We start from the raw sequence: 72089 nt of genomic DNA on the forward strand, positions 1-72089 counted from the left end.
CAACAGCCTGCTTTGGAATGGTATCCTGTCTAGGGACAGTCCTAGACTCATCCAATTCACACTACAGAATCTGGTATTGGCCTTAGGACCTATTGGTGCCAGCATGTAATATGTGTTTTTTTTTTCATTAGCTTTGCCTTGTTCTACTTTTTTTTTTTTTTTTTTTTGGTCTGTACATATTCTTGCCATTTCTTATTTCAGATGTTATATTCATGAGACCAAACTGTGCAGCCACTCATAAGTATTATGTGACTGAATTTTAAAATATTGACCTTTCCACTCCTCCATAACTGTAACCTTCTTATCCTTGGTAAACACATTCTTCTCACCCCATTCTCTCTCCATTATCCTAATATGGAATTAGATTTATCAAGACGGATGGAAAGGAAGCCTGGCCCACTAAGCCAGACATCAGAAGCTTTCAACATTATGTCTTTTCATCCATCCCTGTGGTATTTATTTGGTGTTAAATGGCACAGTAATTTTCATTTTTCCATTGAAGCTAATGGCTAAAGTAGGCCTCGTATTTCAGACACTTTTTCTCAACCCCATCAGGTAGATCAAGTTAAATATCTAAGCTACCAAAAATGTGTGTCTCCTCAGTTTGTTGGAAGTTGATAAACATCAACCTAAATCAGACCGAGCCTTTTTTTGAAGGGGTATATAAAACCTGTCCACTGAGGTTTTTGTGATTGTGGTGGATTCCACTTCTATGTAAAAATGCCTGCTGCCTTCACTAAGTATTACTCTCAACTGTTTCTCTTCAGATGACAGAACTAATGTCTTAAGCACTATTTGGGTTCCAAGAACCAGGATTGGGAAACACTGGTCTTTTTTTTTTTTTTCAATTTCTCCCTGTTCTGCCTGCACATAATGAACCAAATCTGGTGTGTTCCAATCTTCAGCCAACTGCTGAATGGTTGAAGACACCTGATAAAACTGATCTGGTCTGAGTAGATCAGAGACAAATGACTACTCTGTAGTCTTTTGGGTCCTGACGACTGGGACTGGGAAGCACTGGTATAACATACTTGTGGCTTTGGTTTTGATAGTATAACCGAGAGGTGTGGTGCTTTTGGATATAAAGGTTAGAGGGTAATGGCTGGTTTTCTTTGATTATTGCTGTTGTGGGTTGTTTTAGGGCCCCTTCCCACATAGTGCGAATTTGGTTGAGTGTGCATGAAGCAGGAATCATATGCAAAATGTGTAAATTCGTAGCTACCTCGGGCGCCTTGTACACCTGTTGCTACAATTATTTGCACACTCCAGTGGCTGAAAGACAGAGTGGGTGCTGTGTGAGCCCATGTAACCTTTTCACGGCAGGTGTCGGCCAAATTCCAGGTGACACACATGAACATGTAACATAGCTCATTTGGCACTTAGAAAATGTGTGGCCATTCGTACTATCATGACAAAAACAGTCAGCAGACCATCACTGTCGAGCTGGATGTGAAAATTGTGTAAGTGCCCCACGACTGTGGAGTTGCCAAGTGCACATGTGATGTGGCATGTGTCACCCCCCCCCCCAACATGTGGATGTGTGTGGTTCGTACCCTGCCTGCCCCAGAGGTGAGGCACCTCAGAGTGAGACCTTGGTCTGTGTGCTGAATGGACGGGGGAGTGGCAGCTGTTGACAACTCTGGTCCTGGACATCAGAGCTGCAGAACACACACGTGTTTTGATGGACACACGTGTGTGTATGTTTACTGTCCTCACATTGAAAAACATAAAAACATATATCGCTTCTGTGATGGGCTGGACAGCGCGCACATTGACAGGCTGTTCCAGCTGGACCAGACCACCAGTTCATGTGGATATGCAGCAGGCGATGTGAATGTCACATCTGTCTGACAGGACAGTGAGTGGTGCACCATGGGACAATATAACAGGCCAACAGTACCACAAATACACCTCTTCCAGTCACATGTCAGCAGAAATACGCCATACCAAATGTTGTTTAGTCAGTTATCACAGTGCTTTTTTCCGCTTGTTGATTTGAACTATTTCATGCTCCTGTTATGAGACACTGATTGTGGTGCAGTGGTAAAGTTTCCATCTAGTAATCAGTGTGTGGGTTCAAATCCTGTGAGTGGCTTTTTTTTTTTTTTTTACCAAGGTTATTTAACCGCAGGCTTCTGTATTGTGTCCCCTTTTATGTATTATTTATATCAACCCAGTGATATTCACTAATTATACAGCTGTTTTTAATTTTTTTTCCTCCACATCAGCAGCGCGATGTGCTGCAACTCATCCCACTGCTGATCCCATCCCATCCTCTTGATTCGGGGCAAGATGGCACCAGCATGTACCTGCTCTGCATTTTCTGTTTTTTATTGCTGTACGTCATTTATTTTGTGCAAAAGCATCACTGGATTGCTAGTGTATGATCGCCAGGCACTCAATGATCTCAAACTCTCTAAGTAACAATTTTGGGGACCAAACATCCAGACTCCCCCCTCCCTTGAGCTCTGTACCTGCTTACCTGCTGCGCTGTGTCTTCACGCGGAGGAAGAGACCCAAAAAGCGTGGTAAACGTGGAGGTGTCCTTGTGAAAATTAAGGCTCACTGGAGGTCAAACTGTGGAATTGTCCCTCTCTTCAGGACTCCTGGATTCCCAGTTTCTAGAAGATCATATGGATTATGATGGATCCAGCCCATGTTCCCTGCACATTTGGACACCGGCATGCGTCATCTGCCGCTTGCAGCACCTCAGCTCAAATGCCTGGCAAGCACCGCGGTGTGGATTTTGGTGCCCTCCAGCCGCTGTGATACTGCTCCTCGTGGGTCTGCGAAAGTGTGTCTTTACGCCTTGGCTTGTTGAATGCTAGATCGCTAGCTAGTAAAATGTTTTTATTGAAAGAATTCTTTACATCGCGCAAACTGGATATAATGCTGCTCACAGAGACCTGGCTCCAAGTCGGTGAGTCTTCACCTTTCTTCGAGCTTTTATCCCCTGCATGCCTTTACTTTAATACACCTCGGATGACTGGCAGAGGCGGTGGGCTCGCTACTGTATATAAAGAAAGCTACACCTGTCGGCAGGTACCAGCAGATCTGTTCTCCAGCTTTGAACTGCAGACTTTTGTGATAAGCTCTGATATTCCAATTCTGTGCGCGCTGATGTAAAAAGATAATCTTCACGTTTCCTTACAAATTCTGAGGGACAGACTGAGAATCAGAGAGCAGCTAAAGCTGCTAAAAGTAGATTAATGTCACATCTTGTGTCCTCAAACTTTCATAAACCTCAGGTGCTTTTTAGCACTCTGAATTTGCTTACTAATCCTTGTGCTAGCAATATTGCTGTGTCCTCAGCCAGCCTTTGTGAAGATTTTCTCTCTTATTTCAGAGAGAAAATCTCTGATCTTAGATCATCTCCTGTGTTTGAGGTGGAGTCAGTAGATCCATCCATGTCATGCTGTTTTTGATCATTTTAATCCGATATCTTTTTGTGAGCTGACTAAAATTGTTAATCAGCTTAAGCCTTCTTCCTGCACTTTGGACATTGTTCCAGGTCATTTGTTTAAAGATGTTTTTCAGTGTATTGGTCCATACATTGCAGAACTTGTGAATGCTTTTCTGTCAAGCAGCTGTTTTCCATCAGCTCTAAAACAATCCAGCCGCTCCTCAAAACGATCTTGACCCAAATGTGTTGTCTAACTATAGACTGATCTCTAAATTGCCATTTGTGTCTAAAGTTTTGGAGAAAGTTGTCTGTGACCAACTGCAGGCTCATCTGGATCTTAATTAAATAGGGGAGAAGCTTCAATCTAGTTTTAAATTAAGACACAGAACTGAAACAGCCCTTTTAAAAGTTTTTAATTACCTTCTTTTAACTGTTGATACAGGGAATTCTGCTGTTCTGCTTTTTAAATTTATCTGCAGCCTTTGACACAGTGGACCACAGTGTCCTTGTGACTCGCCTTGAGACGCACATAGGTATTAAGGGTTCAGCGCTAAATTGATTTTGGACCTGTCTTTCCAACAGAAGTTTTTCTGTTCAACTACATGAAATATGTATCCAAAAATAGATAGTATATAGAATATAGCATAATATATAAAATATGAGGTCTATTAGAAAAGTATCCAACCTTATTATTTTTTTAAAAAACCATATGGATTTGAATCACGTGTGATTGCGTCAGACAAGCTTGAACCCTTGTGCGCATGCGTGAGTTTTTTCATGCCTGTTGGTTGCGTCATTCGCATGTGAGCAGGCTTTGAGTGAGGTGTGGTCCACCCCTCTCGTCTATTTTTTATTGCGAATAAATGTCTGAACGATTTGGAGCTTTGGTGCATCAATTTTTTTTTTCCCAGAAACTGTGAGAGACCTCCAGGTGGACACCGTTCGAAAAATTAATATGGCTTTCAGGGACGATTTTATGGGGATTAAACAGATTACGGAGTGTTACTGCCGCTTTAAGGACTGCCCACAACTCCTGAAAGCACGGCACGCTTCCAGCCCCCATCGACAGGCTGACACCCCACTGGAACAACCGGATCATTTCCAACGTGAAAGCTTTGTTGATCCAGGACCTCGTCTGACTTTCACAAAAAGGCAGAACATGTGGACATCAGCACTTTATCGGCACATTCCACCATTACAGGAGTTTTTTCATGGAAAAAGAAGCGGAGGGACGCGCCACCATGCCGCTCATGGCGCGGCACAAAACCACCTCGGTGTTGGTCTCTCAGGACAGCTTTCAGGTGGATTTCAGACGGATTCCTCGTGCTTTCCAGTCGTGTGAACATCCGATTGTGATTGTGCATGAGCTGAACATGCCCAAACATGTCCTGGAAGGCTTCATCACGACGTTTCTTTGTGCCGAGCGGCTGCACCGCGTCGCACGGAACTCCTCCGCATGTCTGTCTTAATGTGCGGAAAAAGTGCTGATGTCCACGTCTTTTCACAATTCCTCTGCTAGTCAGATGACATACTGGATCAAGACAGTGTCCAGTTAAAAAATGAACGGCACATTTCACTGTTACAAGAGTTTTTGTCATGGAAATAGAAGCTGATCCACCGCGCGTCGTGGTGCAGCTGTGAGAACAGGCTGTGCCCAGGGTGTGAACCATCGAAGCTGATGCTTCTGGCCTGCGCAGACATCTGGTGTTATAGATGTCTGACAGAGAGGACAGCTGCACTCCTATGATGTTCTGTGCTGACTTCCTGACTCTCTCCAGAGCCTTCTTGTCAGCCTGAGAGCAGCTCCTGTACCACACTAAGATGTTGTTGGTGAGGACGCCCTCTACAGAACACCTATAGGACAGCAGCAGTTCCTGGGACAGGTTGACCTTCCTCAGTGACCTTAAAAAGTACAGATGCTGCTGTGCCTTTTTCACAAGGGCATTGATGCTGGTGCCCCATGTAAGGTCCTGAGAAATGTATGTTCCCAGGAACTTGAAGTCACTGACCCTCTCTACGGTGTCTCCCTGAATGAGAAGAGGGGGGAGGTCCTCCCTCTTCCGCCTGAAATCTAGCACCAACTCCTTTGTCTTTGAGGAGTTAAGTGCCAGGTTATTTAGGGGGACCTCCTCTCTGTAGGCCGTCTCATCGCTGTTGTGAATCAGTGCATCCACAGTAGTGTCATCTGCAAATTTGACAAAGATGTTGCTGCTATGGATTGGTGCACAGTCATGTGTGTACAGCATGGGGCTGAGCACACAGCCCTGAGGGTTCCCAGTGCTCACTGTCAGCACTGAGGAGTGGTGGGACCCCATCCTGACTGACTGCAGATGGTTGGTGAGAAAGTCTCTGATCCATCTGCAGGTGTGTTCGCCAATGCCCAGACTGTGCAGTCTGAACAACAGTCTGCTTGGAACAAGTGTGGTAAAAGCAGAACTTAAGTCCATGAACAACATCCTCATATAATTGCCAGACTGTTCAAGATGTTGACACACTGTGTGTGTCACCTGTGGACCTGTTAGCTCTGTATGCGAACTGGTACTGATCAAGGCTGGGAGGCAGTAAGGATTTTATGTGCCTCAGCACGAGCCTCTCAAAGCACTTCATCACAGTTGAAGTGAGAGCCACAGGTCTGTAAACATTCAGACTGCTGACCGACTGTCTCTTGGGGATGGGCACGATAGTGGCAGATTTAGGCAGCTCGGGACTGTGCAGGCAGCCAGTGAGAGGTTAAAAATGGTAGTTAAAAACCTCTGCCAGCTGGTCTGCACAGCCCCTCAATACTCTCCCCTGGACACCATCGGGACCAGCAGCCTTCGACAGGTTCACACCCCGAAGCACCCTCCTGACCTCTTCTGTGCTCACAGTGAGGGCCAGATTGTCAGCGGGTGGCAGCATGGGGACACTCTCTTCCTCACTAACTTCAAACATAGCAAAGAACCGATTTTAGCTCCTTCGCTAGGCTTGTGCTGGTGTTGGTGGTGGCATTAGAAGAGGAAGTGTTCAAGTTGACAAGGTCAAATGCCCTGCCAGACACATCGAGGGTTCCCCTCCGTGAAGTGCCCTCGATCTTCTTTGCATATGCTGCCTTTGCCCGTTTTATGCCTCTTTTCAGGTTGGATCTGGCTGAGCTGTACAGTTCCATGTTCCCAGACCTGAAAGCAGAGTCCCAGTCTCTCAGCAGCTGTTTGACCTCACTGTTCATCCACTGTTTCTTATTTGGATAATGTCTAGCCCTCTTCTCCAACATGACATTATCCATGCATGTTTTAATATAAAACAGTACAGTGGATGTGTAGTCCGTGAGGTCCTCCTGTGTGAAGATGTCCCAGTTGGTAGTTTGGAAGCAGTCCCGGAGCTGTGTAATGGCATCTTCAGGCCAGATCCGAACAGAACTCACCTGAGGCAGAGTTCTTTGTACGAGAGGCCTGTATACTGGGGTGAGGAACAGGGACAAATGATCTGATTGTCTGAGGTGGGGGAGGGGGGGATTTATATGCATCCTTGATGTTACTGTAAGCCTTATCCAGCACATTATGGCCTCTTGTTACACATGTAACGTGCTGGTAAAACTTAGGGAGCACAGATCTTAGGTCAACATGGTTGAAGTCTCCGGTCACAATGAAAATGCCATCTGGGTGGGCACACTGTTGTTTGCTAACAGCTGTTAGCAGGGTCTTTAATGCTACGTTAGCATTACAAATTAGCATTTGTACACCACCTGTTGTTGGAGTAGATGACCAGTCCTCCTCCTCTGCTTTTCCCTGAGTCACTCGTCCAGTCGGCTCGGTGCGCTGTGCGGCCTGCTAGTGCGATAGCTTCATCTGCTAACCCGGAGTGAAGCCCGGTCTCCCTCACGACGACGATGCAGCTATCCCGCACAGTTTTCTGTGCCTCGATGGTGACCGATAGCTCATCAAACTTGATATTCAGTGACTTGGCATTTGTGAGGAAGATTCTGGGTAATGCTGGTCTATGCGGGTCTCTCCGTAGCCCTTCTTTCTCCCTCTTCCTATTATTGTAATGCTCTCTATGTTGGGCTGGACCAGCGCTCCCTACAGCGTCTGCAGAGTGTACAGAATGCTGCAGCCTGCCCTTTGACTAAAACAAAGAAGCATGAGCACATCACTCCTGTGCTCTGCACCTTGCACTGGCTCCCTCTCAGCTTTTGTGTTAAATATAAAATTTTGCTGATTGTTTTTAAGTATCCGCACTGTACAGACCTAATGTATCTGAGTGAGCTCTTGCAGCCGTACACTACATATAGGGCTCTCAGGTCAGCTGACGTCAGAGCCAGAGAAGCTTCTCCTGGATGTTCCTAGAGCCAGGCTTAAATCCAGAGATGATAGAGCCTTTTCTGTGGCAGCTCCACAACTCTGGAACGATCTTCTGCTGACTGTCAGGTCCTCAGAGTCTGTGGGACAGTTTAAGTCCAAACTGAAAACCCATCTCTTCTCCCTGGCTTTCAACACTGGCTAAGTGTTATATGCTTTGCTCTGCGATTTTGCTCTGTATTTTTAGATTTTTATTCTTTTCCTTTGTTAATATTTTACACTTTTGTATTGCTATTATTGTGAAGCACTTTGGTCAGCTGCAGCTGTGTTTAAATGTGCTATATAAATAAACTTGAATTGAATCCCACAGTGCACTGTGTTCCTGCTCGAAAGACACGTCGCACCAGGATCGTGCACGCCTGCCCGTCGGCACCATCTTTCATGATGTGATAATTTGAACTGTTTTGCACTGTTTAGCTGTAATTTGACCAAATTCACACTGTGTGAAGGGGCTCTTAGTCTCTGCTGCTGGTCTCTGTCTCTCTTCTCTTCTGCACAGGTGGCGCACCTCAAGCTGATCGACACACCTGCCACTCATCTCAGCACCTGTATTTAAACTCTGGTTCTTCATATCATCATTGCCAGAAACTGAGTGATTCTCGCATGTTAACATGGCCTCTCTGTCTACTCAGAGTTTGTGCGTTCTATGCAGCTTTTTCCCAAGCTCTCATGCTCATTAGTTTGTGTGCTGCTATTTTTCCTGCAGGTTTTTCTGGGCTGCCAAGCTCAGCACCTTTTTGTCTGTCAATTCACCTGTCAGCACGGTCAGTGTATTTCTGATTCAGCTGAGACACTATCCGCGCTTCACGTGCTTCATATGCTTAAGTGGAACTAGACTACACTTGGAAGTGTTAATGGGTTTGCATGCTCTGTACACCACTCACCTGTTTGTCTCCTCCAGAACCCATGTCGACAGCTTGCAGGAGGCCACCTGGTTCCCAGAACCATGTCTCCATTACTGCATCTCCAGGCACTCATCATCCACTCCTCACTCTGGTTCCTACTTCACTCGGACTGCAGTTCCCTGGTTTCAGCACTGAGCGGGCTGTGTTTCCACTCTCTAGGCCTCATCCTTATTTGTCCACAATGATTTTCACATTAGTTTTGTCAAATAAATCCTTTTCTGATTAATTCATCTCTGTTTTCTGCTCCCTGTGTTTGGGTTCACCATTTCACCCTGGTCCTTACCGTAACAATTGCTTGCATATTGACAGAGCTGGAAGGTAATTGCTTCACTGAAGCATAAATTAGGCTGTGCTTTATAAGTTGGATTTTGATATTTGATTTTAGATAATGTCTTCAGAAGGGCTACATGTCCATATGAGAACTTTGGCCCAGGACAGTACAACTGGAATACAGATATTGGACCAGGATGCATCTGGCTCTGCATGTTCCAGCTGGGAGGCAAATTCTGGGCTAAGACACCACACTGATCTGCAGCCATGTCATACAAAGCCAAGACATTTCAACATATCAGCAAATGATGTTAGTTTAGTCATCCATGCACTGGATTAGCTCCAAATCAATGTGTGTGTGTGTGTGTGTGTGTGTGTGTGTGTGTGTGTGTGTGTGTGTGTGTGTGTGTGTGTGTGTGTGTGTGTGTGTGTGTGTCGCCTGAGCTTCTGAGTTCTATCATACCAAGCTGACTTCTGCGACTGCATCTATTAACAGACATCCAGAGTGTGAAAACTGTGCCTGCTGGCTTGGAAAAAAAACAAAAAAAAAAAACACCACTGATTGATTCAGTTGAGTCTTGCTCAAAATGTCATTTGGTTTTCCTTTTAATACAATGTTCAAAGGTAGCTAAAACAAAATGTACAGCACATTTTATCCCATCTTTAAAAATCACAGCATGAGACTGAACTTAATTTGGATGTAAAATTGTCACTGCCAGTTTCCAATCAATGAAGCTGTCATTTTTACATCTGCTACTCTCATTAAAAGGCAAGGGCACGTGAAGTCAGCCTTGCACCCTTGGGCATGTTAGTCTTAAAGTGAAGTGTGAACAAGTGCAGTGTTGGTGCATTGCAACTGTGAGGTGGCAGAAAGCTTATTGCACAAAAGATGAAGAAAAATCTGGTCTAAAGTGTAGCGCAGAGATTTTCTGTGACTTGAAGCAATATTCAGATATGGCTTACATCAGGTTCTCATTCTTGTTTCAACACAAGTTTAGACGGCCTCACCTTTGTGTTCCATTATACGAATACGTAACAATGAGCATTTTTTTTTCCCTTTTTAGCTCTATTCATTTGGATTTTCATAAATTTTAATATTTTCTGTTTATACAGGCATTTAAATAGAAAGACATTTGAACAGCATTTTAAATGATTTTCCATAGAGTTCCATTGTTTCACGCCCGCCACTGAAACACACATTTGCTTCAGTGTAGTTCAAGCAAAAGGGATTTTAAAATCATATCTTCTTCAGTTTGTTTCCCTATTTACAGTGAAAAGTGTTTGCAGACTACATGGTAACAGAAAAAGTTTGGCTTTACGAAGAACTAAGAATGTTTTTAAAACAACCCAGTCCTTCAGTTTTAATAGTTGAGACCTCAGAAACAGTTCTGTTGTATGTGCTGTCAGAACAGCTCTATTAATTATCCTTATAGCCCTCTTCTGTAAAATAAATAAAGTTAGTGAGATATGTATTGCCCCATACCTCCAAACAATATGTCAGGTATGGCAAAATCAAAGAATAAAGGAGTCTCATGGCCTTGTAATTTAACATATACTTGACCTTGCTCAAAACAGCAATATTTTTACAAATTTTCTTTTTTACATCTGCTGTGTGTGACTTCCATTTCAAGTTCTCATCAATGAGTACTCAAAGAAATTTAAATTCAGACACTCTCTCAATATCAATTCCATTAAAATTCAACTTAAAATTATCAGGGCATTTATGATTTGTAAACAGCATATATTTTGTCTTACTGAAATTCAATGACAATTTATTTTTAATAAACCATTTCTGAAATAATATCATTTCATGTTCAACAGTCTTCTGAACTGTTTTTAAATTATTCCCAGACACAAAGAAATTGGTGTCATCGAAGAGGTCAAAAAGTAATACCTTAGATAGATCACAGAGGTCATTTATATATATATATTAAAGAGTTCTGGCCCCAATACCGAACCTTGGGGGAGCCCACAAGAAATTGTGTTTTAATATAGATCTCTGGCCTGCATATTCTACATATTGTTGTCTATTTTCTAAATAACTATTCATCCAGTTTAATCCAATACCTCTAATTCCATATGACTGTAGCTTAGCTAACAAAATTGTATGATCAAGAGTATCAAAAGCCTTTTTAAGGTCAATGAAAACTCCTACTGGATGATTTTTATTCTGAAGTTCAGTAGTAATGTCCTCTGATTTTCATTAATGCCATAGCTGTTGAATGGTTGCTTCTGAAGCCGAACTGATTGTCATAAATTAAAGCATATTTTTCAAAAAAAAAAAAAAAAAAAATATATATATATATATATATATATATATATATATATATATATATATATATATTTTTTTTTTAAGAAAATGTTTTTCCAAAATTTTGGAAAAATTAGAAAGTAAAGATATTGGCCTATAGTTAGTAAGACTGTGCCTATCACCAGATTTGAAAAGTGGTAAAATCTTAGCCACCTTCCTTTTATCTGGAAATACACCAGTGTTAAAAGACAAATTAAATATAAATTTTAATGGGCTACTAATGCAATGAATTGTCTCTTTAATAATAAAAATATCTAACCCGTCACTATCACATTTTTAATTTAGACACAATGGTAGTAATATCATTCTCACTAATTTCACCTAGATAAAAAGATTGCATGACTTTGCTTTCCCCTTTCCAACTTTCTTTATTTTGCAAAAGAAATGTTTTTGCTAAATTTGGGTCAACATAACAAAAAAAATGAATTAAATTCATCTGCCAATTATAATGCACTTTTTTCAACATTCTGTTCATTTGTTAAATACGATGGCAAACTAAAGCTCCTTTTAGTGCCAATTACATCCCTTAACACTTTCCACATTCCTTTAATATTATTTTGTTTTTCATTAACAATTTGTATAATACTCTTTTTTGCATACCTAATTATAGAAGTCAATTTGTTTTTATAGGCCTTATATCACTTTTCAGCATTTAATGCCCAATATTTTACAAAGTCTTGATAAAGCTTATTTTTTTTTTGCAGGATTTTAATATATCCTTTGATATCCAAGGTTTATCATTACATCTTGTTTTAACTTGCAAGTTTTTTAGGGGGCAATTTTGATTATATAACCAGAAATATGTTTGTAAAAATAACTGATAGGCTTCATTTACATCATTATTATTATACACACTGTCCCAGCGTTCCTTTAGAAGATCGTTCTTAAATTTGTTTACTCTTTCTTCAGATCTAACTCTAACCACTTTAGTATACTTCTCTGTTTATTTTTAGTTCACATGAATGTGTTACAAATACTGGTAAATGATCTGTGAGGTCATTTATCAAAAGACCACTTTTAACAGTGTTTCCTCAGACATTTATAAAAAATATTATCTATCAATGTGGCACAACTTGAAGTAAGACAACTTGGTATGGTAATAGGTGGATAAAGGCCTTTACTATACATTAAATCCAAGAAATCAGAGCTACTTATATGATTTGATATGTTCCTCACCAGAAAATTCACTGCTGTCACCTGCTGTGTCTGCAGCCTAAATAGCAATGAGTCAAATGCAAGTCCACATGGCTCTTCCAGACAGTGATTGGTGACAATCTGACTGGTTTAACTTATGTCCAAAATACAGACTTTTCATCCTGCTTCCTACTTTGTGCTCAGAATACACACTGTGGAAATACCACAGTGAGTTTGGACACGCCCCAAATGCACATTGAACTGTGCTACAGATTAACATGAGGTCCTTCCTCTTGTTGAGCTTAATCCACACATTTTTGAGTGTTAATGTTATTGACAGCCCATTCAGGGCTCCAGGAGAAGCTGCAGCAGGAAAAACAGGAATCTATCCATCTATTTTATATACTCTCTTATCAAATCAAATCAATTTTATTTATATAGTGCCAAATCACAACAACAGTTTCCCCAAGGCGCTTTATATTGCAAGGTAAAAGCCATACAATAATTACAGAAAAACCCCAACGGTCAAAACGACCCCCTATGAGCAAGCACTTGGCGACAGTGGGAAGGAAAAACTCCCTTTTAACAGGAAGAAACCTCCAGCAGAACCAGGGTCAGGGAGGGGCAGTCTTCTGCTGGGACTGATTGGAGCTGAGGGAGAGAACCAGGAAAAAGACATGCTGTGGAGGGGAGCAGAGATCAATCACTAATGATTAAATGCATCTTATGCCAGTTATGGGTCACAAAGGGCTGAAGCCTATACCAGCAGTCATAGGGCATGAGGTGGGGTACATCCTGGACAGGAAGCTGGTATGTCGCAGGGCCACTTTTACACAGACAATTGCAGTCACAACCACACACACCTACGGTCAATTATTTTTTTATTTATTTATGTTAAGTTTTCAGTTCAGCTAACCTGTATGCCTTTGTATGTGGGAGGAAGTCAGAACACCTGAAGGGATCCCATGCAAACTCTACACAGAAAGGCAGGAGGTGAGAAGCAATCCCACAACTTTCTTGGTGTGAGGTAACGGCACTAAACATTCAAACACCATGCTACACAAACAGGAATAATTGAAAGTGAGTCACTGTACAGCCTTTGAATAGTCTACATGTCAAATTCCAAGCTTAAGAAGGCAATCCTGTGGAGGTGGATGTGGGCTACAATGATCCCTTATTTCTTTGTAATAAAACATTATTTGTGTCTTATCCACATAAAACACTGAAAATATGAACAGGATTGTCCAATGATGAAAGTTCACTCCTCAAAGTATGTGACCTGGATTCATTCATTTGTGTTCGATACTCTCATACTCCAATTCAGCTGGAGGCTAGTGGTCACAGGGTGACAAGCAAGGTTCACACTGGACAGGCCACCAGTCATATATATATATATATATATATATATATATATATATATATATATATACAGTATATACAGTGAGGAAAATAAGTATTTGAATACCCTGCGGTTTTTGCAAGTTCTCATACTTAGAAATCATGGAGGGGTCTGAAATTTTCATCTTAGGTGCATGGCCACTATGAGAGACATAATCTAAAAAAACATCTGGAAATCACAATGTATGATTTTTTTAATAATTTATTTGTATGTTACTGCTGCAAATAACACATATTTGCAGCAGTAACATACAAATAAGTATGTTACTGCTAACATACATACAACATACAAAGAAGTATATTTTCCTCACTGTATATATATAAATAACTACGTATAAAATATCTAAATATAAGTGGGAAAAAAATTAAATAACATAAAATAAGCATGCTGGTAAGAACAATAGAAAATAAGAAGCAATGTAATACAAATGTAATAATGTAATAAAAAGAAATATACACTGTAAGAAGGGAAATATAAAATATGCTTGTGTAATGGCCTACATGATATGTACATGATAGTGCAGCATTCACTGTTTTGTGCAACATTCAGCAGTAAATGGTTTTGTGCAACTGAGCCAATGGATTCAAGTTAAGAGGTACTGTAGTTGTCAGAGTTATTCAGAGTTGGACCTGAAAAGAACAACTCAGTTAACACAGAAAATAATCACGCAGGAGAAACTGAATTTCTTTTCCTGATCAGGAGAGAGCAAACGGGGGTGACCCCTCTCCACCAACTGTCTCGTCTGCTCTGAAGGACCATCTGCCTCTCCTATTTATTGAAATAAAGTTACATACAAGCATATAGGGGTGACAATATCACAAAACAAGAAAAAGACAGAGTCTAGTCTCACACTGATATGAAAACTGTTATGGCTTTAAGACTTCAGTCTCCTTTTCTTGCCATAACAACGTTCAGCCCTGAACCAGTGTGCCGGTCACACCGCTCTTCCCTCAAGGTTGACCCGTTAATTAAAGACGCACATCTACACTTAGCAAACACATAGCTTTAGCAAAACAGTCTGCACATTCACTAAGCCAAAGATCATCTGTTCACTTTCCCATGTAAGCAGTTTTAATGATTACTTGAACAGTTCAGTGTATATGATTGCTTTGACAATGAGTGATTAATTAAAGGAATGATGGTACATAAACTCTCACACATGCATATATGTATATATGAAAATAGAGTACAATCAAAGACAAGATCAAAGACAGTACATCAAAGTAAAGACATTAATATTTGATAATAATATTGCTATTATATAGAAAACTCTGTCAGTAGTGCAATAGAATAAAGTGTCTGTAATATAGTAAATTATCCGACAGAAGGTATTTGGTTAGACTCTTTCTCTCAGATTGTTCTGTCTGAGTTATTTTCATTAGTTACTTCATCCAAACCAGCAACATGTCTATTAGACCCCATTCCTACCAGGCTGCTCAAGAAAGCCCTACCATTATTTAATGCTTCGATCTTAAATATGATCAATCTATCTTTATTAGTTGGCTATGTACCACAGGCTTTTAAGGTGGCAGTAATTAAACCATTACTTAAAAAGCCATCACTTGACCCAGCTATCTTAGCTAATTATAGGCCAATCTCCAACCTTTCTTTTCTCTCAAACATTCTTGAAAGGGTAGTTGTAAAACAGCTAACTGATCATCTGCAGAGGAATGGTCTATTTGAAGAGTTTCAGTCAGGGTTTAGAATTCATCATAGTACAGAAACAGCATTAGTGAAGGTTACAAATGATCTTCTTATGGCCTCAGACAGTGGACTCATCTCTGTGCTTGTTCTGTTAGACCTCAGTGCTGCTTTTGATACTGTTGACCATAAAATTTTATTACAGAGATTAGCATGCCATAGGTATTAAAGGTACTGCACTGCGGCGGTTTGAATCATATTTATCTAATAGATTACAATTTGTTCATGTAAATGGGGAATCTTCTTCACAGACTAAGGTTAATTATGGAGTTCCACAAGGTTCTGTGCTAGGACCAATTTTATTCACTTTATACATGCTTCCCTTAGGCAGTATTATTAGACGGCATTGCTTAAATTTTCATTGTTACGCAGATGATACCCAGCTTTATCTATCCATGAAGCCAGAGGACACACACCAATTAGCTAAACTGCAGGATTGTCTTTCAGACATAAAGACATGGATGACCTCTAATTTCCTGCTTTTAAACTCAGATAAAACTGAAGTTATTGTACTTGGCCCCACAAATCTTAGAAACATGGTGTCTAACCAGATCCTTACTCTGGATGGCATTACCCTGACCTCTAGTAATACTGTGAGAAATCTTGGCGTCATTTTTTGATCAGGATATGTCATTCAAAGCGCATATTAAACAAATATGTAGGACTGCTTTTTTGCATTTACGCAATATCTCTAAAATTAGAAAGGTCTTGTCTCAGAGTGATGCTGAAAAACTAATTCATGCATTTATTTCCTCTAGGCTGGACTATTGTAATTCATTATTATCAGGTTGTCCTAAAAGTTCCCTGAAAAGCCTTCAGTTAATTCAAAATGCTGCAGCTAGAGTACTAACGGGGACTAGAAGGAGAGAGCATATCTCACCCATATTGGCCTCTCTTCATTGGCTTCCTGTTAATTCTAGAATAGAATTTAAAATTATTCTTCTTACTTATAAGGTTTTGAATAATCAGGTCCCATCTTATCTTAGGGACCTCATAGTACCATATCACCCCAATAGAGCGCTTCACTCTCAGACTGCAGGCATACTTGTAGTTCCTAGGGTTTGTAAGAGTAGAATGGGAGGCAGAGCCTTCAGCTTTCAGGCTCCTCTCCTGTGGAACCAGCTCCCAATTCGGATCAGGGAGACAGACACCCTCTCTACTTTTAAGATTAGGCTTAAAACTTTCCTTTTTGCTAAAGCTTATAGTTAGGGCTGGATCAGGTGACCCTGAACCATCCTTTAGTTATGCTGCTATAGACTTAGACTGCTGGGGGGTTCCCATGATGCAGAGTGTTTCTTTCTCTTTTTGCTCTGTATGCACCACTCTGCATTTAATCAATAGTGATTGATCTCTGCTCCCCTCCACAGCATGTCTTTTTCTTGGTTCTCTCCCTCAGCCCCAACCAGTCCCAGCAGAAGACTGCCCCTCCCTGAGCCTGGTTCTGCTGGAGGTTTCTTCCTGTTAAAAGGGAGTTTTTCCTTCCCACTGTCGCCAAGTGCTTGCTCACAGGGGGTCATTTTGACCGTTGGGGTTTTTACGTAGTTATTGTATGGCCTTGCCTTACAATATAAAGTGCCTTGGGGCAACTGTTTGTTGTGATTTGGCGCTATATAAATAAAATTGATTGATTGAATTGATTGAAGATAGTGACCAGTGATGGGGGGGCTCTGTCCTTAAGGGGGGGGGGGGGAGTTGTTCTGCTGTTTAACAGTCTAATGGCTGTGGGGAAGAAGGAGTTCTTGAACCTGTTGGTTCTGCATCTCACAGTCGTGAACCTGCGGCCTGAGGGGAGGAGTGTGAATAGTCCATGTTGGGGGCGAGTGGGGTCTTTGATGATGGAGACAGCTCTCCTGTGGACTCTGTGGTGGTAGATGCTCTGCAGAGAGGGTTGAGCATATCTCAGCATGCTTTAACACAGCCACTACACCCTGCTATTGAGGTGGGTGCTAAAACTGAGGTGTTAAGAAGATTTATTGAATTTGATAGTATCTCACTAGGTGTTCTGATGAAACTTGTAATGTCTACAAAAAGCACAACCTGCTTATTTGATCCTATACCAGCAAAACTGTTTTAGGACTTCTGGCCAATTCTTGGGCCGACTGTGATGGAACGTGTAATTTTCTCATTAACTTCTGGATCTGTTCCTAAATATTTCACATCTGCAGTGATTAGGGTCAAGATTAGATTTCTTAAGTAATGGTTTAGTGTATTGAAAAATTATAGGCCAATATCAAATCTATCATTTTGCTCTAAAATTCTGGAAACCAGCTTAATGAGAATAATATTTCTGAGCCACTGCAGTTTGCCTTTTAGAAAATATCACTCCAGAGAGACAGCTCTCACTAAAGTGGTGAATGACCTTCTGCGGACACTACTACGGTTCTGGTGCTGCTAGATCTCAGTGCTGCATTTGATACTGTGTATAGTAGAGAAGCTTGAATCTTCGACTGTACTGGGTTGATTGACGCAAGGACGTTTCGCTTCAAATCGCAGAAGCTTCCTCAGCTAAAATTCTTGCTCTGGTCATCTGACTTCTGTCTTGACTCTTGTAGAGAAGAATAACAGAAGCCACAAAAGCTGGAATTTTAAACCTAACTAGACCCCTCCTACCGAGAGGCAGGCTGCTATAGGCTAATGACCAAACAATAGCTCTAATTAGCACCTATTGTGCTCTAGTTAGCACCCTCCTAATGACAGGGCAGCTGTCCCTCGTAACGATGGACTGAAATGATGGTCCTTGGTCCAGTGAGACATCGGCATCAATTTGACCAGCTAGAACTTAGCTTATGTTCGTGTGTCATCATACTGACAGAGTATGGAACCTTGGGGTAATTTTTGATCCTACGTTGTCCTTTGACCTCCACATTAGAGATATTTCAAGGACTGCTTTCTTCCATCTGTGAAATAGTGATGATTTGTCCCATCCTGTCTATGGCTGATGCTGAGACCCTGATTCATGCATTTGTCTCTTCTAGATTGGATTATTGCAATGATCTATTTTCTGGTTTGCCACAGTCCAGCATTAGGGGTCTCCAATTGGTTCAAAATGCTGGGTCAGACTTTTGACATTAAAGCCTGGGTCCCACCGAATAATGAAGGATGAAGAAGGAGCCACGCATGGGCGTGTCAGAGATTATTTGAAGAATGACCCATGTTTTCATCTAACACGTATCTGCTATGAAGGTGCCTCTATGTGCCTCTCTGTACCCCGCATGTGCCACATAGCAGCCTCTAGTGAGCCATGACCGACCTGTCAGAGTCTCGAATGGCTCGCATCAGCCACACTAAGCCACGTAGTGCTGTGATAGCAACATGATCACGCCATTTTGGCACACGTTTATGGGTTTGGTCCAAACCTCCAGCCCTCCCACACCTGGTCCCTTTAAAATATGGGTTTTCAATTCACAGATTCACAGCAGCATTTAAAGATGTCACATTTTTTTAAATGCAGTCCAAAAATAGACGCTCTAGTACAGTCCCGTGATTGTGCGCTGTGCGCCAGGCTGCTGTCCACCTGTATTGCACCAGACCAGCTAGAACCGAAGCACGGGTTCCTGGAGAGCCGCCTCTGTGGTCCTCGCTGGCACCGCGGCTCGCTGGCTTTATTTCTTCTGCGGCTTAAACACACACACCATAATCGCACTATAAACTTTGTGTTCATCCTTTTATTCTGCAAAATTGCGCTTTTGCGCGCGTGCTGCTGTTCCATTTCTGGACCGCCGCCTCTGTGCTCAGTCTCACTGGCTTAAAACCCATCTGTGGCTTGCTGGCTTTATTTTTTCCCTGACTTTAAACACAGTCATTTTTACACTGTGATCACTTTTTATTTTGTGTTTGTCCGTTTATTTCTGCAAAAGCACTCTTTTGCGCGCAGTGCCATTCTGGATACAGAATGAGGTGGCCGCTTTGGATCATTTCCAAAAAACAAAACAAAAATATATACTCAACAAAAATATAAACGCAACACTTTTGGTTTTGCTCACATTTTGTATGAGATGAACTTAAAGATCTAAAACTTTTTCCACATACACAATATCACCATTTGCCCTCAAATATTGTTCACAAACCAGTCTAAATCTGTGATAGTGAGCACTTCTCCTTTGCTGAGATAATCCATCCCACCTCACAGGTGTGCCATACCAAGATGCTGATTAGACACCATGATTAGTGCACAGGTGTGCCTTAGACTGCCCACACTAAAAGGCCACTCTGACAGGTGCAGTTTTATCACACAGCACAATGCCACAGATCTCGCAAGATTTGAGGGAGCGTGCAATTGGCATGCTGACAGCAGGAATGTCAACCAGAACTGTTGCTCGTGTATTGAATGTTCATTTCTCTACCATAAGCCGTCTCCAAAGGCGTTTTAGAGAATTTGGCAGTACATCCAACCAGCCTCACAACCGCAGACCATGTGTAACCACACCAGCCCAGGACCTCCACATCCAGCATGTTCACCTCCAAGATCGTCTGAGACCAGCCACTCGGACAGCTGCTGAAACAATCGGTTTGCATAACCAAAGAATTTCTGTACAAACTGTCAGAAACCTTCTCAGGGAAGCTCATCTGCATGCTCGTCGTCCTCATCGGGGTCTCGACCTGACTCCAGTTCATCGTCGTAACCGACTTGAGTAGGCAAATGCTCACATTTGCTGGAGTTTGGCACGTTGGAGAGGTGTTCTCTTCACGGATGAATCCCGGTTCACACTGTCCAGGGCAGATGGCAGACAGCGTGTGTGGCGTTGTGTGGGTGAGCGGTTTTCTGATGTCAATGCTGTGGATCAAGTGGCCCATGGTGGCGGTGGGGTTATGGTATGGGCAGGCGTCTGTTATGGACGAAGAACACAGTTGCATTTTATTGATGGCATTTTGAATGCACAGAGATACCGTGACGAGATCCTGAGGCCCATTGTTGTGACATACATCCAAGAACATCACCTCATGTTGCAGCAGGATAATGCACGGCCCCATGTTGCAAGGATCTGTACACAATTCTTGGAAGCTGAAAATGTTCCAGTTCTTGCATGGCCGGCATACTCACCGGACATGTCACCCATTGAGCATGTTTGGGATGCTCTGGACCGGCGTATACGACAGCGTGTACCAGTTCCTGCCAATATCCAGCAACTTCGCACAGCCATTGAAGAGGAGTGGACCAACATTCCACAGGCCACAATTGACAACCTGATCAACTCTATGCGAAGGAGATGTGTTGCACTGCATGAGGCAAATGGTGGTCACACCAGATACTGACTGGTATCCCCCCCCAATAAAACAAAACTGCACCTTTCAGAGTGGCCTTTTATTGTGGGCAGTCTAAGGCACACCTGTGCACTAATCATGGTGTCTAATCAGCATCTTGATATGGCACACCTGTGAGGTGGGATGGATTATCTCAGCAAAGGAGAAGTGCTCACTATCACAGATTTAGACTGGTTTGTGAACAATATTTGAGGGAAATGGTGATAGTGTATGTGGAAAAAGTTTTAGATCTTTGAGTTCATCTCATACAAAATGGGAGCAAAACCAAAAGTGTTGTGTTTATATTTTTGTTGAGTGTACATATATTTCTTTATTTCTTCCGCAGCTTACAAGTCACCATGATACAACTTTTAACTTTGTGTTATGTCTTCAAAATCTGTCTTTTGCACGCTCTCCTGTTGTGTTGCAGCACAGCTCTGCTCTGCTATAGCGGCTCCACTGGAGTTATTATCTTCCATGGCTTTAAACACACATCCACCTTCACTCAGTTACCCAAATTTTAACTTTGTGTTCGTCCAATATTGACTGAAAATTTACGCTTTTGTGAGCTGGCGTTCTGCCTAAATGCTTGTTTGAAGCGTGATGAGTCACTGCCTCAGTGCACACACACAGCAGAGCTCATGTGATCCATTAATTCCAGAAGTGATTAGAGGTGTTTTCAGCATCCAAGGTTTGACAGAAAATGATTAATCCGCTACAAAATAATTATTTTATATAGAGTACAGCGCACAGAGCAGGTGGAATTGTGTGCGCAAGAGGAGAGCCACTCCAAAAAAAGCCTCTCAGGTCCTGCCTCAGTGTGCACACACAGCGGAGCTCATGTGATCCATTAACAAGATATTAAATCAACATACTTTTACATACAACAGACATCAACGTACAACAGACATACTTTTACAGCTAGGAACTGTTTCATCAAGCTATAAAAAACATTAAAAACAGTTACCTTAAGCTGTTCCACATGGAGCAGGAAAGAGACGAAAAAAAAAAGCGTCCAGATGAAACAGTCCTCTGTGAATCCAGAAGAGATTAGAAGTGTTTTCAGCATCCAAGGTTTGGCAGAAAATTATTAATCCGCTACAAAATAATTATTTTATATAGAGTCCAGCGCACAGAACAGGTGGAACTGTGTGCGCAAGAGGAGAGCCGCTCCAAAAATAGCCTCTCAGGTCCTGCGAAGGTGCCAGGCGCAGGATAATGGGCTTCTAGCAGACTCGTAAGCGCCACGGATATTCCACTGTTAAAGGAGATTTTTTTAATGAAAGACGTGCAGATGGGTCCGCGCGTCGGGACGCAGCCGGCGTGGTGCGGCGGCACAGGAAAAACACCTCCGTGTTGATAACCATTTGTAAAATCCAGGCGGCTTTTGATGGCTTTCAGTGGAGTGAGTATATGAGAAATTGTTTAACAGCTGGACATGTTCCAACTTGTCCTTAAGGCTTCCAACGGAGATGTTTTTCCTGTGGCAGAGCATCGCGGCGGCTGCGAGCCAATGCTGCAATCCGCCCGCACGTCTTTCATTAAAAAAATCTCCTTTAACAGTGGAATATCTGGATAAAATGCTGAAACCGACTTCTTCTGAAACTTCTCTGTTCTCTCACGACTTCCTGGATCAATAGAGCCTGAAATGTGGAGGTTTTCAGCTTGAAACAGGCTGACGACGGCACCTGGGAGTGCTGCACGATGTCTCGCTCCGTGGGAAGTCCTTAAAGTGACAGTATCACCTCAAAATCTCTCATCAGCCGTTAAAATTTTCACCGAAAACCAGCTTAATTTTCCGAACCGTGTCCATTTCGATGTGTCTCACAGGTTTAGAAAAAATTTTAATCAAACAAAGCGCCAGTCTCTCAGCAACTTCTCAGACAAAGGAATTCCGACGAGGGGCTGGACGACTCCTCCCACAAGGAGTGCTCACAGGCGAATGACGTCACCGACAGGCGTGGAAAAACTCACACATGCGCACGAGGGTTCAAGCATGTCTGACGTAAAAACATATGAATGAAATCCATATAGTTTTTGAAAAAAATAAAAAGGACCTATACTTTATGGACAGACCTCGTATATACTATTTAGGCATGTGGAGATTAATTGATACCAGTTGGCATCTCGATACAAACATGCACAACGTGAGTGCATTGATTCATTCAGTGTGCATCGATTCAACTGACGGGTTGAATTGTGTTGCATGGCTTGCTGCCTGCTTGCATCATTTTTTTTTTGTTGTTGTTCCAAAGGCGCATTGAATGCAATGGACGGTTCGGGATTCTGGAGCAGGCATTGTTTTGAAGGTGTTTATCAAGAACAGGATTATTTCTCTACGCTGACTGCAGCGGGTCTGCTGGAAGCAATGAAGCAGTGCTTCGAACCAGTGTATGCTGATTTTCTGCTTCACTGGTTTTGAGAAGCGGCAAGTCTACTGGCGTGAGCACCAGCTAGTACACAAACTGAAGCTGACCATCTGTAAAGCTCATCAAGTTTGCAGACGACACCACCCTCATCGGACTCATTTCGGATGGGGATGAGTTTGCCTACAGGAATGAGGTGGACCGGCTGGTGACCTGGTGCAGCAGCAACAACTTGGAGCTCAACACCCAGAAAACAGTGGAGATGATCATGGACTTCAGGAAAGCCACAGCCCCCGCGCCCTTCCCTCACCCTCACCAACAGCCCCATCACCACTGTGGACTGTCCCCGCTTCCTCGGCACCACCATCACCCAGGACCTCAAGTGGGAGTCAACCATCAGCTCCCTCATCAAGAAGGCCCAGCAGAGGATGTACTTCCTGCGGCAGCTGAAGAAGGCCAAGCTGCCTGCCCAGCTGATGGTGCAGTTCTACACAGCCATCATCGAGTCCATCCTCTGCTCCTCCATCATGGTGTGGTACGCCGGGGCCACAGCCAGGGACAGACACAGACTGCAGCGCATTGTGGCCTCTGCTGAGAAGGTGATCAGCTGTAGCCTTCCATCTCTCCATGACTTGCACGTCTCCAGGACTCTGGGCTGAGCAGGTCGGATCACAGCTGACCCTTCTCACCCTGCACACGGTCTATTCAAACCGACTCCCCTCGGGCAGGAGGCTACGGTCCATCTGGACCAGAACCTCCCGCCATAAGAACAGTTTCTTCCCCTCTGCTGTTAGACTCATGAACACCTCATAACTCAGTCACCTTAAGCTTAACTCTGTCACTTTATCATTTTATCACGGGTCACTTTAGACAATGTACTTTGGTTTTTAATTGCACTCCTCCCACTGCACTGTTTTTTCTGTTTCTCTGTTTTTCTGTTGCACACAGCCTTTCATATTTCTTTTTTTTATCTTATATTTTATCTTATTTTGACACATATGTTATATTTTATCCTAGCATTTTATCTCTTCTTAATGTTGCACCATTGTACCGAAGCAAATTCCTAGTCTGTGAATCCTGTTCACTGGCAATGGCAATAAACTTCTTCTGATTCTGATTCTGAAAATTCTTCTGAAAAGGAATAATAATAATAATAATAATAATAATAATCCCATCGTCACGTCTTCCGAAGAGGAAGCAGAGACTGGGGACCCAGAGGTGGACTCATCCATTACCCAGGCAGAAGTCACCGAGGTGGTTAGAAAGCTCCTCGGTGGCAAGGCTCCTGGGGTGGATGAAATCCGTCCTGAGTACCTTAAGTCTCTGGATGTTGTGGGACTGTATTGGCTGACATGCCTCTGCAACATCGCGTGGCGATCGGGGACAGTGCCTCTGGACTGGCAGTCCAGGGTGGTGGTCCCTCTGTTTAAGAAGGGGGACCGGAGGGTGTGTTCCAACTATAGGGGGGATCACACTCCTCAGCCTCCCCGGTAAGGTCTATTCCAGAGTACTGGAGAGGAGAATTCGACCGATGGTCGAACCTTGGATTCAGGAGGAGCAGTGTGGTTTTCATCCTGGTCGCAGCACACTGGACCAGCTCTACATGCTCCATCGGGTGCTTGAGGGTTCATGGGAGTTCACCCAACCAGTCCACATGTGTTTTGTGGATCTGGAGAAGGCGTTCGACTGTGTCCCTCGGGGTACCCTGTGGGGAGTGCTCTGGGAGTACGGGGTCCGGGGTCCTTTGCTAAGGGTTATCCGGTCCCTGTACGACCGCAGCAGGAGCTTGGTTTGCATTGCCGGTAGTAAGTCAAACCTGTTTCCAGTGCACGTTGGCCTCTGCCAGGGCTGCCCTTTGTCACCGGTTCTGTTCATTATTTTTATGGACAGAATTTCTAGGCGCAGCCAGGGTGTAGAGGGGGTCTGGTTTGGGAACCACAGAATCTCGTCGCTGCTGTTTGCGGATGATGTGGTTCTGTTGGCTTCGTCGAATCACGACCTTCAGCGTGCACTGGGGCGGTTTGCAGCCGAGTGTGAGGCATCCGGGATGAAAATCAGCACCTCCAAATCCGAGGCCATGGTTCTCGACCGGAAAAAGGTGCTTTGCTCTCTTCAGGTTGGTGGAGTGTCCTTGCCTCAAGTGGAGGAGTTTAAGTATCTCGGGGTCTTGTTCACGAGTGAGGGACGGATGGAGTGTGAGATCGATAGACGGATCGGTGCAGCGTCTGCAGTGATGCGGTCGCTGTATCGGACCGTCGTGGTGAAGAGAGAGCTGAGTAGGGGGGCAAAGCTCTTGTTTTACTGATCGATCTATGTTCCGATCCTCACCTATGGTCATGAGATTTGGCTCATGACCGAAAGAACGAGATTGCGGGTACAAGCGGCCAAGATGAGTTTCCTCCGCAGGGTGGCTGGGCGCTCCCTTAGAGATAGGGTAAGGAGCTCGGTCACTCGGGAGGAGCTTGGAGTCGAGCCGCTGCTCCTCCACATTGAAAGAAGTCAGTTGAGGTGGCTCTGGCATCTTTTCCGGATGCCCCCTGGATGCCTCGCTGGAGAGGTGTTCCAGGCAAGTCCCATTGGGAGGAGGCCCCGGGGAAGACCCAGGACACGCTGGAAAGATTACATCTCTCAGCTGGCTTGGGAACGCCTTGGGGTTCCCCCGGAGGAGCTGGGGGAGTGTAGATCGGGAGGTCTGGGCGGCTGTGCTTGAGCTGCTGCCCCCGTGACCCGACTCCGGATAAAGTGGAAGAAAATGGATGGATGGATGGATAATATTCTCTATTTTGTAGGACTAAGTGCACAGCTCCAAAGCATCAGGCAGATTTTGGTCGGAATTAATATCTTCAGAGCGAATTGCCATTTTAAATCAAATGACACCTCTTTCCAAACGTTATAATACAAACAATAAACTACGACCAAAACTCTCTCTCCCCCTGAACTGGGGCACAATGTCTGATTTCCAGAGTCTTAAAATCAGTCTCTTAGCAATTACCATTCCATACATAATATTATTCTGCACTGTCATTTTGTAAGGGCAAAGAGTATCCACACATGTCTGTATCAGGACTAAACACACAATGATAAATTTCAGAGAACCACTTATATATTTCACACCACAATTTATGCAATTTCGAACAGGTTCAAAAAAGATGGGCACGAGAGCCCTCAGGAGATCCATACCGGTCACACGAGGGGGAGATAGAAGGATGATTCCTATTTAATTTAACTTTAGAGTAATGTCACCTGTTCATCACCTTAAACTGAATTAACTGATGTCAAGCATTAATGGAACAGGAGCATCTGAAATGTATGTAGAAAATGCATGATTACAGTGAACTGGAGTCTGAATCGAAGTACCTGACAACTTACAGTACTTCTTAATTTGTAACCAGATTTTGAGACAATTTAAAATTATTCAGTTTTTCACCTTTGTGCCTGCGGGCAGACTGGATGTTGAAAAAAGGAGTACTGCCAGCAAACTATTTATGATACCTTTCTTTTCGATTGCAACCCAAGGAGTGTCCTCTGTAATTTCCAAGTTATAATCTTCCTGCCAGAAAACAAGAGCCCTTAAATTTGAAGCCCAGTAATAATGTTGAAAACAAGGTAGCCCTGATCCTCCCATCTCTTTTGGTTTATATAAATGAGTTTTTGAAATCCTATGGGCTTTAAAACCCCAGATAAGGCATGAGCACCAACTCTATTGATTTGAAAAATGACTGTCAAAAAGATAGGGAGATTTTGAAATAAATAAAGAAATCTTGGCAATGATATCATTTTAACAGCATTTATGTGACCCACCATGGAAAGACAAGGAGGCCTTCTTGGATATGTTATCTTGGATGACTCCGGAGGGCAGCAACCTCTGCTGCTGATAACAATCCCGAAAACCATAATTTATACCCATATGATGAATTATCACTTTCCCAGACCTAGCTCTAATTTTATGCATGGATCTATTAGCCTGCAAACCCGTCAGCTGTTGAGCTAATAATTTCTGGGGTTTATCCCCCGATTCAAAATATTTTTTGTGCTAATTTAAACAGTTGATCTTGCATCTGATCAGGTAAAACAGTATTGTGTTCATACTTCAATTTAAGAATATTTTCTAGTCTATGTCTTAAACAGGCTTGATAAGTTGTTTCCAAAATTTCCAGAAGACATTTTTCTTTTCTTTTTTTTCCTAGCAATATCAAAAATAAATTATGTTCAGTTCGTTTTTTGAATGCATTGGTTACTTTTATCAGGTGACCTCACAGCTGTAAATATTGACAAATTATGTCAAATGGTGGAACAAACTTAAAGTTGAAATTTTTCAAGCATTGTTGAGATTAAATCAAGCTGTTATGAACATGTCAGTCATTTATTTATTTATTTTTTGTTATCTGATCTTGCACGTATAAATATTTACTTGATTTATGCGAATGAGTGGATTAACAGATGAATGCTGACAACATTTGTAAAACAAAGTACGCATGTGATAAAGATCAGCTAACGAGCCTGAACAGATCCACAGGGTGATCACAATGGCAACGGCTGCCGTAGTAGCTGCGTCTAGTTAGCCTGGCCCAGTCACCATAGTGGCTCATCAAACAACCCCAAAGAAAAAGCTGGGACAATTATGGGAAATGAAAAGAAGGAAACAACAACAACAACAAAAAAAAGAAGGGTTTTTGTTTTGTTTTGTTCTTCTGAACAAAACAAATGAAATAGACACCACAGATATGTCACGTGTTGTGTGCATACAGTATGCATACAGTACATCCAGTCCCGCAATTAAGGCCTGTAACACACACTAAAAAAATAAAGTTGGGACACAGGCAGTTTATTATAATATCAGGATTAAATCATCACTTTTCATCCCCTGGCTTGTGTCAAGAAAACTAGCCGTGAAAGTGATAATATAATCATTATATTTGGAATAAATTGCCATAATACTTTCTACACCTGACGTCTTCCATCAGCTGCCATTCAGTTCCCACAGTGGATATGCACCTTGATATATATATATATATATATATATATATATATATATATATATATATATATATATAAATGCACAACTTTGACACTGGATGTTCATCCTGACATAGCACTAGATCTAACAAAGGGTAATGGGCATGCTTGATGATGTGTGCTCACTGCTGCGCAAAGAACAGAAGTGCAGCATTACTGGTTTAAAGTAACTGAGGAGTTTATATTTAAATCAGTAAGACTGTGAGGCGTCTTTGTTTTCCACTTTCTCTGAGCCTCAACCATCACCATCGTCACTGCTGTTTTTATTTCATGCCTTTGGGTTCTCTCTAATTTTCCCTCTCCATCTCTGGCGGTCCAGTGGATCATAATTACTGTATCATATACAAGACAAATGAGTGTAATATGCAGTGCGGGTGTACGTGCCCAAATTTGTACACAGATTTCCATAGATTTTTCTTTCACAGAGTGCTGATACAGTCACGAGCAGATTAACACATGCATGCAGAGTGATTTGGACGAGAGCACTCAGGAGGTTAATATTGGATCAATTCATAATCCAGAAAGTATACAACTCGGGAAAGTGAATACAAGTGTGAACAAGCCAGCAAACTGTGCCACTTCAGCTATGAACTTCTCAATCTATGTTTTAATTCATGGAAACCGTGAAAACAATGCATAACAAGCTGTAAATTGCTTTCGGGAAGAAGCATTCTGTCACCATAGTTCACATGGTTCTGTATTGTGTTTAACACTGCAGACGTGATTCAACCACCAGTGAACCGTTGTTGAGGAAGAACTCAGTGTTTTCAATATCTGAAAATGAAACTAAATCTCAAAGTAAAACTTGCATTTGTGTAAATGAGAAGATTTGCTTGCTGAAGCTGATTATATTTCTGTGTGTCTGCAGGAATCAGGAGTCACTGGAGCTGCTTTAATTTCCTGCTTAAACACTGCAAAAAGCCTGTTTATTCAAATGTCATGTAATTATTGCAACACCATGTCCACGTGTATCAGAACATATTCATACTCCAAGAAAAGAGAGCATTATCTCCTTTTGACTGGTGATATCTGGCCCACGTTTATGTCATGGATGTAATATGTGACTTGGACCTCTTCAGGTAAAGTTCATGCAAATGAAGGGGTATTACTAAGTCCCTTTGACTTCTTCCTTGTTTCACTTGGGGTCGCCACCAGAGATCAGAGATGGATCTGGGTGTTGAATTGGCACAGTTTATGCTGCTTTCCCTTCCTGACACAACTCAACATTGCATGATGGGCAGGAGTGGTCTTGAACCAGGAATCAGCACCAACAACCTTTATCAGTTTTATTTATTTATTTATTTATTTATGTATGTATGTATGTATCTAGAACAGACACAATGTGAAGTAGACATGAAAACTAAAGAACCAAAAACAACATAGTATCAGTAAGAAAAACAAACAAAAGACATGTGCTTGAAGGAACAGGAAGAAACAAATGTATATCAAGTCCAACCCCTTCTTCTCTTTTAAATGTTCACGAAGACACCCCCTCCCATGCCCACCATCAACATTATATAATTAACAAATTATATATTTGCAATTCTATAACAAAATATATAGTTGATTTCGAAAGTATTCACAGCGTTTCATATTTTACACATTTTATTATGTTACAACTTTATTTCAAAATGGACTGAATTCATTTTTTTTTGAAAAATTCTACTCACAACACCCCATAATGACATCATTTTTTAATTTTTTTTTTTACAAATTTATTAAGAATAAAAAACTTAGAAATTCAATCAATCAATCAATCAATTTTTTTATATAGCGCCAAATCACAACAAACAGTTGCCCCAAGGCGCTTTATATTGTAAGGCAAGGCCATACAATAATTATGTAAAACCCCAACGGTCAAAACGACCCCCTGTGAGCAAGCACTTGGCTACAGTGGGAAGGAAAAACTCCCTTTTAATAGGAAGAAACCTCCAGCAGAACCAGGCTCAGGGAGGGGCAGTCTTCTGCTGGGACTGGTTGGGGCTGAGGGAGAGAACCAGGAAAAAGACATGCTGTGGAGGGGAGCAGAGATCGATCACTAATGATTAAATGCAGAGTGGTGCATACAGAGCAAAAAGAGAAAGAAACAGTGCATCATGGGAACCCCCCAGCAGTCTACGTCTATAGCAGCATAACTAAGGGATGGTTCAGGGTCACCTGATCCAGCCCTAACTATAAGCTTTAGCAAAAAGGAAAGTTTTAAGCCTAATCTTAAAAGTAGAGAGGGTGTCTGTCTCCCTGATCTGAATTGGGAGCTGGTTCCACAGGAGAGGAGCCTGAAAGCTGAAGGCTCTGCCTCCCATTCTACTCTTACAAACCCTAGGAACTACAAGTAAGCCTGCAGTCTGAGAGCGAAGCGCTCTATTGGGGTGATATGGTACTACGAGGTCCCTAAGATAAGATAGGGACCTGATTATTCAAAACCTTATAAGTAAGAAGAAGAATTTTAAATTCTATTCTAGAATTAACAGGAAGCCAATGAAGAGAGGCCAATATGGGTGAGATATGCTCTCTCCTTCTAGTCCCCGTCAGTACTCTAGCTGCAGCATTTTGAATTAACTGAAGGCTTTTTAGGGAACTTTTAGGACAACCTGATAATAATGAATTACAATAGTCCAGCCTAGAGGAAATAAATGCATGAATTAGTTTTTCAGCATCACTCTGAGACAAGACCTTTCTGATTTTAGAGATATTGCGTAAATGCAAAAAAGCAGTCCTACATATTTGTTTAATATGCGCTTTGAATGACATATCCTGATCAAAAATGACTCCAAGATTTCTCACAGTATTACTAGAGGTCAGGGTAATGCCATCCAGAGTAAGGATCTGGTTAGACACCATGTTTCTAAGATTTGTGGGGCCAAGTACAATAACTTCAGTTTTATCTGAGTTTAAAAGCAGGAAATTAGAGGTCATCCATGTCTTTATGTCTGTAAGACAATCCTGCAGTTTAGCTAATTGGTGTGTGTCCTCTGGCTTCATGGATAGATAAAGCTGGGTATCATCTGCGTAACTGAAAATTTAAGCAATACCGTCTAATAATACTGCCTAAGGGAAGCATGTATAAAGTGAATAAAATTGGTCCTAGCACAGAACCTTGTGGAACTCCATAATTAACTTTAGTCTGTGAAGAAGATTCCCCATTTACATAATCTATTAGACAAATATGATTCAAACCACCGCAGCGCAGTGCCTTTAATACCTATGGCATGCTCTAATCTCTGTAATAACATTTTATGGTCAACAGTATCAAAAGCAGCACTGAGGTCTAACAGAACAAGCACAGAGATGAGTCCACTGTCCGAGGCCATAAAGATCATTTGTAACCTTCACTAATGCTGTTTCTGTACTATGATGAATTCTAAAACCTGACTGAAACTCTTCAAATAGACCATTCCTCTGCAGATGATCAGTTAGCTGTTTTACAACTACCCTTTCAAGACTTTTTGAGAGAAAAGGAAGGTTGGAGATTGGCCTATAATTAGCTAAGATAGCTGGGTCAAGTGATGGCTTTTTAAGTAATGGTTTAATTACTGCCACCTTAAAAGCCTGTGGTACATAGCCAACTAACAAAGATAGATTGATCATATTTAAGATCGAAGCATTAAATAATGGTAGGGCTTCCTTGAGCAGCCTGGTAGGAATGGGGTCTAATAAACATGTTGATGGTTTGGATGAAGTAACTAATGAAAATAACTCAGACAGAACAATCGGAGAGAAAGAGTCTAACCAAATACCGGCATCACTGAAAGCAGCCAAAGATAACGATACGTCTTTGGGATGGTTATGAGTAATTTTTTCTCTAATACTTAAAATTCTGTTAGCAAAGAAAGTCATGAAGTCATTACTAGTTAAAGTTAATGGAATACTCAGCTCAATAGAGCTCTGACTCTTTGTCAGCCTGGCTACAGTGCTGAAAAGAAACCTGGGGTTGTTCTTATTTTCTTCAATTAGTGATGAGTAGAAAGATGTCCTAGCTTTACGGAGGGCTTTTTTATAGAGCAACAGACTCTTTTTCCAGGCTAAGTGAAGATCTTCTAAATTAGTGAGACGCCATTTCCTCTCCAACTTACGGGTTATCTGCTTTAAGCTACGAGTTTGTGAGTTATACCACGGAGTCAGGCACTTCTGATTTAAAGCTCTCTTTTTTAGAGGAGCTACAGCATCCAAACTTGTCTTCAATGAGGATGTAAAACTATTGACGAGATACTCTATCTCACTTACAGAGTTTACTCTGCACTGTGTTGGTATATGGCATTAGAGAACATAAAGAAGGAATCATATCCTTAAACCTAGTTACAGCGCTTTCTGAAAGACTTCTAGTGTAATGAAACTTATTCCTCACTGCTGGGTAGTCCATCAGAGTAAATGTAAATGTTATTAAGAAATGATCAGACAGAAGGCAGTTTTCAGGGAATACTGTTAAGTCTTCTATTTCCATACCATAAGTCAGAACAAGATCTAAGATATGATTAAAGTGGTGGGTGGACTCATTTACTTTTTGAGCAAAGGCCAATAGAGTCTAATAATAGATTAAATGCAGTGTTGAGGCTGTCATTCTCAGCATCTGTGTGGATGTTAAAATCGCCCACTATAATTATCTTATCTGAGCTAAGCACTAAGTCAGACAAAAGGTCTGAAAATTCACAGAGAAACTCACAGTAACGACCAGGTGGACGATAGATAATAACAAATAAAACTGGTTTTTGGGACTTCCAATTTGGATGGACAAGACTAAGAGTCAAGCTTTCAAATGAATTAAAGCTCTGTCTGGGTTTTTGAGTAATTAATAAGCTGGAATGGAAGATTGCTGCTAATCCTCCGCCCCGGCCCGTGCTATGAGCATTCTGACAGTTAGTGTGACTTGGGGGTGTTGACTCATTTAAACTAACATATTCATCCTGCTGTAACCAGGTTTCTGTAAGGCAGAATAAATCAATATGTTGATCAATTATTATATCATTTACCAACAGGGACTTAGAAGAGAGAGACCTAATGTTTAATAGACCACATTTAACTGTTTTAGTCTGTGGTGCAGTTGAAGGTGCTATATTATTTTTTCTTTTTGAATTTTTATGCTTAAATAGATTTTTGATGGTTATTGGTAGTCTGGGAGCAGGCACCGTCTCTACGGGGATGGGGTAATGAGGGGATGGCAGGGGGAGAGAAGCTGCAGAGAGGTGTGTAAGACTACAACTCTGCTTCCTGGTCCCAACCCTGGATAGTCACGGTTTGGAGGATTTAAGAAAATTGGCCAGATTTCTAGAAATGAGAGCTGCTCCATCCAAAGTGGGATGGATGCCGTCTCTCCTAACAAGACCAGGTTTTCCCCAGAAGCTTTGCCAATTATCTATGAAGCCCACCTCATTTTTTGGACACCACTCAGACAGCCAGCAATTCAAAGAGAACATGCGGCTAAACATGTCACTCCCGGTCCGATTGGGGAGGGGCCCAGAGAAAACTACAGAGTCCGACATTGTTTTTGCAAAGTTACACACCGATTTAATGTTAATTTTAGTGACCTCCGATTGGCGTAACCGGGTGTCATTACTGCCGACGTGAATTACAATCTTACCAAATTTACGCTTAGCCTTAGCCAGCAGTTTCAAATTTCCTTCAATGTCGCCTGCTCTGGCCCCCGGAAGACAATTGACTATGGTTGCTGGTGTCGCTAACTTCACATTTCGCAAAACAGAGTCGCCAATAACCAGAGTTTGATCCTCGGCGGGTGTGTAGTCGAGTGGGGAAAAACGGTTAGAGATGTGAACGGGTTGGCGGTGTACACGGGGCTTCTGTTTAGGACTACACTTCCTCCTCACAGTCACCCAGTCGGCCTGCTTTCCCGGCTGCTCGGGATCTGCCAGAGGGAAACTAACGGCGGCTAAGCTACCTTGGTCCGCACCGACTACAGGGGCCTGGCTAGCTGTAGAATTTTCCATGGTGCGGAGCCGAGTCTCCAATTCGCTCAGCCTGGCCTCCAAAGCTACGAATAAGCTACACTTATTACAAGTACCGTTACTGCTAAAGGAGGCCGAGGAATAACTAAACATTTCACACCCAGAGCAGAAAAGTGCGGGAGTGACAGGAGAAGCCGCCATGCTAAATCGGCTAAGAGCTAGTAGCTGCGCTAAGCTAGCGGATTCCTAAAAACACGCAAAGTGAATAATGTGTAAACAATTTAGAGGTGATTCAGCAGAAGGAGTGCTTTAGTTAAGGCACGTGAAGATTACACTGGGAAACAAATCGTAATCTAGATAACTAGATCAATCTAACTGCGCAGATTAAACAGCTAACAGATACAGAAAAACACCGCTGTGCTCCTTAACAGGAAGTGATACAATACCGCAGTGAGAGCCAACCACCAGTAGAGGCAAGCAAACATTCCACCACAGACAGTATATATAAATTACATATACATAAGTATTCACACACTTGACTCAGTACTTGCAGCCTCAAGTCTTCTTGAATATGATGCCACAAGCTGGGTGCACCTATCTTTGGGCAGTTTGGTCCATTCTTCTTTACAGCACCTCTCAAGCTCCATCAGGTTGGATGAGGAGCATCAGTGCACAGACATTTTCAGATCTCTCCAGAGATGTTCAGTCGGATTCAGGTCTGGGCTCTGTCTGGGCCACTCGAGGACATTCACAGAGTTGTCCTGAAGCCACTCCTTTGATATCTTGGCTGTATGCTTAGGGTCATTGTCCTGCTGAAAGATGAACCTTCACTGAGGTCAAGAGTGCTCTGGAGCAGGTTTTCATCCAGGATGTCTGTGTACATTGCTGCATTCATCTTTCCCTCAATCCTGACTAGTCTCCCATTTCCTGCTGCTGAAAAATGTCCACACAGCATGATGCTGCCACCACGATTCACTGTAGAGATGGTGACTGGTTTCCTCCAAACCATGGCCGTAGAACAACTGACCAGCTCTTCATTATCACAAGGATTCTGGAAGGGGCCTGGGAGTATGCCCATCCAGTCTGTTTGTTTTGTGGACTTGGAGAAGATGATCAGGTACACTGGGAGATTCTGTGGGAGTATGGAGTGAAGGGGTCCCTTCTCAGGGTTATCCTATCTCTGTCCTCACAAAGCAAGAGCTGTGTTCAGGTTCTCGGCAGTAAGTACATACTGTGTGCACTGATGTCTGAACATTTAGATATCACAACTGCACCTTTATTAAAATTCCAATAACCCCACAGATTTTCTGTTTGTAAATTTCGAGACAAAGTTTAACTCAGGGAGAAAGAACAAAGTGTCTGATGGAATGATGGAAACAAAGGAGTAAAGAAGACGGGAGAGCTTTGACGTGAGCTGTCAGGTTTGATGAAGAGCCGAGCAGCATAGCCGAGAGACAAGATGTCAGTTCGATTCCCTGTCAGACATCAGGCACACCATGAGATAAGGACACACGCACAACAAAGCCTGGAAAAAAAAAAAAAAAAAAAAAACACTTCCATCTTCACACAGCAGCAACTGTCCACTCCTGTTATTTCACAGGTGGGCTGTGGAGTGGTCACAAGAAAAGGTCACTTAGAAATGTTACCTGTCCAACAGCATGTTTTAGAGTTTGCAGACTGCACAAGAACTGGGATGTTTTCAGCTTCCAGGAATTATCTACAGATCTTTGGAACATGGAGGCATGGATTATCATGCTGCAACATGAGGCAGGTTGATCACAGATCTCCAGATTGTTTGGGATCTTTTTGTATGACTGCAGAATTATTTCATGCACATGGTTCTGCTGTGAATAACTGGATTAACACCAGCCTCCAGGACCAAACAATGACCCACAAGGATTAGGGCACATTCGTGTGAAGTGGCTCATGTGACAGATTCTTAAAAATGGTTGTGAGTCAGTGGAGAAGGCTTGCTCCACAGGTCCAGATTTCCTGTCTTGTACATAGATCAATGTAGCGCAACAGAGGGTGATATTGTACTGATCAAGCTCCACATTTGGCGAGAGTCCACTGACCAACTGCAGGACGTAGTTCAATTTTTTGCAATTGCAGAGAGGGGCGACTTGATGGTGCACTTCATGAAGCAGTGGCAGAGATAATCATCAACTCACCGTTTGAGACATCACATGACATAGCCTATATAAACCCAACATAACTGTGATTATGTCATTGGTTACTAGCGGGTTGTCGAGATGGTTTGTTAACCCCCAAAATGTGAATCAGCTGCAAATTGTGAATTATTTGCAAACCGTTCATTGCAAAACATGAATACTGAAAAAACAAAATCTTGCAAAATGCATTCATGATTGATATATATATATATATATATATATATATATATATATATATATATATACACACACACGAGGTCTGTCAATAAAGTAACAGACCTTTTTATTTTTTTTTTTAAACTATATGGATTTGATTCATATGTTTTTACGTCAGACATGCTTGAACCCTCGTGCGCATGCGTGAGTTTTTCCACACCTGTCGGTGACGTCATCCACCTGTGAGCACGCCTTGTGGAAGGAGTGGTCCCGCCCCCTCGTTGGATTTTCATTGTCTGGAAATGGCGGAATGATTTGGACTTTTTTCCATCAGAATTTTTTCAGAAGCTGATAGAGACTGGCACCTGGAAACCATTTGAAAAAATTATCTGGCTTTTGGTGAAAATTTTACAGGCTTCACAGAGAATAAGGACTGTTACTACAGCTTTAAGGACAGCTTTAAGGATGGCTTTAAGGACGCTCGACGCGCCGCGCTCCGAGCTGCAACGACGAGGCAGAAAACGCCAGATAATTTCTAAGCTGATGGCTCTGTGGATACGAGACCTTCATGTGCACTTTCTCTGGTTATCACAAGAGCTGGACATCAGCCATTTTCTGGCAGATTTCACTTTTAAAAAGAGATTTTGTCATGGAAAGCCGCGCAGAGGCTTCGTGCGTAATGACCGATTCGCTGTTTGAGCTAGACAAAGAACATCTCCGTTTCGGCGTGTCATGGGACAAGTTGGTACATGCCTATCTCAGCTTTCAATGCTTACCAGTCCAGTAAGTATAAGAGAAATTGTGGACAGCTGGGCATTAATATTATCACAAGCTTATCTTCATAAAGTCTCTTTCTGGGCACTGACATTACTTAAACTTCAATTGCGTCAACACCTAATAAAAGAGAGTATATATTTTAGTCATGTTTTAGTCAAAATATTAATTAGGGCTGTGCCTCTCTGTGGCTAAAGTTAACTCTGTGCTAGTCAAAAATGTGTTGGTTTGGTTCCCATTAATCTATGGCCGGCATAATCAAGCTTCACGCAAGTTTTGTTATTTTTGGCTAAAACAAATTTGTGCTCACATCAGGATCCTGTTGTGAAAGTGTAGGAACACGGACCCACAACAGGGGGCGTGAAAGAACAGGCAATGGATAAGCCAAACAGTAACAATTTAATGTTGTAAATTGTGCACAACGGAATACAGACAACAACCAGTTTGGAACTACAGTCAATTACGTTGGGTGACGTGTGGGCAGGCTTGAGGATAGGAGACGCCCGTCCAGAACCGAGCCGGATCCCATACGGCCCTCACCGCCAACGGATCTGAAGAACACCAGAGCTGCCAAGTCCTGGGTCCCCAGGTGGTCACCGTCTCCAGCTGTCAGACCTGGTACTGCTGGCAGAGAACAGAAACAGTACAGGTGAGTGTTAGTACGCCCACTCAGTAATTCCACAGTCTGTGTTCTTTTGGGAGGGAGCACCTCCACCTCCAGTCACACACTCGTGCAGCTCCTGTCTAACCACTTATCTGGTTGGGGTGTGAAGCGAAGCCGTCGCTGATCACACCAAACGCCAATCCAGCAGATAAGGCAACACCCACAGGAAAACGGCTGCAAAGAAGTTCAGACTATTAGTCAGTGTTTTCAGTTTAGCAGAGAAAACTACCTCCAAGGTAGCTGATTTCTCGGCGAGGAGGTGGAGTTGCAGTCCGGCCTTTATGGTGATGGTGATGAGTTGAATGAGTGACAGCTGTCACTCCCAGTGGCTCCGGCGCCCTCTCGTCCTTGAAGCCCGCACTGCAAGCAGGGCGCCATCTGGTGGTGTTGGGCCAGCAGTACCTCCTCTTCAGCGGCCCACACAACAGATCCTTTACCTTTTTTTGATAGTAACAGCGTCGATATCACGGCACAAAGGCCCAGCCATCTGAAGCTAGCTGCTACCTCATGGGTAGCTATGTGGTGGTTCTTTGTGAGGAATCCCAGTCGACGAGCGTCCAGCGTTAGTCTCCTCTTCTGCTCTCAGTGGTCTCTTAATCATAGTATAGAGACTGAACAGGCAAATTAACTTGTGGAACACAAACTTCTATTTGCTAAAACAGAATGGAGTTGAGTGCTGTAACTCAGCTAAGTCTTCTTCTGCTCTGTTAAACAGCGGGTTTTAACCCAACTCGGTGCACTACTGCCACCAACTGGTGCGTGAGCAGCACTGCAAGCAACCGTGAAGCAGCAAGCATATTGTTAACAAAATAATTTAATAGTAAATAGATCTATGTACACAAACTACTTTAAATAAAATGAATTTATCTGAATTGTATCCTCTGATAATGTTGGTCAAACATGTTTTAAAATAAAGCACTACAGTGTTTCAGACGTTCTGACCCAATTATTACAGTAGTTTTGTGAGACAGCATTTCTCTGAGCTGATAAACCTGCTCTGGCTTTACCTTTAACCACAAAGGAACCAAACACTTATGCTAGAAATTTGTTAACTTAATTGGCAATACTTGAATGTATAATGTGATTACAGGAAATTATACACAATGATCACTGATGCTTTTTTATTTATTTATTTATTTATTTTACCAGAATGAGTATGTTGCATTTTACATACAGAAATGATTGTATCCAGGTCTTACAATTATATTGTGTACAATGTACATGTTTTACCCTGGATAATTATAATATCATGCCTCACTGCAAACATGAATTAAGCAGCTGATATTAAAGGAATCAGAAAGCAAGAAATATGTTGTTATGGTAACAATTCCCACCAAACACTGTTTGACTGTGACATGAAGTCATCCTCAAATGAGGCCTGAGCCAAACACTAAACCCTGGACAAATGTTCATTCTGGAAATGTGAAATCGAGTTGATTTCTGCCACTGTAATGTGTGTAACTGTTATATTCATCTCATGTTCAGCATGTTTGTTTAAAAACATGTTTGAACTGCAAGTTGTGAAGTGACCAGTAAAAAATATTATTTGTCTGTGAGCTGTTTTATTTAAATGTCAATGCTTCCTGCTCATGCATGTTGAAAACATTATTTTGTAAATCAATTTTTAATAACTTTAATGTATTTTTCCTTATTTACAAAAATGCTAAAGATAGGCTTTTTTTAAATTTGGCAAAATGTATGTAACTCAGGTCTGTGGGACTTCTGGATAATAAGATGCCATTGCAATCTGTTTCCATAAAAAACATATTTTGGTAGCTGACAACCACAGTCTGTAGTGATGTAAATTATTTTGCAAAAATGAATATTCCAATTAACAGAGTGCATGTTTATGCAAGTTGCACCAAGACATGTTTCTGAGTTAGCTCTGTCAGTTTATTACAATAATCTTGAAATTATACAGTATATTCAGTAGGCCTGAATAAATCATAAATCGGCAAATTCCTGGTTACCATGGTAGAGTGCTTAAATTATTTCCTATTGTTCATTCTACCTATGTTTGCATGCATAATTTAAATGCAGTCCAACATTAACTTTCTGTATGCTGTAAATGATATTTAATGTTTTCCTATAATGTGAAATTTTACATATACACTTTTATTTAGAGGCAAGCTTTACACATACAACATGAACATTATGTAATGTTGAACATTAAGCATACATTCTATGAACATTTGATTGATTTTTGAAAATGTTTCCTTACGTTTATCTGTTTGCTTCCATGCAAACATTAGACAAACATCACAAACATTATATGAACGTTCGCAAACTTGCTGAACAGTAAATGAACATTCTATGAACGTTCAGTTGATGTTTGCAAATTTGTGCCTCCATGCAAACATTAGACAAACATCACAAACATTACATGAACGTTCACAAACTTGCTGAACAGTAAACAAACATTCTATGAACATTTGATGTTTGCAAATGTTCGCTTCCAGGTGGGCAGTTTTGTCCCTGGTGTCCTTAGACAGCTCTTTGGTCTTGGCTATGGTGAACAGGTTAGAGTGTGATTGACTGAGTGTGTGAACAGGTGTCTTTTATACAGGTAACAAGTTCAAACAGGTGCAATTAATACAGGTAAAGACTGCAGAATAAAAGGGCTTCTTAAAGAAAAATTAACAGGTCTGTGTGAGCCAGAATTCTTGCTGGTTGGTAGGTGTTCAAATACTTATTTACAGCAGTAACATACAAATAAATTATTAAAAAATCATACATTGTGATTTCCGGATTTTTTTTTTTTTTTTTTAGAGTGTCTCTCACAGTGGACATGCAAATTTCAGACCCCTCCATGATTTCTAAGTAGGAGAACTTGCAAAACCGCAGGGTGTTCAAATACTTATTTTCCTCACTGTAAATATATATATATATATATATATATATATATATATATATATATATATATATATGTGTGTGTGTGTGTGTGTGTGTGTGTGTGTGCTCATTTTATGACTTATTTAAATAAGTCATAAAATGTTAAATAAGATAAAAAAAAAAAGCCACTAAAATTACATTCTTTTTTGAAACTGAGTGCTGTAGTATAACAAGCAGACAATCACTGATGTGTACAGTGAATTTGGTGACACCACACCTTTTATTGAATATTTTTCTGGTGTCTTATTTTTGCACTTTGTAGACGATCCCTACACTTCTGTGTCTCAGCCACCTGCTCATTCAGGTCAGTATTATTTTTCCAGCTTAGAGGATGGCTCATATGGTTCAAAATAAGGTTGTAGGTCATTCTTTATCTTCCTGAGGTTAGAAGCTACTGTTTGTTTTTTTAAACAATGTTTCTTTTAAGATTATTGAACCGTTTACCGGACGGGGAGGTTACTGTCCTCTGTGAGTTTGACAGGTGGACTGTCTCAGTCAGTCTCCTCACCTGACACTGTCCCCGGAGTGGGACGCAGCATTTTGAACCAATAGGAGACCCCTAATGCTGGACTAGAGTATGATGTTCCACGGTATCAAATGTAGCACTAAGATGATTTTGAATTTCCCTCTGGGATCAATAAAGTATCTATCTATCTATCTATCTATCTATCTATCTATCTATCTATCTATCTATCTATCTATCTAACAAACAGCACCAGAACCATAGTGGTGTCCGAATCCCTTGCAAGCAGAGATCATTCACCACTTTAGTGAGAGCCATCTCTGTGGAATGATATTTTTGAAAAGCAGACTGAGTGGCTAAAAAATATTATTCTCAGTAAGATTTTCCAGAATTTTACAGCAAAATGATAGATTTGAAGTCGGTCTATAGTTTTTGAATACACTAGGGTCAAGATTTGATTTCTTAAGTAATGGTTTAATAACTGCAGATTTGAAACATTTAGGAACAGATCCAGAAGTTAATAAGAGATTAATAATTACCAGCACAGTCGGCCCAAGAGTGGGCCACAGGTACTTAAACAGTTTTGTTGGTATCGGATCAAATAAGCACCCACCTCAATAGCAGGGTATAGTGGCTGGGTTAAGGCATGTTGGGATATGTTTAACTTCATCTCTTCTATTTTCTTCTCAAAGTAATCAAAGAAATCTTGTGTGACTCACAGGAAAGCGACTCATGGGTGGTTGTGCCTGGATCATTCTTGGGGAAATGCAGACAAAGTGTATCATTTGTACTGTGAGGAAACATCAGCTGCAACGTTTTGGACATGTGGTGTGTTTCTTTGTGTGTGTGTGTGTAAGAGCTCAGTGCTGTGGATCCCAGCAGCCACACACACACACCCATGTTTGACCTGGCTGCAGTAGCAAGATGGTTATTTTAGAGATACTCCCCTTAATTGAGGCCTGCCCACCAGCATATACATTTAGTCGCATCCCTCGTGATGCGAAGCAAGGCGGGGGTGTTGCTCTTATTTATAAATCTAGGTTTAGCTTATTAGCTGTTGCGGGGTCACAAATATAACTCGTTTGAGCATCTGATTCTCCGCTCTGTTCAGGATATTATGCATTGCCAAGGTCAGAAGAATAAAAATCAGCCGTATTACTTTGTCACTGTATATAGGCCTCCTGGACCATATTCTGAATTCTTCGATGAATTTGGTGCATTCACCTGTCAACTAGTGTAGATAACATTCTGATCATTAGTGACTTTAACGTTCATTTAAATAACCCTTCTGATCCCCTCTGCAAATCATTTATGGAAATTGAGGATGCATTAGGATTTCAGCAGTGCATTCAGGACTTGACGCACATTAGTGGAAATACCCTGGATCTGGTTCTCGCACGTGGTATTACTGTCACAAATATTGACATCATGCCTCTTACAACAGTGGTGTCTGATCACTCACTTATTAAGTTTACAGTTTCGCTGCCATGTTTAGTGGAACAACAACCTTATATATCATTACGGTGATGCATCAACTCCTCAACTAAGACTGAACTCGAAGCTAGACTGCCTGATGTCTTAGCTTCACATTTGACAAATACCCAGTCAGTAGACAGACTTGTGGATAGTTTAAACTCAGTGCTCAAAACTACACTCGACATGATTGCACCACCTGTTTTAAAACCGCGCTCCCCCAAATCACAGTCACCTTGGTTTAATGATTATCTACGTGACCTCAAGCATAAAGCAAGAGGTCTAGAACGGAAATGGCATAATACAAAATTAGAAGTATTCCACCTTGCATGGTGTGATGCTATCTTAGACTATAAGCATGCATTACTGGCTACAAAACAGACTTATTACTCTGATTTGATCAACAAAAACAAGCATAATTCAAAGTTCTTGTTGGACAACCACCTGTAGTTCGCTCTCCTTTTACAGAACAAGATTTCCTGGATTACTTTGAGAAAAAAACAGAAGACATTAGATTAAACATATCTCAGTATGCCTTAACCCACCACTATTTGAATTTCAATTTCAATTTTCAATTTATTTTCATTTATATAGCGCAAAATCACAAAGGGGTTGCCTCAAGGCGCTTCACACAGGTAAGGTCTAACGTTACCAACCCCCAGAGCAACAGTGGTAAGGAAAAACTCCCTCTGAGGAAGAAACCTCAAGCAGACCAGACTCAAAGGGGTGACCCTCTGCTTGGGCCATGCTACAAAAGTAAATTACAGAAATAATTCACAGAACAATTCATGGACGAATATACAAGAATTCTTGTTGGTACACAGGACAGGAGGGTTGCCAACACAAACACAACTCCCATCTCTGGATAGAGCTGCACCTTAAACAGAGAAAAAACAGAATCAGGAATCAGAAAGACAAAAAGTACTGTATAATTTGCCAGCATGAATCAACAAGAAAAACAGAAGAAATACTAAGGTGATTGCCGGCCGCTAGCCCTAAGCTTCACTAAAAGACCCAGAATTTAGGTGAAGTTGAGGCCGCGGCCCGCTCCAATTACTAATAACATGAAATAAAGCAGGGAGACCATTCCACAGAACAGGGGCATGATAAGAGAAAGCTCTGTGACCCGCAGACTTCTTATTCACCCAAGGGACACAAAGTAGTCATGCACCCTGAGAACGTAAAGCCTGGGCTGGTACGTAAGGTTTAATTAGGTCAGCTAGGTAGGGAGGTGCCAGTCCATGAATAATTTTATAGGTTAGTAGCAGAACCTTAAAACACGATCTCAGTGGGACAGGAAGCCAGTGAAGAGATGCAAAATTGGGTGTAATGTGGTCGAACTTTCTGCTTCGTGTCAAAAGTCTGACTACAGCGTTTTGAACCAATTGGAGAGCCCTAATGCTGGACTGCAGTAAACCAGAAAATAGAACAATGCAGTAGTCCAATCTAGAAGAGATGAACGCATGGATCAGGGTCTCAGTATCAGCCATAGACAGGATGGGATGAATCTTCGCTATATTTCGCAGGTGGAATAAAGCAGTCCTAGTAATATTTCTAATATGGAGGCCAAAGGACAACGAAGGATCAAAAATTACCCCAAGGTTCCTCACTTTGTCAGTGTGATGTATGATACATGAGCCTAGTCTGTGTTAACTGGTCAAATTGATGCCAGTGTCTCACTGGACCAAGAACCATCATTTCACTCTTATCAGATTTTAAAAGTAGGAAGTTTCAAGACATCCAACTTCTCAAGTGCTGCAAGGCAATCTTCTAAGGATTTTATGTGAACGAGATTACCAGCAGTTATCGGCATATATATAACTGAGTATCGTCTGCATAGCAGTGAAAGGTAATCCCAAAATGCAGCAATATGTGCCCAAGGGGTGCTATATAAAGGGAGAAAAGCAGGGGGCCTAAGACAGACCCCTGAGGAATACAAAATTTCATGTCACTAAGGTTAGAGGTAGTGTTACTGTACAAAACACAGTGAGAACGACTGGTCAAGTATGATGACAGCCATGCAAGGGCATTCCCAGTAATCCCAAAATGATTTTCCAACCTATCAAGTAGAACATGATGATCCACTGTATTAAATGCAGCACTGACATCTAACAGCAACAGAACCGTAGTGGGGTCCGAATCCATTGTAAGCAGAAGATCATTCACAACTTTAGTGAGAGCCGTCTCTGTGGAATGATATTTTCTAAAAGCAGACTGCAGTGGCTCAAAGAGATGATTCTCAGTAAGATAGTCTACGAGCTGCGGTGACACCACTTTTTCCAGAATTTTAGAGCAAAATGATAGATTTGATACCAGCCAATAGTTTTTCAATACACTAGGGTCAAGATTAGGTTTCTTAAGTAATGGTTTAATCACTGCAGATTTGAAACATTTAGGAACAGATCGAGAAGTTAAAGAAAGATTAATATTTTCCAGCACAATAGACCTAACAGTGAGCCACAGGTCCTTAAACAGTTTTGTTGGTACAGGATCAAATAAACAGGTTGTGCTTTTTGATGACATTACGAGTTTTCTCAGCATGCCTAGAGAGATTCTATCAAATCCTGTAAATCTAGGTAATACCTCAGTAGTGGTGCCCACCTCAATAGCAGGGTGTACTGGCTGGAGTAAGGCTTGCTGGGATATGTTCAACCTAATGTCATCTATTTTCTTCTCAAAGTAATCAAGGAAATCTTGTGCTGTAAAAGGAGAGCGAGATACAGGTGGTTGTCCATGAATAAGTGTTGCCACCGTGTCGAACAAGAACTAGCCAATAATGCATGCTTATAGTCTAAGATAGCATCATGCCACGCAAGGTGGAATACTTCTAATTTTGAATGACGCCATTTCCATTCAAGACCTCTTGCTTTATGCTTGAGGTCATGCAGGTAATCACTGAACCAAGGTGACTGATTTGGGGGAGCGCGGTTTCAACACAGGTGTTGCAATCATGTCGAGTGTAGTTTTGAGCATTGAGTTTAAACTACCCACAAGTCTGTCCACTGACTGGGTATTTGTCAAAAGTGAGGCTAAGACATCAGGCAGTCTAGCTTCTAGTTCAGACTGAGTTGAGTAGTTGATGCATCACTGCAATGATAAATAAGTTTGTTGTTCCACTAAACACGGCAGCGAAACTGTAAATGTAATAAGTGAGTGATCAGAGACCACTGATGTAAGAGGCATGATGTCAATATTTGTGACAGCAATACCATGTGCGAAAACCAGATCCAGGGTATTTCCACGAATGTGCATCGAATCCCGAATGCATTGCCAAAGTCCTAATGGATCTACAATTTCCATAAATGATTTGCAGAGGGGATCAGAAGGCTTATTTATATGAATGTTAAAGTCACCAATGATCAGAATGATATCTGCACTAGTTGACAAGTTAGAGATGAACGCACCAAATTCATCTAAGAATTCAGAATATGGGCCAGGAGGCCTATATACAGTGACAAAGTAATACGGCTGATTTTTATTCTTCTGATCTTGGCAATGCATAATATCCTGAGCAGAGCGGAGAATCATATGCTCAAACGAGTTATATTTGTGACCCCCAACAGCTAATAAGCTAAACCTAGATTTATAAATAAGAGCAACACCCCCGCCTTGCTTCACCTCATGAGGCACGTGTCCAAATGTATATGCTGGTGGGCAGGCTTCATTTAAGGGGAGGACAGCTGTAGGTTTAAGCCAGGTTTCACATAACCCAGTCATATCTAAGTGATGATCAATAATTAAATCATTAATCAAGAATGATTTTGAGGACAGTGATCTTATGTTAATGAGACCCAGTCTAAGGACCTCAGTGGGGTTGACAGTTGAACTGTTTGGGTTTAGGGGTGGTTCCAGTGTAGCATATATAAGATGCCTCAAAGTAGGTTTAGGTTTGAGACATTCCACACGCATTGTAGGTAGCAGACACAAAATCTTTGCTATTGCTGGAATAACCACTAGGCCATCCACAATTTCAGCATCATCCAATATATTAATGGGTTGTAAGTTTGCAAAGCATATCCCTCTATGATTTTTACAGACACGTCTACGGAAGCAGGCCACAATCTCAGTGCAGTTTATCTGCCAGGGAGAGAAATTCAACAAGTTACCATAGTGGATTTTCTGCACTAATTTCCCCACTAAGCTAATGGATTCCACACCCACATTTGTCATAAGCCTTACATGGTCTCTAATCACCTGCTCCGTGGCCTGCTGTAGATTCCTAATGTTACCGTCCCTGTAGAGCTCTATCTATGTTAGCAGACAAGATGGCGGTGCCTTCCCCAGTAGGGTGGAGGCCGTCCGGCATCAGCAGGCCATGGCGGCCCCACAACGAAGGCCAGTTATCAATAAAGCTAAAGCCCTGCTGTTGACAAAACTGCACCAGCCACCTATTTAATGATGTCAGCCTGCTAAACGCCTCATCCGTACCCTGGGAAGGGAGGGGACCAGAGACTATTAATCGATGCCGATACATCTTTCTGGCAAGGTCACAAGTCCTCTCTATGTCCATTTTTGTGACCTCTGAGTGCTTCATCCTGATATCATTGGTGCTGACGTGAATAACCATTTGACTATATCTCATGTCATGTTCCTTCGTCTGCCTTCCCTTCTGCAGGGTCAGCACCTTAAGATGGGATGCAATGTCGGGAGCTCTGGCCCCAGGAATACATTTACCATCAGCCGGCGTCTGTAAGGTGCAGCTCCATCCAGGGAAGGGTGTGGTATTTGTGCTGGACACCCTTCTGTCCTGTGCACCAACAGCTTTTCATGTATATTCGTTTTGTGAATTGTTCTGTAACTTATGTCTGTAGCATGGCCCAAGCAGAGGGTCTCCCCTTTGAGTCTGGCCTGCTTGAGGTTTCTTCCTCAGAGGGAGTTTTTCCTTACCACTGCTGCTCTGGGGGTTAGTATGGTTACACCTTACTTGTGTCAAGCACCTTACGGCAACTCTGTTGTGATTTGGCGCTATATAAATGAAATAAATTGAAATAGACAAATGTGGGGACAGACCAGTTGTCTGCCTGTGTGGTTGCTTCCAAATGTTGCAGGTCAAGCTGCCAACACATCCATGACCTGACCAAACCACCTTAGGATGGCAAAAACGGTGAATAGAAAATGTCAAATGTCAGAAAATCTTTTAGACCACATGCTCTTTTTCCACTTAGAAAATGAAAGATCTGTGCCAAATTTTATTGTAATTGGACATTGTTTAGGGGTCCCCCACAAAGCAACAACTTTCCCCAAGCAATCAATGTTGTAATCCAGTAATGTTCTCCTCTGGGTGACCAATCAACCACCACTTTTTGCGATTAGAAGCAATCACATGTACATGTAAAAGAAAAATAATGGCATCAGAGTCTTCTCCCATTAGGATGACGGTGCCTAAACAGCGGAGAGAGAGGAAAATGTGTGACTCTGGGGGACCTCTAAGTCTTATCTGATTGAGTTCAGATTTGGTATGCACCTATAAAAACCCAAGTGGAACAAAAACCTGTGGCCTGAAGTCTCTCACAACTTTTATTTTTATACACTATTTACTTTTTTTTTTCACATGAACAGCCCTAACGGTGAAGTAGTAAGTCAAGGTTGTCTGAGGACTTGAAACTCCATTGTGCGATTTGAGTTTCAGCAACTGCTGAGCAAATAAGGGAAAGTGACCGTCACAAATCACAAAATCCATGGTTCCGAGGCACTTTTTAAGATGCATTTGTCTGTGGTCTTCATTGAAAACAAGTTGTCGAATGCTTTACATAATATTTTAAATTAAAATAATTGTATTAAATTGCAATATGAACATTACCAGTGAATAAAAATAGCCTTTATCAAAATCATGAAAAGTATAAAATGAGTAGCAAAACTGATCTGAGTTTGTAACTTGAACTTTCTATATTTTTTTTTTTTTTACAATAGATGATGATGATGTCTATATTGTCTGATGAGAAGATAACAAAATAATTTTATTTGTAACCCTTTCAGGATAAACACATTCCTCCTCCCCACAAGCATACTCTGCAACAGTCAGGAATACTCTACTTTTCTGGAGCTGTGAACTTTCAGCCACCTTGGCTGTGCACATGCATTGAGCGAGACACTGGTCAGTGGGTTCAAGGCTGCACAGGGAAGAGAAGACAATAATTAATAGAGATTCTTTTTATGCTGACAATGTTTGTAGCAGAGCACAAGGTTGTCCAGACTCTCCGCAAGGCTGTCTCTTTTTTTTCTTCCACTCTGTGATTTTTATTGTAACTGCGTCAAAATGAACATCACAATAAAAACAAGTCTGTCACCATGACACCAAATCAGACTTATATAAACTGTAATTAATCCGTAGATGACATGCTTTCTGAACCGTGGGGAGCAGTCCATATGGATCATCCATGATCAGTTAACCCCCTCATGGAAACTGTTTTGTTTTCATGCATTCTTGCTTATATCAGTGCCGGCATGTGGGCCCAGATTAATTCAAAGTGAATGAGTCAGTTAGATTCATTAAAACATGCTTAAATACACAAGCTGCATTTATATTCCTGTCTCGGCACTATTTAAAAGTGTGGTCATCGTGGGAATGAGTGAATGAGATGAAGGTTGTCCTGTTCAGGCGGGACTGTGAGAGAGGCCGTTCACACCTACACAGGTCTGAGAATGAAGTTTATTAGACACTTGTGCAGGTTTACAAAGGCAGTCCACTGCCTAAACATACTTTTTCTGAGGGAGGTGGTGGCGTAATGGTTTGCACGTTGGACTGGGATGCCAGTGATCCGGGTTTGCTTCCCGATTGCAGCTACACTCCCAACTGTCACTCGTAACAACAGTGCTGGGGAAGAGTAAGAGACACGTGCCGTGGGCACTTCTGGAAACAAGCTTCGCACTTTCATTGGCTACCCACATTGAATATGATCCTCTTCTTCTTCTTTTAATGCTGTAAAGGTTAAAGGACAGCTGTTAACCTCACAGGAAGTCCAGTCAAATGTCTTCCTACATTCTATTCTGGATTACTGCTCTGCATTGAACAGATGAAGCCATAACAAGCCACAGATCTAAGATCTCATTAAATGAACTGAATTAATTACACTTATGTACAGTCCCATGATGCATTTGTGCCAGTGAGGCATATAACAGACTCTGACTCTGAAACACTGGTTATTAATAGTTTGCTTCTAAATATGTTCCGCAGAATGGATCCAGTAAATGCAGACCATCAGAAATTGTTTTCCTTTATGATTCTTGGTATTTAAAAGAAAACTGGGGCCAGGTTCTGATCCAAACACAATTTTACCACAAGGCTTTGAATGTTGCACATTATTATTTTAAATCAAACAAAAGTAGAATTTGTTCATGTCTGAGTCGAAACAAAAATAATTCACACCAGAATCACAACAAATTAAGAGTTTTTATTTTATTTCCTGCTACAAGTTGTCTGTGTATAAAAGTAGAAAGACCATTACTGCTACCAACCCCAGGATGTACTGACATTATTAAATGCTGAATTAAACATTTAACATTTGATTAATAAAAAAAAGCTAATTTATTTCCCCTTAAAACTTTTCATTATGCAAGCGAATGCTAACTTGTTTCAAAAAATGTCCAATAATGAGGTAGAGAACTATAGTAAAGATAAGCATTTTATCTTATTTATGCTTTAAGATGTTATTTGCAAAAAAGTGGCCGAAATTGTCAGGAGCGTAACACAATTTACAATCATAATTATTACACTAGTACAATCTATACTTTCTTTTTCAGGAGATGACATGAAGTAAAAATGAAAAAAAAAACAAAAAACAAAAACAATTATTTTTATCCACAGATATTCAGATGTGATATTTTAAATGTCAGAAGTGTAACTGTTCCACTCCTGACAATTTTAGCCATTTTTTGTTAGAACTTTTTAAAGTGTCACAATAAATTCTGTTATTTACCATAATTCTGGGCCTCATTATTGGACATTATTCAAAACAATTTAGCTTCTCATTATGTGAATGATTGGTAAAACATGAATGGTTTTTTTTTTTAATTACACTTTTGTTAGAAAATTTGGTTAATGAAATTAAAGCTATAAAGCCTTTCACATTTTCACAAAACTGAGAAAATTTAGTTTCTATCAAAATCCAAACATTATAATGTCCATTTCTGAAACATGTTGCAAAATTACAGCTCATATTAATGAAGAGAACATATTTATCTGCGGCAATTCCATAATGAATATTGTGTTTTCCTTCTCATGCCATCCACAGGAGGAAGTGTGTGTGTGTGTGTGTGTGTGTGTGTGTGTGTGTGTGTGTGTGTGTGTGTGTGTGTGTGTGTGTGTGTGTGTGTGTGTGTGAGATGACATGTGATCCAACCCATTCGCTTGATGGGCGTTTCCATTGTGTAACATCCATACGATGTGTAAATCACTGTGTTTATGTGGTTTCAAAAATGGATATTTTTACATTTAGAAGTGTTTATTTCTCACCAAAATGTAAGCTAAATATATTCGATATATACAGCAAATGAGCTGTTTCAGAGCGTTTTCCACCATCTTAGTTTATTTTGTTTGAGCGAGCAACCACCTGATGTCACACTGCCTTTCTTTACTCTGATTGGCTGTCACTGTGTGCTTTGCAGCATCCCTCATGCACATGTGATGTCTCTACCAAATTTGGGTCATGGCATCTGAATGCTTGAATTTCTCCCCTTCAGGAGTCAAAATTCAAAACTATTTCCAGGCGTTATGCATTTTGAACCTATTGGCAAAATAACATTAGGAATCCCTTATTTAAATGTTGAGGAATCAGCATTTAAATAACCAAATGGTGGTGTCAAAGAAAATTCTTATGACTTAAAAAACAGAGAAGGTACACACCTTTAAGTTTAGCTCCATAAATATTCTGTAACGACTGAAAAATTTAGTGTAAAAATAATATTCATCTATTTAAATTCATGATTCGCTCAACAATTAAACTGCTTTGGTAAATATTCTCCACGTACATCTAGATTTGTCAGGTTTTTTTTTCATCATCTCTCAACAAACAAACCAAAACAACAACAACAACAAAATATATATCAATGCAAATTGTGCCAGGTTGTTGAGCCACTGGCATCATTGCTGTGAGGCAACAAATGAAACTCTTAAGCGTGAAATCTGCTTTCTAAACAAACTTCCTGTGCCTTTGTCTTTGATCGGACGGAGGACAGCAGCACTCTCCATTTCCCACTAATGAGTTTCAGAGGGATTTATAGGAAATGGAGGATTTAGCAACCAGCAGTGCCACTGGCATTAACCAGAGGTTACTAGTTGTCTCCGCTCTACAGGAAATCATTAGCCACAGATTTTTTCATGTATTTTCTTAATTAAAATCACCTCTAACCCATCAAAGGAGAGAAAAAGCGTTGTTATATCTGATAAATGTGGCGATGTGCTTGGTGCTTCACATCCCCTTTGTTTTTATTATTATTTCTACGTCAGCTTTGACAGTTTAGGATTTTAAACTAATAATCCTCAGTGAGAAAAGCAGTCAGAGTGCAAATGATGTGCGTGTGTGTGTTCAGCCCACAGGACAGGAAACCTTATTAGTGCTGATCCAGAGTCAAGCAATGGGCCGTGCACACACTGATTATTCAGATAAGAGTGTTTGTTAAGCCAGGTCACTCATCAGACGTGTCAGCTGCTGAGGGTGCACCACCGATAATAGACTCCATGTACAGCAAACATCATGCCTGCTGTGCCAACCTCACTTAGTTGTTAAGGCAATATGCAGCAGTGCTTTTCATCCAGCATGTGCTGTGCACTTGTACGCAAACAACTGCTGTAAAATGTAATCATTCAACAATCCAGTATATTTTTTCCAACAATTAACCCAGAGCTGTGTCACCATGGCAATATGGTATAAGAAGTAAACTAGACTTTCTACCCATAGGGTTCCCATGGCCACATGGGTGCATCTCGAAAGTGTTCACAGTGCTTCACTTTCCCACAATTTGTAAGGTTCCATCCTTATTCCAAAATGGAGTAAATTCATTTTTCACCTGCATATATACGAGGTCTATTAGAAAAGTATCCGACCTTATTATTTTTTTAAAAAACCATATGGATTTGAATCGTGTGATTACATCAGACATGCTTGAACCCTCGTGGGCATGCAAGAGTTTTTTCACGCCTTTCGGTTACGTCATTCGCCTGTGGGCAGTCTTTGAGAGGAGTGGCCCACCCTCTCGTCGATTTTTTCATTGTTTAGGAATGGCTCAGAGACTGCTGCTTTGTTTGATAAAAATTTTTTCAAAACTGTAAGGCACAAATAAGTGGACACCATTCGATAAATTCAGTTGGTTTTCGTTGAAAATTTTAACGGCTGATGAGAGATTTTGGTCTGATAGTGTCACCGTAAGGACGGCTCACGGCGCCTGATGGCGATCTGCGCTCTGAGGCAGCGTCATCTCGCTGTTTCAAGTTGAAAACTTCCACATTTCAGGCTCTTTTCACCCAGTAAGTCGCCAGAGAACAGAGAACTTTCAGAAGAAGTCGGCATGAGGAGTTTATTCGGACATTCCACTGTTAAAGGTCATTTTGTAATGAAAGAACGTACGGGCAGAGTCGCATGTCGGGCCGGACCCGACCGCGGGGGGTCGCGACAGGAAAAACACCTCCGTTGGAAACCTTAACGGGCAAGTTGGAACATGCCCAAGCTGTTAAACAATTTCTCAGTTACTCACTTGTTGAAAGCCATCAAAAGCCGCCTGAATTTTACAAATGGTTTTCAACACGGAGGTGTTTTTCCTGTCGCGGCGCACACAGATTCACAGCGTCGTCACGGAAACAATTCGGCGAATTTGCGCACACGTTCTTTCATTACAAAATGACCTTAAACAGTGGAATGTCCGCATAAACTCATGCCGGCCTCTTCTGAATCTTCTCTGTTCTCTCACGACGTCCTGGGTCAACAGAGCCTTAAATTAGGATGATTTCAGCTCGAAACAGCCAGACGACATCGCCTGGGAGTGCTGCGTGATGTCCCGCTCCATGGGAAGTCCTTAAAGCGACAGAAACACCCCATAATCTCTCATTAGCCGTTAAACTTTTCACTGAAAACCAGCTGAATTTCTTGAATAGTGTCCACTCGGATATCCCTCACAGATCCTGAAAAAAGTTTGATAAAGCAACGCGCGCCGTCTCGAGCAGCGTCTCAAACAAAGGAATTCAGCCGAGAGGGCTGGACCAGTGCTCACTCAAAGCCTGCCCACAGGGAAATGACATCACCGTCATGCGTGAAAAAACACGCATGCGCACGAGGGTTCAAGCATGATTGGTGTAATCGCATGTCATTCAAATCCATATATATATTTTTTTTTATAAAACTGCCGGTTAGTTTTATAAGATACCTCATATATATATATATATATATATATATATATATATATATATATATATATATATATATATATGAAATAATAATAAAAACTAAGAAAACACATATGTAAGTATTCACACCCTAAACTCAATACTTTGTTGATGCATGTTTTGCAGCAGTTACAGCCTTAAGTCTTCTTGAATATGATGCCACAAGCTTGGTGCACCTATCTTTGGGCAGTTTTGTCCATTCCTCTTTGCAGCACCTCTGAAGCTCCATCAGGTTGGATGGGGAGTGTCAGTGCACAGCCATTTTCAGATCTCTCCAGAGATGTTCAATCGCATTCAGGTCTGTGCTCTGGCTGGACTGTCCTGAAGCCACTCCTTTAATATCTTGGCTGTCTTTAGGGTCATTGTTCTGCTGAAATATGAACCGTTGCCCCAGTCTGAGGTCAAGAGCGCTCTGGAGCAGGTTTTCATCCAGGATGTTTCTGTACATTGCTGCATTCATCTTTTCTTCGATGCTGACTAGTCTCCCACTACCTGCCTGGTGCCTGGTTTCCTCTAAATATGTTGCCTAGTATTCATGCCAAAGAGTTCAATCTTTGTCTCATCAGACCAGAGAATTTTGTCTTTCAAGGTCTGAGAGACCTTCAGGTGCCTTTTGGCAAACTCCAGGTGGGCTGCCATGTGCCTTTTACTAAGGAGTGGCTTCCTTCTGGCTACTCTACCATACAGGCCTGATTGGTGGATTGCTGCAGAGATGGTTGTCCTTCTGGAAGGTTCTCCTCTCTCCACAGAGGAATGCTGGAGCTCTGATAGAGTGACCATCAGGTTCTTGGTCACCTCCCTGACTAAGACCCTTCTCCCCCAATTGCTCAGCTTAGACAGGTGGTCTGCTCTAAGAAGAGTCCTGGTGGATCTGAACTTCTTCCATGTAAGGACATTGGAGGCCATTGTGCTCATTGGGACCTTCAAAGCAGCAGAAATGTTTCTGTACCCTTCTCCATATTTGTGCATCGAGACAATCCTGTCTCAGAGGTCTGTAGACAATTCCTTTGACTTCATGCTTGGTTTGTGCTCTGACATGCACTGAAAACCGTGGGACCTTACATGTAGACAGGTGTGTGTCTTTCCAAATCATGTCTAATCAACTGAATTTACCCCAGGTGGACTCCAGTTAAGGTTTAGAAACATGTCATGGATGATCAGTGAAAACAGGATATACCTGAGCTCAATTTTAAGCTTCATGGCAAATGCTGTGAATACTTATGTATATGTGATTTCTTTTTGTTTGTTTGTTTTTCATAAATTTGCAAATATCTCAACATTTTTCATGTTGTCATTATGGGGAATTGTGTGTAGAATTTTGAAAATTGAATTTCATTCAATTTGGAATAAAAATGTGGAAAAAGTGAAGCATCGTGAACACTTTCTGGATGCACCGTACATAGGCTCTTCACTGTGGGAGGGTTTGCTGGACAGAGGCATTTGGCAATGAGCGCTGGCAATGAGGATACCTTCGGAGTCGAGTAAATGTCTTTAGGATCCTGGTGCAACCTGTTTTGCTGTATGGTTGTGATACTTGGATGCTAACCAGTGACCACAGGTGATGACTGGATGTCTTTGGTAGTAGGTCTCTTTAGATAATCCTTGGGTACCACCAAAGTGACGTTGCGCCAAATAAGCGGTTACTTCTGGAGATTAGATGAGTACTGCATGCATTGTGAGGTAGCATCAGCTTTGACAGTTTGGCTACATGACTCTGGTCTGCTTGAGGTTTAGTCCTCATTATCACCAGAGGGAGTTTTTCCTTACCACTGCTGCCTGTGTGTTGGCACTGGGGGGGTTAGCAAGGTTATTGTTAGTGTGAAACGTCTTGAGGCAGCATTGTTGTGATTTGGTGCTATAAAAATACAAATAATGGAATTGATAAAGTTTGCTTGGATTGATTGTCTGAACCATAAGTTAACTCTGTTACTGTCTTCTGAAACTACCTCTGGCCAGACCTTTGGTCATCTAAACTCAGACCTCTGGCCTGCCCATCACAACTGTCTTGGTTTGAACAATCAGGTATACATCTGCATTATTAACAACATTTAAAGTTTCTCCTATATCTGATCAGGTGCTTTACATTGTAACTTGGCCTACATGATCCAGACTACAGAAACATCCGCTGACCTTGTCCTTTCTATAGTGGAGGTTAACTTAAATGATATACCATGAGGAAAAGTTCATTAACACATGGTATTAAGTCATAAATTTAGGATGTCAGTTGAATTGCTGAAGGAATACAGTTGGAAAAATGACAAAAGGATACTGTGGTTTTTGCTTTGTGTTTTTCCCTACAATTGCAAATTTGTTCAAATCATTTAATTACAATAATTAAACATCTCTCCAGCTCATTAGTGACCGCATGCACCCGTGCAGAAGAAATGATTGCTGTTCACGTAGTTCCGAGGTGATGCACATTCATATTTTATGCAGTTTTCATCCAAAAATATAGTAAATGACAGACTGCCAAAGCATCTTAATCACTAAATGCAAATTTAATGAATAAGTTCAGTTAAGAGTCCATCCATGTGTGTGGGGGTCACTGCATAACTATTTGTAGTATGCAACGAACATAAAAACAAATGCTTATCTTTGTTTTATCACTTTATAAAGTGAAGTGCATCTAAAAGAAACCACTTAATTCTTAAACAGGACACAAGAACTGTTTTAGCTTAGCAGCTGATTCTGAATAAGAAGCCAGAAGTCTGGAACAGGGACACACTCTCAGCTTGTCTTGATTGGTTAAGTGGTGGCTCACTTATGCTTGACGGGCACATGTATCTTACTCGGCTCCGGAACATCCAAAGCATAAATTAAGGCTTTAATGGGAAAAGGCGTTCACCAGCCTTCCTCTGCAGGCTAATTTGTCTTTGACGTCGTCCTTCAGGAACTTTGTGGATGTTTTTTGAAGTTCCGTTCTTGTCTTTCTTATACTGTGTACTTATCCTTCCCACAGCTCTCTTTGTTCTACTGAATAGTGGAGAAACCAGGTCAGGGTTATGCAATCAGCAGTATGGGACTGGTGTCCTGGATTTTTTTTTTTTCCTTTTTTATTATAGGGTTGTTATTTGGTGGATTCAGCACCCAGGTGCAGTTCATAATGGAGAGCTGAGCTCGCTGTTTCTGGAATTATCAACCCCAGTGGTTCTCAAAATATGGTTCAGTGACACTCCAGAGACCTCGGTTCGAGTCCAGGGGAGTTTCCCTAACAATGAAAAATTTGTCATCTTTGCCTACGAGTGCTTTTATTCAGCATCTTCATCCGTGTAAATCTGATCCATGTGGGCTTTGAAGGAGGATGAGAGGTGATAGAAATGATGATGCAGGCTCTATTGCACAATGTTTACACGATACAGCGCTCACAAAGTTTATCAAACTTCTGCTTTTCTCACATTAAAATCATCCAGCCAACAACGGAGGATGGAGGTCACGTGGTCACAATTTATAACATGTTTAAGACAGGTTTTCACTTCAGATTACGACCTGATCCATCTTTTATGATGTCACAAAGATCTGTAAATATCATCTATCACTTAGCAAAGGTACTGATGGAAGCTTGGGGGTTAAGTGTCACTAGAGGAGTAATGCATTCCTTGGCCTTTGGGCGTCCTAGACTGGTCTCCCTATATCCAGCACCCTGTGAATTGCAATACATAGATAGATAGAAGATACTTTTTACATCCCCAAGGGGAAATTCAAACATTCAATAGCTCATAAATAAAAACGCAACCATAAAAAACCAACACACCACTTACAAACAACAAAGTATATACAGTATAAATAAATTAAATTAAATTAAAAGTGCCGCATAGTGTAAGAAAAAGAAAACTGTTGTATGTAAGCCCAAAAGTCTCTGGAGGTGAAAAACATCAAATTTGATAAAATTGGAGGGAGATTGTAGTACTATCAAGAGGTATTAAAATGCCTAATGGTTGTAGGAACAAAGGATCTCCAGAACCTCTCAGTTCTGCAGCACAGTGGGATGAACCGCCCACTGTAACTGCTCCTTTGCCAAACCAAAACACTGTGGAGAGGGTGATTCACATTGTTTATTATTACTTGGAGCTCACTCCATGTGCGCCCGTCCACCACAGTTTTCACTAAGTCAAGCCTCCTGCCCAGCACCAAACTGGCATTTTTTACCACTATGCCCAGGCGCCTGCTGTTTCTGACTGTCATACTGCCTCCCCAACATACTGCAGCATAAAAATACTCACTCATCTTCAACCGCTTAGTCCAAATCAGGGTTGCGGGGGGCTGGAGCCTATCCCAGCAGTCATAGAGCCCGAGGCGGGGGACACCTAGGACAGGACGCCAGTTTGTCACAGGGCCAAGCATAAAAATATAAATATATAAAACCAACTATATGAGTGACCATACATAAAAAAATATGTTGTGTGGGCCGCTGAAGAGGAGGTACTGCTGGCCCACCACCACTAGAGGGCGCCCTGCCTGGAGTGCGGGCTCCAGGCACCGGAGGGCGCTGCCGCCTTACAGGAGCAGCCAGGATGACAGCTGTCACCCATCACCGGAGACAGCTGATCCCAATCAATACGGAGGTATATCAGCAGGACGGCATCTCCACCTCATTTGCCGAGATATCGCCTTACCAAAGAGGTAACCATTTCAGCCTGCACATACGTGTGTCTTTACTTGTATTCTTGTTTGATTGTCTATAGGACAGCTGACTAGTAGACAACATTCGGATAAGTACTCACCTTCCTACATTGTTGTTGACGAGAGGTGGAGGTGGACTCTCCACCCTCCGTGTTACTGGGTGCAGCCGCATCCACACCTGACTGTTTCTGTTTCTTGCCAGCAGTACCGGATCCGACGAGCGGAGGCAGTGGCCACCTGGGAATTCGGGACTTGGCGGCTCCAGTATTCCCGGGGTTCGGTGGCAGAGGAAATCGGGTTGGTTCCGGTTCGACTTGGACAGACGTCTCCTATCGTCGAGCCTGCCCACACGACACCGTTGTAATTGGACTCCATTTCGATATTGTAACCGGTTGTATTTGTTGTGCCTGTTTCACAACAGTAAAAGCAGTGTTATTCGACTCCTCCATTGTCCGTTCATTTGCGCCCCCTGTTGTGGGTCCGTGTTCCTACACTTTCACAACAGGATATCTCGGCCAGCGTCATGGATCCCGAGGGGCGTCAACCGGCTGTTGAACGGCCAATGGAAGAACAGGACGCGCAGGCGTCCGCGGGAGGGGTAATCGGTGAGTTGCAGCGGATCCTCACCGCTTTCACGACTCGGTTGGATTTCATGACCGAGCAGAACGTCCTCCTGAACCGCAGGGTGGAGGCTCTCGCCGCATAGGTGGAAGCGCGCCCTCCGGGCGCCGCTGCGGCTCTCCCTCCCGTAGATCCTGTGCGTAACATTGACGTTCCACTGGTTGTTCAACGACCTCTCCCTCCTTCCCCGGAAGCATACATAAGCCCTCCAGAGCCGTACGGAGGCTGTGTGGAGACGTGCGCGGATTTTCTGATGCAGTGTTCGCTCGTCTTCGCACAGCGTCCCGTTATGTACGCGACCGATGCTAGTAAAGTAGCTTACGTCATAAACCTGCTTCGCAGTGAGGCACGCGCTTGGGCTACAGCGCTCTGGAAGCAGAATTCACGGCTCCTTCTGACATACGATGGGTTTGTGAGGGGGCTCAGAACCGTGTTCGATCACCCTAATAGAGGAGAAACCGCTTCAACCGTGCTACTGTCAATGAGACAGGGGCGCCGGAGCGCAGCTGTTTATGCAGTCGACTTACGCATCGCGGCTGCGAGATCCGGCTGGAATAACGCTGCCCTCCGCGCCGCCTTTGTAAACGGACTGTCTTTGGTTCTCAAGGAGCACCTGGTGGCTAAGGACGAACCGCGGGATTTAGACGGGCTTATCGATCTTGTCATACGGTTGGACAACCGGTTAGAAGAACGTCGGCGGGAACGAGACAAAGGGCGTGGCCGGGCACGCGCCGTCCCTCTCCCTTCCGGTTCCGACCGCGCTCCGCCTTCCCCACGCTCCACGGCCCCTGCGCTCCGTGGGGCCACAGCTCCTCCTACTGACGAAGCTATGGACATGAGTAGGGCAACATTTAGGGCACCAGCTGCACAGAGGAGACGGGCCCATGGAGCTTGTTTTGTTTGTGGTGCACTAGAGCACCATGTGAGAGACTGCCCCGAGCGGTTACAACACCAACGCCCGCCCCTAGAGACTGGGCTAGGGGTGGGCCGAGACATTCACGTGGGACACACCCACATTGCTACACGACTCCCAGTCACGATCCTGTATGAGGATTTAACCCTGAAGGCCCCAGCACTGGTGGACACGGGCTCTGAGGGGAATCTGTTGGACTGCAGATGGGCCAGGGAGATAGAGCTCCCTCTGGTGGCGCTTACCTCGCCTGTGCAGGTTCGAGCACTAGATGGCTCCCTGCTCCCTCCGATCACACATAAGACACCACCTGTAACGCTGGTGGTGTCAGGAAACCACCGGGAGGTGATCGAGTTTTTTGTGACTCAGGCCACTTCCCGTGTGGTTTTAGGCTTTCCCTGGATGTTGAAGCACAATCCCCGGATTGATTGGCCGTCCGGGGTAGTGGTTCAGTGGAGCGAGACCTGCCATCGGGTGTGTCTAGGTTCCTCGGTTCCTCCCGGCTCCCAAGCTAAGGAGGAGGTCAGAGTCCCGCCCAATCTGGGGACGGTGCCAGTGGAGTACCACGACCTTGTCGACGTGTTCAGCAAGGATCTGGCGCTCACACTCCCCCCCCACCGTCTGTACGATTGTGCCATCGATTTGGTTCCAGGCAGTGGGTTCCCGTCGAGTAGACTGTACAACCTCTCACGGCCTGAGCACGAATCAATGGAGACCTACATCTGGGACTCGTTAGCTGCCGGGTTGATCCGAAATTCCACCTCCCCGATGGGCGCAGGTTTCTTTTTCGTGGGTAAAAAAGATGGCGGACTTCGTCCATGCATCGATTATAGGGGGCTGAACGAAATCACGGTTCGCAACCGATACCCGTTACCCCTGTTGGATTCAGTGTTCACGCCCCTGCATGGAGCCAAGATTTTTACCAAGCTTGATCTTAGAAACGCGTATCATCTGGTTCGGATCCGGAAGGGAGACGAGTGGAAGACGGCATTCAACACCCCCTTAGGTCACTTTGAGTACCTGGTCATGCCGTTCGGCCTCACAAACGCCCCCGCGACGTTCCAAGCCTTGGTTAACGACGTATTGCGGGACTTCCTGCACCGGTTCGTCTTCGTATATCTAGACGATATACTCATCTTTTCTCCGGATCCTGAGACTCATGTCCGGCATGTACGTCAGGTCCTGCAGCGGTTGTTGGAGAACCGGCTGTTTGTGAAGGGCGAGAAGTGTGAGTTCCACCGCACTTCTTTGTCCTTCCTGGGGTTCATCATCTCCTCCAACTCCGTCGCTCCTGATCCGGCCAAGGTTGCGGCGGTGAGAGACTGGCCCCAACCAACAAGCCGTAGGAAGTTGCAACAGTTCCTAGGCTTTGCTAATTTCTACAGGAGGTTCATTAAGGGCTACAGTCAGGTAGTTAGCCCCCTGACAGCCCTGACCTCACCAAAAGTTCCCTTCACCTGGTCGGATCGGTGCGATGCCGCGTTTAAGGAGTTGAAACGGCGCTTCTCGTCTGCACCCGTTCTGGTGCAGCCCGATCCTAGTCGCCAGTTAGTGGTTGAAGTGGACGCCTCGGACTCAGGGATAGGAGCCGTGCTGTCCCAGAGCGGGAAGACCGATAAGGTCCTTCACCCGTGTGCCTATTTTTCCCGCAGGTTGACCCCAGCTGAACGGAACTATGACGTCGGCAATCGAGAGCTCCTTGCGGTGAAAGAGGCTCTTGAGGAGTGGAGACATCTGTTGGAGGGAACGTCCGTGCCATTCACGGTTTTCACTGACCACCGGAACCTGGAGTATATCAGGACCGCCAAGCGACTGAACCCCAGGCAAGCCCGCTGGTCACTGTTCTTCGGCCGTTTTGACTTCCGGATCACCTACCGTCCCAGGACCAAAAACCAAAGATCGGATGCCTTGTCCCGGGTACACGAAGATGAGGTCAAAACGGAGCCGTCGGATCCCCCGGAACCCATCATCCCGGAGTCCGCTATCGTGGCCGCCCTCACCTGGGACGTGGAGAAAACCGTCCGGGAGGCCCTGACACGAGACCCGGACCCCGGAACCGGACCGAAGAACAAACTCTACGTCCCACCAGAAGCCAGGGCTGCAGTTCTGGACTTCTGTCACGGTTCTAAGCTCTCCTGTCACCCTGGGGTGCGAAGAACCGTGGCAGTCGTCCGGCAGCGCTTCTGGTGGGCGTCCCTGGAGGCCGACGTCTGGGGTTACATCCAGGCCTGTACCACCTGTGCCAGGGGCAAGGCGGATCACCGTAAGACACCGGGATTGCTACAGCCGCTGCCCGTGCCTCATCGCCCCTGGTCCCACATCGGCCTGGATTTTGTCACGGGTCTCCCGCCGTCCCAGGGAAACACCGTCGTCCTCACGATAGTGGACCGATTCTCCAAGGCGGCCCACTTCGTGGCCCTCCCGAAGCTCCCAACGGCCCAGGAGACAGCGGACCTCCTAGTCCACCACGTCGTCCGTCTGCATGGGATACCATCAGACATCGTCTCTGATCGCGGTCCCCAGTTCTCCTCGCAGGTTTGGAGGAGCTTTTGCCGGGAACTGGGGGCCATGGTCAGTCTCTCGTCCGGGTACCACCCCCAGACCAACGGACAAGCAGAACGGCAAACCAGGAGATGGAGCAAACCTTGCGCTGTGTGACAGCCGCGCACCCGACGGCCTGGAGTACCCACCTGGCCTGGATCGAGTACGCGCACAACAGTCAAGTGTCGTCCGCCACCGGCCTCTCCCCCTTTGAGGTGTGTTTGGGGTATCAACCCCCGTTGTTTCCAGTGGTTGAGGGGGAGGTCGGTGTACCCTCGGTCCAGGCCCACCTACGGAAGTGCCGTCGGGTGTGGCGTGCCGCCCGTTCTGCTTTGTTGAAGGCCCGGACGAGGGCGAAGAACCATGCAGACCGGCGGCGGGCCCCGGCTCCCACGTATCGTCCAGGGCAGGAGGTCTGGTTGTCCACCAAAGACATTCCCCTTCAAGTGGACTCCCCGAAACTGCAAGAACGATACATCGGCCCCTACAAAATACTCCGGCCTCACTGCGGATTCACCCGGTATTCCATGTGTCAAGGATTAAACCCCATCACACCTCACCCCTCTGCACTCCGGGTCCGGCGCCACCTCCTGCCCGGATCATCGACGGAGAGACGGCTTGGACCGTGCTCCTCGACGTCCGACGAATGGGCCGGGGTTTTCAGTATCTGGTGGACTGGGAGGGGTACGGCCCCGAAGAACGCTCCTGGGTGAAGAAGGGCTTCATCCTGGACCCGGCCCTCCTGGCCGACTTCTACCGTCGCCACCCTGACAAACCCGGTCGTGCGCCAGGAGGCGCCCGTTGAGGGGGGGGTCCTGTTGTGTGGGCCGCTGAAGAGGAGGTACTGCTGGCCCACCACCACTAGAGGGCGCCCTGCCTGGAGTGCGGGCTCCAGGCACCGGAGGGTGCTGCCGCCTTACAGGAGCAGCCAGGATGACAGCTGTCACCCATCACCGGAGACAGCTGATCCCAATCAATACGGAGGTATATCAGCAGGACGGCATCTCCACCTCATTTGCCGAGATATCGCCTTACCAAAGAGGTAACCATTTCAGCCTGCACATACGTGTGTCTTTACTTGTATTCTTGTTTGATTGTCTATAGGACAGCTGACTACTAGACAACATTCGGATAAGTACTCACCTTCCTACATTGTTGTTGACGAGAGGTGGAGGTGGACTCTCCACCCTCCGTGTTACTGGGTGCAGCCGCATCCACACCTGACTGTTTGTTTCTTGCCAGCAGTACCGGATCCGACGAGCGGAGGCAGTGGCCACCTGGGAATTCGGGACTTGGCGGCTCCAGTATTCCCGGGGTTCGGTGGCAGAGGAAATCGGGTTGGTTCCGGTTCGACTTGGACAGACGTCTCCTATCGTCGAGCCTGCCCACACCGTTGTAATTGGACTCCATTTCGATATTGTAACCGGTTGTATTTGTTGTGCCTGTTTCACAACAGTAAAAGCAGTGTTATTCGACTCCTCCATTGTCCGTTCATTTGCGCCCCCTGTTGTGGGTCTGTGTTCCTACACTTTCACAACAAAATATACAGCCAAGTAAGTGAAAACCAATCACATCTCCTACTTGTGGTGCCCCTTTTATCGCAAAACATGCCGGATCTTGCCGAGTAAACACTGAAAACAAATCCCGCCTAACACTTTGGTGGTGCAATAAATCTTCTCTGCAGCCATGTCAGCCTTGCTGCCCTGTCAAGTAACAGGGATTACTTGCCAGAGCACACTAGTCTGCACCGTTTAGAGTCGACACTGTAGATGTAGCCTCACTTTTTATCAAATGAATATGATAGGAGATTTGGTAAATAGTACTGCATATGTGGTAACACATTAATATGGCAGTGGAGGAAACTACAGGAAACCCATACAAAACTGTTTCCACATCCAGGGTAACCAATGTAAACAGACGGACTAAAGTCCATGGCATAAGAATGTAGCGTGTGTGTAGAAAATTATCACGAGTAGTTAATTTTACCTCTAATAAAACTTGGGGCACCACCTAATTTTTGAATAATGTTATAATATCAGTATTTTTAAGATCAGTCAATATTAAGTCAGTCTCTTATCATCTAGTCAGAAGTTCTACAGTTCTACTATCTTTAGTCGGTATCTCTCACCTCCCGCACAAGCTGAGGCTCCTTCCCCCCCCAACGAGGTGACATTCCACGTCCCAACAGCCAGGGGCTGTGAGTGCGGACTGGGCCGCCGGGCCACCCGCCCTCGACCATCACCCAATCCTCTCTGCACCCAACCCCCATGGCCCCCTCTGCAGGTGGTGAACCCACAGGAGGGCGGGCCCACATTGCTCTTTCAGGGTGAGCCCGGCCGGGCCCCATGGGTTAAGGCCCAACAACCAGGCACATGCACACGAGCCCCAACACCAGACCTGGCTCCAGGGTGGGGCCCCGGCTCCGACATACCGGACGATGTGTCGGTCCTTGATTTTTTACTGATCATGGGAGCTTCTGAACTGCCCTTAGTCTGACCCATCACCTAGGACCTGTTTGTCAACATGATGTGCAGCTCCTCAAGTGGAGTAAAGAAGAATTGAACAGAGTGAGTGGTGATGTCAGTGGATCGCATCAGAGCGCGGCTCGTCTGAACATCATAACAAGAAGTTAAATCTGTTGGAAACATATTTAACAGCTGGACACAAGAAGGGAAGAACACACAACTGTTTTACCAAGCCATGACAATGTAAACATAAATATTTACATTTTTAGACATCTCAAAATGCTTTCTGCATTCTTGTGAGGCGTGCACACGCACAAACGGCTGAAGCTGGAGCAGTCCTGTGTGATTCAGGAAATGATTACAGCCATTTTCAATGGCCAAATTGCAGAGAAAATGATTAATCCAACACAAAATAATTATTTTATATACACAGCGTCCAGTGCAGAGTGTGTGGCAGCCGGTAGAACAAAGAACTGAATCCAGATGGAAACACAGCAGGTGGGATCATTATGAGGACGTGGGTTCTACTGCGTGTCAGGGGGCCTTTAGTCGGCTCTCCTCTTCCCCGATGAGTCCCACAGTCAGATGCACGTTCAAGTTTTTGGGGGCATGGCCTTGGACAGAGCACTGACAGGGTGGGTGTGTGTGTGTGTGGGGGGGGGGGGGGGGGGGGGGGTGGAAACAAGAGGAGGTGCTACTTTCAAATCTTCCAAGCTCTCTTGCTAGCTCTCCAGGACTACCAACTACAGCAAAATAACATGGCCATGTTATAAAAAAAAGTTGTTAAAGTTGAAGCTGGCAGTGTGGCCAGAGAGAGGAACTATTAAACTGCTGACAAGCTGAGAGGGATAAGTATCTGACACCGAAACTCTGCTGTATATTTCTTTCAAAAAAAAAAAAAAAAAGATCCTGGCTGTTTTGTTTGTTTTTTTTTTTTCTTTTGACAGGACAATTTCTTTAGTTCAGCGGTGATCTCATTTTTGGTCTTTTGAGCTTTTGGTCCATATGGCATGATGTTGTGTCTGTGCATGTGTCCATCCTTTTATGGAATATGTGTATGACTTATCTATGAATGTCACCAGGTGCCTTGTTGTTTTGTACATCCTGCTAACCTAACTGGTCATTTCCTATTAGTACAAACCTCTTCTGTCTTTGATAAGTGACCACCATTGACACTGCTGATCACTTGATCCATACCTTTTTATGGAATCATTCTCTTTTCAGAGTACAACCCCATTTCCAATGAAGTTGGAACATTGTGAAAAATGTAAATAAAAACAATACAATGAATTGCAAATCCTCAACCTTTATTAAATTGAATACACCACAAAGACAAAACATTAATGTTCAAACTGATAAACTTTATTGTTTTTGTGCAAATATTTGCTCATTTTGAAATGGATGCCTGCAACACGTTTCAAAAAAGCTGGGACAGTGGTATGTTTACCACTGTGTTACATCACGTTTCCTTCTAACAACACTCAATAAGCATTTGGGAACTGTTGAAGCTTTGTCGGTGGAATTCTTTCTCATTCTTGTTTGATGTATGACTTCAGTTGTTCAACAGTCCGGGGTCTCCATTGTCGTATTTTGCACTTCATAATATGTCACACATTTTCAATGGGCGACAGGTCTGGACTGCAGGCAAGTCAGTCTAGTACCTGCACTCTTTTACTATGAAGCCATGCTGTTGTAACATGTGCAGAATGTGGCTTGGCATTGTCTTGCTGAAATAAGCAGGAACAGGAACTCAGCAGGAACTGAAAAAGACGTTGCTTGGATGGCAGCATGTGTTGATCCAAAACCTGGATGTACCTTTCAGCATTGTTGGGGCCATCACACGTGTAAGTTGCCCATGCCATGGGCACTAACACACCCCCATACCATCACGTATGTTGGCTTTTGAACTTTGCAGTGGTAACAATCTGGATGACATTTTTCCTCTTTTTTCCAGAGGACATGACGTCCATAATTTACAAAAACAAATTGAAATGTGGACTCATCAGACCACAGCACACTTTTCCACTTTGCATCTGCCCATTTCAAATGAGCTTGGGCCCAGAGAAGGTGGCGGCATTTCTGGATGTTGTTGATGTGGTGATCCTCACCCCATCTTGTGAATAGCTGAGCCTTTTGGGGATGCTCCTTTTATACCCAATCATGACAAGTGATGGGTATTGCTAAGACTTTATTGATTTCAATACCATTATCAATTCTGCTTTTTGATCTGATTCCTTATCATTTCCCTTATCAATAATGTGAATTTTCTGTGTACTAAAAGTAGGCTTTACAGGTTTTCTATGTCAACAACATTTTATTGAGTCTTAAAGTAAATAAATGTGAAGTGGTCACTAGATACTTAACTTTGAACATAAGAAACACTACATGGTGGATCCTTGATCTCTGGACATAAATAGAAATAAACAAAATCTGTAGTTATTGTTAAAAGCATTTCCTTTCAGACATTATTGGTATAAATTTCTTTACATACATCTGAGCTACGCTGTTGCAGCTGGCTGTGCTGCAGATCAGGTTGTAATTCATAAAGAACACAGGACGTCTCATTTTGGGCCAAAAAAAAAAATGTTTTATTCGATTGAAATCTTAGAAGCATGGTGTCTAACCAGATCGTTACTCTGGATGGCATTTCCCTGATCTCTAGTAATACTGTGAGAAATCTTGGAGTCATTTTTGATCAGGATATGTCATTCAAAGCGCATATTAAACAAATATGTAGGACTGCCTTTTTGCATTTACGCAATATCTCTAAAATCAGAAAGGTCTTGTCTCAGAGTGATGCTGAAAAACTAATTCATGCATTTATTTCCTCTAGGCTGGACTATTGTAATTCATTATTATCAGGTTGTCCTAAAAGTTCCCTAAAAAGCCTTCAGTTGGTTCAGAATGCTGCAGCTAGAGTACTGACGGGGACTAGCAGGAGAGAGCATATCTCACCCGTGTTGGCCTCTCTTCATTGGCTTCCTGTTAATTCTAGAATAGAATTTAAAATTCTTCTTCTTACTTATAAGGTTTTGAATAATCAGGTCCCATCTTATCTTAGGGACCTCGTAGTACCATATTACCCCATTAGAGCGCTTCGCTCTCAGACTGCGGGCTTACTTGTAGTTCCTAGGGTTTGTAAGAGTAGAATGGGAGGCAGAGCCTTCAGCTTTCAGGCTCCTCTCCTGTGGAACCAGCTCCCAATTCAGATCAGGGAGACAGATACCCTCTCTACTTTTAAGATTAGGCTTAAAACTTTCCTTTTCGCTAAGGCTTATAGTTAGGGCTGGATCGGGTGACCCTGGACCATCCCTTGGTTATGCTGCTATAGACGTAGACTGCTGGGGGGTTCCCATGATGCACTGTTTCTTTCTCTTTTTGCTCCGTATGCATCACTCTGCATTTAATCATTAGTGATCGATCTCTGCCCCCCTTCTCGGCATGTCTTTTTCCTGGTTCTTTCCCTCAGCCCCAACCAGTCTCAGCAGAAGACTGCCCCTCCCTGAGCCTGGTTCTGCTGGAGGTTTCTTCCTGTTAAAAGGGAGTTTTTCCTTCCCACTGTGGCCAAGTGCTTGCTCATAGGGGGTCGTTTTGACCGTTGGGGTTTTTCATAATTATTGTATGGCCTTGCCTTACAATATGGAGCGCCTTGGGGCAACTGTTTGTTGTGATTTGGCGCTATATAAGAAAAAAGTTGATTGATTGATTGTAGTTTATTGTTTGTAATACAGTGTTTGGAAAAAGGTGTCATTTTATTTAAAGTGCCAATTTACTTTGAAATTACTAATTCCGACCAGACTGTGTCTTGGCAGAGAGCCACGCAGCGTTTGGAGCTGTGCCAATGGAAAGGACGTGTTGTGTGGGCCGCTGAAGAGGAGGTACTGCTGGCCCACCACCAGACGGCGCCCTGCCTGAAGTGCAGGCTTCAGGCACGAGAGGGCATCGGAGCAACCCGGGAGTGACAGCTGTCACTCATCAACAGCACCAGCTGTCACTCATCATCACCACATCACCATAAAAGCCAGGCAGCAACTCCACCTCGCTGCCGAGATATCATCTACTAAACTAGGTAATATTCTCTGCTGTGTCTGAACGTTGACTTACGTGTGATCTGTTTGCAGCCGTTGTCCTGTGGTACCCTGTCAGCTGGGTTGGCGGTCAGTGAGAGTGCCGACATCTTCGCCTCTCACTCCAACCAGATAAATGGTAACAGGAGCTGCTGTCGTGTTCCTATTTCGGAGGTGGAGGTGCTATCCATGGTGTATCCACACACCCACCATTAACTGTCTCTGCTTCCTGCCAGCAGTACCAGGTCTGACAGCTGGAGACGGTGGCCACCTGGAGATTCAGGACTTGTCGGCTCCAGTGTTCTTCAGACCCGTTGGCAGTGGAAATCGTGTGGGACCCGGCTCTTCTCTGGACAGACGTCTTCTATCCTCGAGCCTGCCCGCACGTCACGTTTTTTTATAATTGATTATCATTCTCAAACTGCATTTGTCTGTATTCCGTTGTGCTCATTTCACAACATTAAATTGTTATATTTTGGCTTAGCCATTGTCCGTTCATTTACGCCCCCTGTTGTGGGTCCGTGTCACTACACTTTCCCAACAGGATATCTCGGCCAACATCATGGATCCCGAGGGGCGTCAACCATCGGATGAACCAGCAATGGAAACGTTAGGTGCACAGGCACCAGCAGGAGGCGTGTTAGGTGAGCTGCAGCAAATTTTAACCGCCTTCACTGCTCGGTTGGACTTGGTAACCGAGCAGAACGTTATACTCAATCGGAGGATGGAGGCTCTCACCGCTTGGGTGAAAGCGCACACACAGGGCGCTGCTGCAGCGCCTCCTCCTGCTGACCGAGTGCCGGCTGGAATAACGTTGCACTCCGCATTGCCTTCATAAACGGACTGTCTCCGGTCCTGAAGGAGCATCTGCAGGCTAAGGAAGAACTGCGGGATTTTGACGGGCTTGTCGACCTGGTCATACGGTTAGACAACCGATTAGAAGACCACCGTCGGGGGTGGGGCAAAGGGCGTGGCCAGGCACGAGCCGTCCCTCTTCCTTCCGGGTCCGAAAGGGTGCCGCCGTCCCCACGCTCCACAGCCAGAGAGCTCCGTGTGGCAACAGCTCCCCCTGCTGACAAAGCTATGGACACGAGCAGGGCCAAAGTTAAATCAGATGACAGACAACGGAGGCTGGCCCGCGGGGAGTGTTTTTTCTGTGGCTCGAGTGAGCACATACAGAGGAATTGCCTCAAGCGGTTAAAACTACAACACCCGCCCTTAGAGACTGGGCTAAGTGTGGGTCATAACACTCACATGGGGAAACCCCATAAATCCGCACGCATCCCAGTCACGATCCTGAGTGGGGATCTAACCCTTCATGCCCCAGCACTGGTGGACACGGGGTCGGAAGGGAATCTGCTGGATAGCAGATGGGCAAAGGAAGTTGGGCTCCCTCTAGTGGCCCTACCTTCACCATTGAAGGTACGGGCACTAGATGGCACCCTTCCCATTAATCACACACCAGACACAGCCTGTCACATTGGTTGTGTCTGGGAATCACAGGGAGGAGATTGTGTTTTATGTAACACCTTCTACCTCCCGAGTGATTTTGGGATTTCCATGGACGGTAAAGCACAATCCCCCGATAGATTGGCTGTCTGGGGTTGTGACGTAGTGGGGCAAAACCTGCCACCGGGAATGTTTAGGATCCTCGGTTCCACCCGGTGTGACAGCTAATGAGGAAGTCAAAGGTCCCTCCATTCTGACGGCGGTGCCTGAGGAGTACCACGATCTTGCTGACGTCTTCAGCAAAGATCTGGCACTCACTCTCCCCCCGCACTGGCCATACGATTGCGCCATTGATTTGATCCCGGGCGTTGAGTACCCGTCCAGTAGGCTGTACAACCTCTCACGTCCAGAACGCGAATCAATGGAGACCTACATCCGGGACTCGTTAGCTGCCGGGTTGATCCGGAACTCCACCTCCCTGATGGGTGCAGGTTTCTTTTTTGTGGGCAAGAAGGACGGCGGACTCCGTCCATGCATCAATTACAGACGGCTGAACGAAATTAGGGTTCGCAACCGATACCCATTACCTCTGTTGGATTCGGTGTTCACGCCCCTGCATGGAGCCCAAATTTTCACCAAACTTGATCTTAGGAATGCGTACCACCTGGTTCGGATCTGGAAGGGAGACGAGTGGAAGACGGCATTTAACACCCCCTTAGGTCACTTTGAGTACCTGGTCATGCCATTCTGCCTCACCAATGCGCCCGCGACGTTCCAAGCTTTGGTTAATGACGTCTTGCGGGACTTCCTGCATCAGTTTGTCTTCGTGTATCTAGACGATATACTCATCTTCTCCCCGGATCCTAAGACCCATGTCCAGCATGTACGTCAGGTCCTGCAGTGGTTGTTGGAGAACCGGCTGTTTGTGAAGGGCGAGAAGTGTGAGTTCCACCGCACTTCTTTGTCCTTCCTGGGGTTCGTAATCTCCTCCAACTCCATCGCCCCTGATCCAGCCAAGGTTGCGGCGGTGAGAGACTGGCCCCAACCATCAAGCCGTAGGAAGCTGCAACAGTTCCTCGGCTTTGCAAATTTCTACAGGAGGTTCATTAAGAGTTACAGTCAGGTGGTCAGTCCCTTGAAAGCCCTGACCTCCTCCTAAGTCCCCTTCACCTGGTCGGATCGGTGCGAAGCCGCGTTTAGGGAGTTGAAACGCCGGTTCTCTACTGCACCAGTTCTGGTGCAGCCCGATCCTAACCGCCAGTTTATAGTCGAAGTGGATGCATCTGATTCAGGGATTGGAGCCGTGCTGTCCCAGAGCAGGGAGTCCGACAAGGTCCTCCACCCCTGTGCCTATTTTTTACCGCAGGTTGACCCTGGCTGAGCGCAACTATGACGTGGGCAATCAAGAACTCCTTGCGGTGAAAGAGGCTCTTGAGGAGTGGAGACACCTGTTGGAGGGAGCTGCGGTTCCA

Source organism: Thalassophryne amazonica, chromosome 4 (genome assembly GCF_902500255.1).
Source record: "Thalassophryne amazonica chromosome 4, fThaAma1.1, whole genome shotgun sequence".
NCBI classification, from domain to species: domain Eukaryota; kingdom Metazoa; phylum Chordata; class Actinopteri; order Batrachoidiformes; family Batrachoididae; genus Thalassophryne; species Thalassophryne amazonica.